This window comes from Crinia signifera, chromosome 5, assembly GCF_055691185.1.
Source record: "Crinia signifera chromosome 5, ASM5569118v1, whole genome shotgun sequence".
Lineage (NCBI taxonomy): Eukaryota > Metazoa > Chordata > Amphibia > Anura > Myobatrachidae > Crinia > Crinia signifera.
The window spans coordinates 80531775-80603863 of NC_139221.1; the positions used below are offsets into that span (position 1 = coordinate 80531775).

General features: G+C 42.3%; 1 protein-coding gene and 1 long non-coding RNA gene across 5 annotated transcripts in view; both read right to left on the reverse strand.

Moving 5' to 3' along the window:
* Positions 1-23548: 23548 nt before the first annotated feature.
* GATA6 (GATA binding protein 6) lies at positions 23549-51113 on the reverse strand. 4 transcript variants are annotated; one of them, XM_083187528.1, is made up of 7 exons: positions 50952-51113; positions 49063-49969; positions 43177-43343; positions 36717-36842; positions 34491-34578; positions 30579-30688; positions 23549-25676 (listed from the first exon to the last, which is right to left on the reverse strand). In XM_083187528.1, exons 2-7 carry the CDS (start codon positions 49922-49924, stop codon positions 25515-25517), a joined length of 1515 nt encoding a protein of 504 aa, XP_083043654.1. In that variant the 5' UTR covers positions 49925-49969; positions 50952-51113; the 3' UTR covers positions 23549-25514. The 4 variants fall into 4 exon arrangements, with proteins under 4 accessions (XP_083043654.1, XP_083043656.1, XP_083043655.1 ...); XM_083187530.1 differs by lacking the exon at positions 50952-51113 and adding an exon at positions 50691-50932; XM_083187529.1 differs by lacking the exon at positions 50952-51113 and adding an exon at positions 50569-50702.
* A 19619-nt stretch (positions 51114-70732) lies between these two features.
* LOC146079493 (uncharacterized) overlaps positions 70733-72089 on the reverse strand; it is a 14021-nt gene continuing 12664 nt past the window's right edge. The window contains exon 3 of the long non-coding RNA XR_014474565.1: positions 70733-72089. This exon is cut by the window's right edge and continues 1432 nt beyond it. This is a non-coding gene — a long non-coding RNA (uncharacterized LOC146079493).

The window sequence follows — 72089 nt, forward strand, 5'->3', positions numbered from 1 at the left end:
CCTTACCTTATATGGGAAATATCTTTTTTTACCCAAAAATTTTTATTTGAACTTATATAACCAATGTGAGCGGCGCTGGCATCTTTAGCGGACATTTTGTGCATTTCTCACAGAGATGTTGGCACATGCATTGGGTCGACCACTGAATATGGACAGGGCTTAGGTCGACACATGAAAAAGGTCGACATGGCTAAGGTCGACGGGGTCAAAAGGTCCACACGTGCATTAAGTCAACAATGGGAAGGTTGACAGTCAAAAGGTTGACATGAGTTTTTCACTTTATTTTTAGTCGATATGTACAGTAATTAATGTTTAGCCGACAGGCGGTATTTCATGCCCTACCGTCCACTAGGGCATGGAGGGAGAATAGTGTGCCAAGTTCAGTGAGGCACTGTGCCCGAAGCATGGTGAGCGCAGGGAGCCACGCAAGCAGGCGCAGTGCACCAATACGGTGTTGATGTCGGCATTTGGGACAAAAAAGGCTAAAAACGCATGTCAACTTTTTGTTTTGACTTTCGACCTTCACAATGTCAACCTAATTCTTGTGTCAACCTATTGACCCAGACTACTTTAGCCATGTCGACCTTTTTCATGTATCAACCTAAGCCCTGTAGGTCAATGCATGTCGATCTTCTGTGGTCGACCCAATGACCCCAACCCCCAGCTCAGTATTTGCTTAATATAACATACTGTAGCACTGCCTACCTTTTCTATCCTCACCCTGTTGTCCAAAAATCGGTGTTTTTTATTGATTAATCATTAAAAAAATTGGTTTGTTTATTTTGCCATGCATTTTTAATGCTTTAGCACCGCCACATGTGCTGAGAGACTCTTCCCTGGCTGTGACATCACTATCGCACTTTCTGTAATAAGCATAAAATGCTTCCTCAGATTTTTGTCTTTTTCACTCAAATTTCAAAAACAAACAGACCGGTGTTAACTTTAGGTCATGTTCCTCCCACAGAGTAGACTCAGAAGTGTACTCAGCCGCCTGAGCCCTAGGACACTCCTGCAGGGGCGATGAAGAATGTGGTTAAGGAGGCTTCAACATTCTCTGATCATATCAAACTAAACAAAGTGCTTCCAACCACCAGGAGAGGGAAAGTGTTTGCTCATGTGCTTCAGATCTGGTACTAGCGGAGCACCGTGTACACAACAATCACCTATTTAACCACTTGGCATAGAAACGTTTATCTCCAGCCTTCATATAGGATACATTTATTTACAGATAAAAACAGCAATAACTGAAGTCTGCCACACATATGATTACTATTAATAATAATAACAGAGACATTTTGATGATGAGATGTATTACTTGTAAATGTAAGGTATTTTAGTTGGAAGGTCTTTCCCATAAAAAAAAAAGTTGAAAAGTTTAAATTACATTGTGTCCATAAATATAAGAAAAATAAATGTTCACGGGTACATTGTATAAAATGCTGCATCTCCAAAACACTTCCGAATAAATTCACTATGTGGCGCTTTTGAAAGCAGCCATGTCTTTTTCAGTTTGGGCCAAAAGGACAATAATAAATACTGGCGTGATTTGTATTTGATGCTATCAATGATGCAGTGGCTTAGAAAAGGGGATACAGTCACTAGGTCTACAAGCATTAGGTCGACACCACTAGGTCGACATGCAAGAAGGTCAACAGGACTGACGGTCGACATGCAGGAAGGTCCACAGTCAAAAGGTTGACATGGGGATTTTCACTTTTTTTTGAGCTGACGCGCTGACAGTAGGGCTTAAAGTGGTCCTGGAGAGGTGGTGGAACTCCTTTCCTCTAACACCGACCCCCCCCCCCCCCCCATTAGGCAGAGCCAAGACCAGTGCTAGGGAATTTGTGCCCTACCTCCCATAAAGGGATAATGGTCCCACAAGGAAGGTATATGGTCACACAATAGTAACTCCAATTAAAATTACAACACACACAGTAGCACAATTATACACATTACACTGCATGTATTGCCCTTGATTCATATGATATCACACAGTAGTGCCCCTTATACACATAATGCATACCCTCCAACTGTACCGATTTATAACCACTTTTATAACAGTCTGTACCGGCAAAATCATTTTGTACCGAATGTACCGTTTTTCCAGTGTGCCGTGAAAAAGTGCATTCCTCCTCCTCCTGACTGCCGCTCGGCCACGCTGCTTGCTGCCCTGTGCGGTGCGTCGGCTCTCCCCTCCCTCCATTCCCATGAATGCATTGCAGCGGCCATTGCATGACATCACGTGCCGCCAACGCCACACCCTGCGCACTCAGGGGAAGGATGAGAGACTCTACACCTCACTGTCTGCAGACAGAGAACTGAGGGTGCAAATCATGTGAGGCCAGAGATGGTGCGGTGGCCAGCCGGGGCGCGCATAAGGGGGGATCTCTCCAGGAGGACGCAGCGGCTGGGTCACCTTCCCGGTCCGGAGCCGCTGCCTGCCAAAGCTGATCGATCATCATCCAGAGTCTGCAGCAAGTAGGTGTAGGCTGCACTGTAATTATCACTCCAGCTGAGTGAGTCAGTCTTCTAAGTATCCAGTATCGTGTTGCACCTGTTTCTGCAGAGCTCATGTCACATGGTGGCTTAGTAGTGGGCTGCTGGCATATGAAATCAGTATACTTAATATACTTATTTAAAAAAATAAGTATATTAAATATGCTGATTTAATATGCCAGCAGCCCACCAAGCCACCATGTGACAGTCACATTCCCCCCAGGGCCACTGTGTTACCTAACACTGTTTTGGGCCACAAGAAAGAATAATATGAAAAAAACTGCCCAGTACACATTCGGAAAGGGGGCGTGCCCACGTCCACTTTACCCGTGGCCACTTCTAATTTACCTGTGGCCACGCCCCCTTCCTAAATGTATACCGATTTCTGCCCCTCAAATGTTGGAGGGTATGATAATGTCTAAAGTTGTGCTGCTTATATACATTGGACTCTGTCCCTCAAGCAGCTCAGTGTACATGCCCCTCAGCAGCTGCATGCCCAGTGTCCCTCCAGCAGCTTTCCCACCTTGAAGTCCCTCCAGCCCCCTTTCACCCTGTCTTCAGCAAGCACAGAGCCTGCTCCTCTTAGTGGCTCTTCTTCACTTCAGTGGCGGTGATGGCATGACATCACATACACCGTGCCAGAAGAATAAGCCTCTGTGACAGACTTTTCTGTTGGAATTTCTGTTCAGGGCTGTGGTAGAGGTGGAACTCCGTTGCCCCTACCATTAGAAGTGGTGGAACTCAGTTCACTTCCACCCTGTTCCCCCTCACTTTAACCCCTGGCTGACAGGCAGTATTTCATGCCCTACAATCCACTAGGGCGTGGTGGGAGAATGAAAAAAATAGTGTGCCGAGCATAGCAAGGCACCGTGCCCGAAGCATGGCAAGTGCAGTGGACCATGCGAGGAGACACGGTGCTACGTTTCAGTGCCCGGCTGTGTCGACAATCGGGACAAAAAAAAAAAAAAAAACCATGTTGACCTAATGACCTTGTTGACTTAACCCATGTCAACCTTCAGTCATGTTGACCTTCCTGTATGTTGACCTTCAGTCATGTTGACCTTCATGCATGTCGATTTAGTGGTGTCAACCTAATGCTTGTCGACCTAGTTCATGTCTATCCAATGATCCATACCCTGGAAAAGTGCTGCTTACTAAATGTACTTTTTATTCTTGATATATATTGGATGGGTGATTTTTTATGTTTTTTACATTTTGCAAAGCATCATTAGAAACGTAGATGAAGAAGGCAGGCTAAGCACAGTATTTGAGGTTGGGTGCTGATTTTAATTTCTCAAAAATCAATGTATCTATCATTGGGGTAGATGTATGAAGCGGTGATAAGGGAGAAGTGAGCCAGAGGAGAAGTGGCCCATAGCAACCAATCAGCTACTCTGTATAATTTTATAGTATGCAAATTATAGATGTTAATTCAGTGCTGATTGGTTGCCATGGGCCACTTCTCTTCTGGCTCACTTCTCCCTTATCACTGCTTCATACATCTGCCCCTATATCTCTATATTCATACAAGGGGCAGATTTAGGGATGAGGCACAACTGTAATGGATGTACCCCTTTGCCTAATTTGAATATGATCATTGATTGTTCATAAGGCCTCAGTTGATGAAAGCCAATTTAGAAAAGCCACTACGATATTATTTTTTAAATATATATATTTAGTAGGATAGCTTACAGGGGTTGTCCTACAGATTTACACTCCATTCAATATGGCATATGGTTGAGTACAGTGGGATTATATTAAGGTGCCCATACACTAGTGCAATTTGGACACTTCTCACTCTAATATGGCCGAGAAATCATGTGAAAAGTGTCCAATCATAAGTGTTTTACATCCTATGCCTGGCTCCACGCACATTGAAGCCAGAGATCACCATGACTTCCACAAAGATTTATCGGATCCCGCAGCCATGACTGGGTTTGCCTTTGACATATCATATGCAAAAGGACCGCATTTGGTGCATTGTATGCAATTCTGCTGCCAGGCAGGGCCAGCAACAGAAATGTTGGGGCCCCATTCATTGATATCTCTGAGGGCCCCCTCAAAGGGGAGTATTCAGTGATATATTTCTCCATGTGCAGCAAATCCTGTTTAGGATTCGCTGCACATTCACAGGGTTCAGAAGGGCTGCGGCATTCGCTGCCAGCCCTCCCTGTCACCCTATTCAATGCAGCAGAGAGCCGGGGGACGGAGGCAGGCAGGGAGATGTAAGTCTCATTGCCTGCCCCAGAATTTGTGGGGGAGGGCTCCCGGGGCACAGGCAGCAGAGGCTGCCCCCCCCGGGAGGGGCAGGGGTAGGGAGCCGGGGCAGGGGTAGTGAGCCGCTCCTCTGGTCCCGCACGTAACAAGCCGGGACCAGAGTGAAGTGAATAAATGAATATGAATGAGTGGCTTCTCGCTTCTTGCCCCCTGCTGGCGAATGTGTAAAAAAAAAAACTGCGTGGCGAGCGCAGCGAGCCCGCAAGGGGGAACGATCGACGTCCCCCCCTTGTTGGGATTTCGGCAGTCGGGATTCCGGCGGTCGGGATTTTGAACGCCGGGATCCCGACCGCCGGGATTTAATAATGAATCCGCTGCAAGCACATGAATAAAAATAGCATGCACCTTCACAGAAAAAAAAAATCTAATTTTTTTGACACCAAAAAACAAACAAAAAACACGCCTTTTTTTAAAAGATCACTTTCCAGTTCACCTAAAAAAGATGACCAATGTAAAATGGCGAATCATGGCGAAAATCAATGGAGAAAGCAGTTCTCCATTTGAGCATTGAATACACTCTCGGCGAATCCCAGTGAAAACCCCATTGAAATACACCAGCGAATTGCAGCGAGCATGAAACGGAGAACTGGCCGGCAATTACTGTTCGCTTTCGGCGAACAGTGAACATTGAATAGGGTGAATCATATTTTCAGTGAAAAAAATTCACCGCAAGGAGTGAAAACAGCCCGATTCGCCGAAAAAATGGTGAATCGGGAGCATTGAATACTGGCCAAACACGATCACCCCCTTTGCTGGGACATAAACTGGAAGCGCATGCCCATTACTGGAGTGGTGTACTCCATCACATTGATGTACTCCCTCACCCCACAGTCTGTGCTTTAGCACACTAACACACTCCCTCACCCTGCGCTCTATCAATTGATATGCTCCCTCACAACGCGGTCTGCATTTTAGCATACTGACGCACTCCCTCGCCCATGGCCTGTGTTCTATCACACTGACGCACTCTCTCACCCCATGCTCTGCGCTTTAGCAAACTGGCGCACTCCCTCATCCTGCGCTCTATCACTCTGACACACCCCCTTACCCTGTAGCCTGCGCTCTATCACACTGACGCACTCTCTCACCCCGTGCTCTGCGCTTTAGCAAACTGGCGCACTCCCTCATCCTGCGCTCTATCACTCTGACACACCCCCTTACCCTGTAGCCTGCGCTCTATCACACTGACGCACTCCCTCACCCTGCGTCCTGCATTCTATCACTTTGACATGCTCCCTCACCCTGCAGCCTGAGCTCTATCACACTGACGCACTCTCTCACCCTGTGCTCTACGCTTTAGCAAACTGGTGCACTCCCTCACCCTCAGCCTGCGTTCTATCACTCTGACACGCGCCCTTACCCTGCAGCCTGCGCTCTATCACACTGATGCACTCCCTCAACCCGCAGCCTGCGCTCTATCACACTGATGCACTCCCTCACCCCACAGCCTGCGCTCTATCACACTGATGCGCTCCCTCCACGCGGCTCCTGCTCTCATACTTACGCAGTCCCTCATGCCCCGGGCTGTGCTCTATTACAGGACATGCTCCATAACCCCCCCTCCCCTGCAGCCTAATCCTGACTCTCCTCACTAGTGCCAACCCTGGTATGATGTAACCTACCTAACCCTTACCTCCCCCCACCCCCTAACCATAACCCACCCCACATGTATGCACACACACCACTTACTCTTACCTCAGAAACACCAGCAGGGTGCAGTCTTACTGCTGGGCATCCCTGCCTGGAACTTCCTGGAACTGCAGCAGCCTCTATTCCTGCTCAAGCAGCAGCAGCACCAGCATCTGTGTGAGTGCCCTGTAGCCCCGCCCCCATTGAGCCCCATGTAGCTCCATCCCCATTGAGCCACGTGTAGCTCCACCCATATCCCTCCGAGTTGTATACAGTCAATATCTCAAGTAAATATAGTGAAGATTGTATGGTTCTGGGTAGAGATGGGTCATTTGAGAACGAAGCGGAACATTTGGACGGATCCCATGTAAGAGTGAGTGAGCCGCTGATCCCAAAAAAACATTGTTTTTCATTACAATGCATTTGCCTGAGCTCAGCACTGCCACCTGTGGCAGCTGACATGTACTAACTCCGGAGACTGAGTATAGTGCTGCGACTGCAAGTGAAAGAAAGATTAACAAGGCTGCTGCTGCTAGGGATGGCCATCGGTGCAGACGCCATCGATGGTTGCCATCGATGGTGATTCTGCACCCAGCCATCGATCAGTGTTTTTCATCGGTCATGTATGTTATTTGTTCAGCTGGTTTAAAAAAATAATAATAATAAAGTAAAACAAATGGCAATAAATTATTGTAAAACAAACTATGCTTAGTTATTATCAAATTACCCCTTTTATCAAAGTGAGCAGATGACCCGTCTAAAAGATCCGGCTCTTTCACGGATTGTTCACTTGCTCCCTGCTCTTCTTAGTGACCCGTTTTGCCCATCTCTAGTTCTGGGTTCCGGGCTCTGGGGAGTTCAAGGGAAATCACATAATAAAATACACAGCCAAAATCTCACAATGCGTATGCACCTTTAGGCAGTACTTAGATAAATCTCATACAGCTACATTTATATTGCCCAGTGGTTCCAGATCCAGATCCAGTGTCCACAACCAAATCCCAAATCTGACGGATTGTGATCTCATTTTTACAAGCATGTATACTGTATATATATATTATTACAGTGAACCGAAATCCAAAGACATTAATCATAGATATCAACAAATATTAGTTAGCATGGTTTAATACATTTTATATATTTTAAATGAGCAATAAAATGTGATTATCACATTGTTTGTAGGAATGCTCTAGTGAGCAACAAAACAATAAATCCACATGTATGAGAAACTCACCTCGCATTACCACCTAATCTTGGATTTGTGTTACCAAAAAAATGATGTGGTTTCCTATATTCCAGTAAACACCTCAATCTGTAAACATCTGGAACACATATTACAATCTGACCTTCCAAGTGTCATGCACAGGAATTATAAATTGTTGCAACTATTCACTTTAAGTTTCAATATCAGAAATTTGTAAGTAGTTTTATGTGGTTGCACTCTGTGATGATTTGTGTTAAGGTGCCCATACACTTATCCAATTAGGGCCAGATACCATACAAGAACACAACCCCTCACAAGCCTCCGCTATCAGGAGAAACCATTCAATGCTCGAAAATGGGATGGGTGGCTGACATTCTGTGACGTCAGCCGCCCACCCCATTAGGCATCGGCCCGCTCGTGTACCCATGGGAATGCCCAGCGTCCCCCCAGGCCCTCCCTCCTGCAGCTGACAGCCTGGCGAGTGTGCTATTCGCTGCAGCCATTTGCTGCCTGGGTTTACACATGCCCATGCGCAAACCGTGACCCCCTGGGGCTGGGGCCGAATTCAGATCGCTAAGAGCGATCAGGAATCAGCTTCAAGGTTTCAAAACATGAAACAACGTTTGTGTACTATCACTGAGTGTGAATGCTTAACAATCATTTTCTTGCACATACTTAATGCCAGTTACAGATGTACCCAGTATTACCAGCTACAGATCATGTCCCCAGTAGTGCCAGTTACAGATGTTTCCTGTAGTGCCAATTACATATCATGTCCTCAGTAGTGCCAGTCACAGATGTCCCCAGTAATGCCAGTTACATATCATATCCCCAGTAGTGTCAGTTACAGATGTTTCCAGTAGTGCCAACTAAATATCATTTCCCCAGTAGTGCCAGTCACAGATGTCCCCAGTAGTGCCAGTTACATATCATGTCCCCAGTAGTGCCAGTCACATATATTCCCAGCAGTGCCAGTTACATATCATGTCCCCAGTAGTGCCAGTTACAGATCATGTCCCCAGTAGTGCCAATTACATATTATGTCCCCAGTAGTGCCAGTTACATATCATGTCCCCGGTAGTGCCAGTCACATATATTCCCAGTAGTGCCATTTACATATCATGTCCCCAGTAGTGCCAGTTACAGATCATGTACCCAGTAGTGCCAATTACATATTATGTCCCCAGTAGTGCCAGTCACAGATGTTCCCAGTAGCGTCGGTTACAGATGTTCCCAGTGGCGTAACTACTGTAAGGCAGTCCCAGCAGCCGTTTGGGGGGGCAAGCAGCAGTGGGGTCTGTGTGGGCGCCAGCACCCGCTCGACGCACTGACTGAGCACTGGAGGCGAGTCAGCCACAGCACGGGTGCGGCCATGGCACCCATATCCCCCCACTGATTCAATTGACTGAACACAGAGCCAGCTATTGGCTACTGTGTACAGGATGGGCAGGCGGATGGGTGTGCTAGGGTGGCCTGGGATGTGTCGGAGCCAAGGGAAGCAGCAGTGTATGCTGGTCTTTCTTCCTCTATCCTGCTTCAGCTTCTATGTTATGCGTGTGACGTCATCACATCACACGCTGGGGAAACACGCTGGAGAGGAGCCGGGGGGGGGGGGGGGGGGGGGGGGTTGGGCACCACAAACTTTTTGGCAGGGGGGAGAAAAATTTATAGTTACGCCACTGGATGTTCCCAGTAGTGCCAGTTACATATCATGTCCCCAGTAGTGCAAGTTACATATCATGTCTCCAGTAGTGCTTTTAGCAACAACAATAAAGTACATTCCAGAAGCTATAATTTGGATAACAGTTACCTGTATGTATGGATAATATATCTTGCTCTGTATGCTTGGTATTATTAATATGACTGCTTCCGATTGGGGGAATCTGGACACCCCTGGACACCCCCAATCTGGTCCCGAGATCTACGCTCTGAGCCTGGATGAGAAATCTCGAACAGGCTCGGAGCATGGGTCTCAGGAACTCACATGGTCCCACCGTGGGATCTCGACATCCCCTCCAGTTATACTGCTGCCGTTAATGTCCAGTACAGTCCAGTGATACTGCTGCATACATCCAGGGCCGGCCCTAGGCATAGGCATACTAGGCAATTGCCTAGGGCAGCAGCCTATGCCTAGGGGCAGCAGCTTTGCTGGGCATCACAATGTGGGTGCGGGTGGTACGGCAATTAGCCGCACTCATACCGCACCCCACCTCCGGCTGCTGCGTGGACACGCTACCGCCGCCCCCGCTGACCGGGCTCCAGCAATCACCGCCACCAGCAATGAAAGCCCGACTTGCTGCCCCGCACGCACCTGTCACTCACTATAAGTGTGCCCTGCAGAGGGCACAGGAAACACGCAGCGCCTGCGTGTGGATGTCATCACGTCTCTGGGGGCCAGAACTCGGGAGCAGCACTGAGGGGGGGGGAGACTGGACAATACCCAGCCGGCACCGTGAGGGAGTGAGGCACACGCAGTGAGGAAGGAGAAGACTGTTACCTGCTTGAGTGATTTGTAGGTACAGTATATTACATATCTATAATTGTAATGTGCGCTGCGTGCTAGAGGGATAATGATTATTATGTATAAAAGAAAGAATAGGAAACAGAAAATGCAACTGTGGCTTTAGGGGAAAAAATGGTTCTAAAAATGTTTACACTCTTTTCTGAGAGCATTGTGAGTCCGTGGCTGTTGGAACCTATACTCTCCTTAGCTCTATCTATTGCGGGCTTGCCCTGTGGATGGTTCTGGAGAACAGCGAGAAGCTCTGACCGCTAATTTCCTCCACGCCACCCGATGGTGTTTGGCGCTAGAAATAAGGAGAGTATACTGCAGGTTCCAACACCCACGGACTCACAATACTCTCAGAGAAGAGTGTAAACATTTTTAGAACCATTTTTTTCTTCTACATGCCCATTTTCTTTCTTACGGTTTCCTATTCTTTCCTTTATTAATCATTATCCCTCTAGCACTCACTTTATATTTGAAATGTATATGTAAAACCAGATGGCCACATACTGTATATAAATCCAAAGGACGATCATGTAGCAAACCAGCACATCCATAGGGATCAACACCCTGACGGCCTGTTTCGGTTCCTCAAATCCCAGAGAGCTACATGGGTACCGAAACGGGCTGTCAGGGTGTTGATTGGCTCACGGATGTCATGGCTGTCTTCAGCTGCTGCCCGTTGATAAGCACCTAATGCCCTTATGACCAATTTTTATGTTTTTTCTAGGCTTTATTATTGAATAAATAGATGAATTATTTGAATGGATGTGCAGGTCCTTGCTACATTATCCGCTGCGCACCCTCATGTGACGCAGGCGGCTCAGTGCTCACACTGACACACTGTCTGTCCCGTGCTAGGAGAACTGGAGGAGGGACAGCACGTAGTAGTATAGAGACAGTCATTAGTGTAGTGATGATTATAGAGGGGTCAGTAATGTAGTTGTGGGTATAATGGGGTCAGTAATGTAGAGTAGTTCTAACGCTGCTGCTGGGGGGCACCAACCTAAATCTTGCCTAGGGCATCAAATTGGCTAGGGCCGGCTCTGCATACATCCAATCAAAGATCCTGCTGTATAAATCCACTCCAGCCTTTAGTGGTGATACTGCTGCAGTGATACTGCTGCAGTTCCAGTCCAGTCTAGTGATAGTGCTATATATAAGTCAAGTCCAGTGTCATTAAAGTCCAGTGGTACTACCGTTAAAGTCCAGTGATACTGCAGTTGAAGTTGAGTGATACTACTGCTGTTATTGTCCAGTCCAGTGACCCTGCTTTGTATAAATTCACTCCAGAGGTACTGCCTTTGCAGTCTAGTTATACTGTCGTTAAAGTCCAGTGATACTGCTGTACAATTCCAGTCCAGTGATACTGCTGCATAAATCCAGTCCAGTGGAACTGCCATTAAAGTACATTGGTTTTGCCATTAAAGTCTGGTGATACTGCCGTCAAAGTCCAGTCCATTGATACTACTGTATAATCCCAGTCCAGTGATACTGCTGCATAAATCCAGTCTAGTGGTACTGCCATTAAACTGCTGCATAAATCCAGTCTAGTGGTACTGCCATTAAAGTCCATTGGTACTGCCATTAAAGCCAGAGGCGTAACTAATATTGTGGCGGCGGCCTCCTCTAGCATCCTTAAAAACTGTCTGCTATTCGGGGGCAGCCCTATTGTCGTGTCATTTTTCATTACTGCAGGAGACGGAGCCCGGAGGCTATCTGCGGTGCCGGACTGAATGCGGTGGCGGCGGCATGCGGAGGGGTAAGGGGGGGTCTGACCAGAGTGCCCGGGCACCGGGGGCGCCCTGCTGGCGCTTGCTCCCCCAAGCAGCCGCGGTGGCTGCCTTACGGTAGCTACGCCTCTGATTAAAGCGCAGTCCAGTGATACTGCTGTCTAATTCCAGTCTAGTGTTACTGCTGCATAAATCTAGTGTAGTGGTACTGCTGTTAAAGTCCATTGGTTGTGCCATTAAAGTCCAGTTCAGTGATTTTTGCTGTATAATTCCAGTGGTGCTGCCATGTTTTGTATATCATTCCAGGGGTGTTGCCCTATATTGTGTATAATTCCATGTGTGCCGTATAATTCCATGGGTGCTGTCATGTGTCGCATATAATACCAGGGGTGCCCCATGTGTGCCGTATAACTCCAGTAGTGCTGCCATGTGTTGTATATAATTCCAGTGGTGCTGACATATGCCGTGTATAATTCTAGGGGTGCCCCATGTATGACGTATAACTCCAGTGGTGCAATGTGTTGTATATAATTCCAGTTTATATGGCAGCAGCCCTGGAATTATATGGCACACATGGGGCACCCCTGGAATTATACACGATATATGGCAGCACCCCTGGAATTATATAAAACACATGGCAGCACTTGAGTTATACGGCACACATGGGGCACCCCCGGAATAATACACAACATATGGCAGCACCCCTGGGGTGCCCCATGTGTGCCATATAATTTCAGGGGTGCTGATGTGTGTCATGTATAATTCCAGGGGTGAACCAAGTGTATAATTCATGGGGTGCTGCTAAGCGGGGTGCTGCTAAGCCTGCCATATCAGTCCAGGGGAGCTGGCCTTTTTAAAATTTATTTTACTGCAGGAGTATTGCCATGTGTGCAGTATCAATCCAGGGGTGCTGCCATTTTTGCATATAAAACCTCCCCCCCCCCTCCCCGGTTCACCAGCGCTACTACCACCCCCCGGGCTGCTTCAACTACCACTACTACCACTCACACGTTCCCCCCCCCCCCAGTCACTAGCTCTCTAGCGCCACTACCACCCCCCTGGGTCACTAGCGCTACTAATATCGCCCCCTCCCCCACCGGGTCACTAGCGCAGAGACTTGGGAATTACTAATCTGGATGGATGGATGGCAACACAGTACAAAGTTCCTCATTCTATAAAATGGGTAACTGGTCAGGTAGTAACTATCAATGTCTATTTGGATGACTGCACAATATACATTTCTAATTCATATATGCTGGGTTTTATTCTATTCATGTGTTTTAAACTGTAGGCAGTTCAGGAGATAGGAATCTCCCTCATGTCACCTAGCCCACATTACACTGTTACATTTTTGGGGAAAAAGGAATGAGAGATACATTTACATTGAATCATCCGCACCATTTCCCAGCACTTTACAAAGTATAGTAGCTCTTACTAACTGCTTTGGGGCTCATCTACATTTGTATATAAGTCATTTTATAAGTATCCTCATAGATGTAGCAGTGCACACCCACGCTTCTAGGTGTCTCGTTCACAATCTCTTTTTACAATATCTCCATATATGGAACTCGAGTTCGAGGAATTCCCTTTGGGTGGAGCATGACGTCCCCTCAATGGGGCGCTGTGCAAAATTATACTACCAACTATAATCTCCCGAAACTGTTTTTCAAAAGTAGGCAAGTATGCCTAGGATATGTCATAAGAAGCAGTACCATAGGCTACTTTTGTTGTTTATAGAAAGCTGTTCAACTGCTAATGCTCTGAATGTAGGGTGTAATTCTCTGTGTGTGCTGGGGGGGGGGGGGGTGAATTCTCTCTGGTCTTCTTAATTTGAATACATGAACAACTACACAGTGTAAATTGACATTGCCATTCTGCTTGAAAGCGCAACCTCTGCAGGCCACGCTTTATTGCTCAGATTTCATTATGTAGCCATAGAATCCCTGTAGATGTACAATGTTTTGCTGGGATGCCGGAGGAAGGACCAGGAACGCCCAGGTGGTTGGCAACAAGCCAAGATTTTTAGTTTCCAGTGGCTAATAAATTTAGCAGGTCCCCCATGGGTTTAATTCCATTCGTATAATGTGTTGAAGAACTGTTTAGAAGCTCTACATTCGCCAGAGGCCAATTATGGCACCTTGATTAGCTAAATAAGCTGCCTGCATGTGTGTTTGGAAAACCAAAGCCTTATGCTGCCACCTACTTAATTTGTCCTTAAAAGGGTATTGTGGTTTTCACCTTCATATGAGTTCTCCAAAAGTACTTGATCATGTCATGATTGATTTATCAGGAATTGTGTGTGTTTTTAATTATTTCATATGGAGCTTTTCATGGCTGGTTTGCTGACTTAATCATGTTGTGTTGTGTATAGCTTGTGGGAACTCCTATATTTCTTGGGCCAATAGGCAACAGTCAGCTGGTAGAGTTTTGCTGTTGTGGGGTTAGATGGTTACAGGGCCGGACTGGCCATCTGGCACTTCTGGCAACTGCCAGAAGGGCCGTTGGCCTTGTGGGCCGATTTAGAGCAGAAAGTTCTCAGAACTTTCTGCAGGAGCGCTGAGCCCGCTGCTACGCCGCACACACAAACACCCACTCCACGCAGGGGCAAAACTACATGATCCTGGGGCCCGCAGCCGCTGCCGTCTGCACCGCTTACCGCCACCGCCATTTCCGTGTGTTTTTTAAATCTTTAAGCAGCGGCCGCCGGGTGTGGTAAGGACACAGACAGGCATGGATGCAGCCCAGACATCTGCATCCATGCTGGGGGCCGGTTCTCCTGACTCCTGTCAGGGTCACTCCGCAGTTGCAGCATAGCAACAGGCAGCCAATCGGGAGGCTGCCTGTTGCTGAATGGGAGCCCAGAATACACTGCACTCAGAGACAGACAGGATGTGATTGTAAGCTTATATGAAAACTGTAATTCTTTCTATTTGTGTTCAACGACTTCTAATTAATAACATTTATACAATTAAAGACAGGAAGTGATTCCTTGCTGATCTGAGCAGCACTGCAGTGTGGATTGCGGAGCCGTCATCAACATGTGGCGAAAACTATCTAAGGTATAATTTAAGTTAATATAAGGAGGGTGGGCAGACATTTTAATATGAAATATGCAATAATATGGGAATTATGTAAGGGCACTAATGTGGGCAATGTGTAAGGGCCACTACTGGGGGAATTATGTGTAAGGGAAATTACTGGAGACTTAATATGTAATGGGTATTATGTGTCTGGAATAATGTGTAATGGGCATTACGGTGTGTTCCATAATGTATAATGGGCATTACGGTGTGTTCCATAATGTGTAATACCTCCTTTTTGTGATGCCGTGCCTACTTTCCATTAGGTCACGCCCCCTTTTTCGCTGCGCGGCGTGTGAGCCTGTGTGCCAGGGCCGATTTCTGGTCCCAGTACGGCCCTGGATGGTTAGATTTACGAGGGATGTATAGCTTGTGGGAACTCCTACATTTCTTGGGGCAAAATCAACACTCAGCTGGAAGAGTTATGCACTTGTGGGTATTACGAAGGATGAGATTTATGAGGGATGTATGGGATGCGGTCATTTGGTCTACTGCATTATGGTAGAAAGTCATTAGGTCGAATCCATTAGGTCGACATGCTAAAAGGTCGACATGACTCTAGGTCGACATGGGAAAAGGTCGACATGATTCTAGTTCGAAAGGTCGACAGGTCATTAGTTCGACAAGGTCATTAGTTCGACATTGTCTATGTCGACATTCACAAGGTCGACATGGAGTTTTTCACTGTTTTTTGAGCCAACATGTGCCGACAGGCGGTATTTCATGCCCTACCATCCACTAGGGCGTGGTGGGAGAATAAAAAAGTGTGCCGAGCGTAGCGAGGCACCGTGCCCGACGCATAGCGAGCGCAGCGAGCGATGCGAGGGGATGCAGTGCACTTTAAACTGTGTCCATGTCGACTGTGTTGACATTCAGGTAAAAAAACAGCGAAAAACCCCATGTCGACCTTGTGAATGTCGACATAGACAATGTCGAACTAATGACCTTTTCGAACTAATGACCTGTCGAACTAATGACCTTTCGACCTAGAATCATGTCGACCTTTTCCCATGTCGACCTAGAATCATGTCGACCTTTTAGCATGTCGACCTAATGGATTCGACCTAATGACTTTCTACCATAATGCAATAGACCAAATGATCCCAACCCGGATGTATAGCTTGCGGGAACTCCTATTTTTCATGGACCAATAGTCAACACTCAGCTGGTAGAGTTTTGCAGTTATTGTGTTATATGGTTAGATTTATGAGGGATGAGATCAGGGCTGGATTAAGGATGGGGGGGCAGGGGGGTCTATCTATTTTTTTAGCTAAAGGTTTAGTGCATGGGAGTGGGGTAGTGCTTCATCTTCACCTGTCTGCCAATGTGATAATGATTAATGGGGCTGAGCATCAGGAGCCAAGGCACACTGACTGCACAAATGTGCAGTGCATTACTGGAAGTTGACTGAGTCCCATGAGACTGTACAAGAGGTCAGAGGCTAAAATGCTTGTGCTGAGCTCTGATTGGTGGAGCTCATCACATGCTTCTCAGGCCCATGGAGGACAGCAGCCCCGTCATGGGAGGGTTTTTAATCAGAGGCAGCACTGAACATGTGAGGTCTCCTACAGAGTAAGGTACATAGGGACAAACGCAGGCTATATATATATATATATATATATATATATATATATATATATATATATATATATATATAGTAGTCGTGCGGCCCGGCACTCTCCTCTTTGAGTCAGCAGGCCCGATGCCCTTCCAATGTGGATGGATACTGTAGAAATAAGACTGTCACTCAGAGGACTTAGAAATAACGTGCTGTATTATACAATGAAAAAACAACGTTTCAGGGTTTAACCCCTTTGTCAAGGTGTAGGTGAGAACACAGGTTCAGGGGAAGTTTGAGGAAAAACTGCTTGACAGAAACAATAGTGAATAAGTGGAGTTGTCTCTTCTCAGTGGTGGTAGAGGCTGAGCTCCATGTACTAACATTGTTTTTAATAAAATAATGTGAAAAAGATTGTTTATACACCCTTTTTGAATAATTTTAGTATCACCTGAATGCATCAGTCGGTAAGTTCTGGAAAGTCAGTGGGGGCAGCAAACTGAAGTTTAGGGTGCCAAATATCCTTTCACAGGTCCTGAATACTTTGTTTCCAGTGAAGATTTTATAAGATATTTTAGTCTTCACTGGTAAGTTTTTTGGTGTGAAAAATGCACCCTTTTTGTGAGTACATGGGGCACACAAACACCACAGCTGGGAGGGCAAATTTTAATGAAGTCAGATTGGAAAAATTGACAACATCGTGGCTGATTGGTAAGTGTTTAAAATTACCAAAGCAGCCGCTAGGTCGGTAGATTCACTTGACACCGGATCCATGGGCATGGTCTGGTCCCAGCCTTAGAACACCAGACACAACCTTTGGCAAAGTAGTGATCACAGTAAGTAGAAAATAATACTCATTTTTCAGTATTAATAGTTCACTGCCACCCGATAGCTGGCAGTGTGGTGGATCTTCACGTATTTCAATTGCCAGTGTTTATTTTGCACTGCCACCTGTTGGCTGCAACATATCCTCACACTTTGGTTCAATTGTGTATGTGTAGTGTACAGCAATTTTCATTCTTCCACTGTAAAAAACACTTTGTATTGACAAAATACACTTTTTAAAAAAATGCCCAGTCACAATTTGCAAATATATTTTCTTTTACCTTTTCAAACCATAGTATCATTACAATATAATTTATGTATTTTATTGGTGTTTTGTGTAACATGACAAATCTTTTTTTATCTACAATTATAAATGAAGGTTTATTGGTAATGCTCCAATATTTGAAATTGGAAATCACTGTTTTAATTAATTACTAGCTGAAGTTGCCACATTGCCCTAGCATGTCTGTGACTAAACGCCATTAGTATGAAATCAAAAGGGGATTTTGTATGCAGATCAAGTCATATTCTGAAGAGCAAAAACAATAGTATTGAAGTTTAACTTTTTATTGTTAAGATATGGATGAAGTTCAAAGGGCTATGCCATTACTGGCATACACCAACACTGCATGCATGCACACACGTGACTGGCCATGCAGGTGGCAGCTATGCAAATCTTATTCTACTGTGGTGTGCGTGGAGGGTCCAAGCCACACATTGGATTTGATATGCCATTATCTCTTACAGATGGATTAGAAGATAGTCTGCACATTTAGTGGCAGCCTACCAATATCTATTAGACAGAACACCAGTCTAGTTGACATTAAAAAAACAAGGATATTTATATGGCAGGCACAACATAGAATGTTAATAATTACCTAATAAAACAGAATAAAATGTATTATAAAACACACATAAAACAAATAAATCAAATCCAAGTCTCCTCCACAAATAAGTCTGTGCACCCCAGGCCATGCACCCTTTCTGGGTCCTGCAGCTGTAAGTGCAAGAGAGTCCCATTTTGAAGAAGCCAGAAGATGGATGGAACAGGTTAAGTATCCCTTATCCAAATATCTGTTATCCAAATTATTCAGAAAACCGGTCTCCAAAATTTACTGTTTTTTTGCTAAAAACCTATTGGGTAAGTCTGTAACTGGCACTATTGGGGACATGATCTGTAACTGCCACTACTGGGGACATGATCTGTAACTGGCACTACTGGGGGCATGATATGTAACTGGCACTAAATATGTGCAAGAAAATGATTGCTTGGCATTCACATTCAGTGTCTGAGATTGTACACAAACTTTGTTTCAGGTTTTAAAACTTGTTTCATGCACAAATAAAATATATCTGTGTGTTCTTCATGTGGTTGATGTGCTTATACAACATAAATGCAAGACACCTCAAGATACCTCATTCAAATATGAAAATATTCCAAAATACGGAATAATCCATTATCCAAAATGCTTCCGGTCCCGAGCATTTTGGATAAGGGATACTCAACCTGTATGATATTACTGTTGTTCTTGTTTATGTTGTGTACGCTAATTACACACAGTTCAAACTTTCTATCTTCTCTGACTTCACCCTTATGGGCCTATGTATCAATAATTATATAATCTTAGCATATTATCCAGTGCTTTACAGTTATGAACCCAAAAAACCCAAACCATGATGTGTCCCACACCATATTTCAATGTAGGTACCTGGTATTTAGCTTTGATTTTGAGGAAATACTTTATTCCATAGGTGGACACCGGTTTAACTTTGCTCTTGTCACTCCATAACACTTTCGACCAATCAGTAGCTGTCCAGGTAATGTGCCCTTGGCAAAAACAACCTTTACTCTTCTACTCTTGGCATGGATGAATGGCTTCTTGCTCAGACCCAGTAAGCTGTAATCACTCAGTCAACACTTTGCAGTTGGAACGTGGATTTTTTCTTTATAGTTTTCTCATAAATCTTGGGATGTTTGCAATGCAGACCTGCAGTGATCAACCACCAACTATTCCTTGAGTTGTGGTTTTCCCGGTGCAGCCTTGCCATGGTTTGTAGATGACAGCAAGGTGACGATATGCTAGCGCTCTAGATACCCAAATGTTTGAGGGGGCTGCCGAGCTGGAGTGGTCCAGATTCCTAAAGTTGCAGTCACTAGAGAGATTGTAGCCTTGCGCTCTCCCTCTAATGTAAGGAATTTGTGCAGGGGTAAACCTTATGTTCAGAAGGTGATGAAAAATGATGACACAGTGGATGTGTAAAAGACTATTTATTTTAACTACACCACAATACTGCTGTGCTCACAAACCAGAATTAAAACTGGGTTACACAGAGAGGAGGGGTTTGTAGATGACATGGCTCCGGACTTTCTAGAGTTTGTTCCAAGCATTCACTACTTGATGGCTTGACTACTGTTTGTCCATGCCTTAGAGCCCGTATGACAGCCTCCGTCATGTTTGAGGACTATTATTTTCGGCTTGTCCTCTCTGTACCTATGAGGGAATGAAATAATACTCTTATTGATGTAAATAATGTTTAGCAGAGACATAACTTACAAAACAGAGACGTCAAAGACTTATGGCCCATCACCCAAGTAGTTTTCTGATAAAAAATAAAAGGTTCTTACCAATATCTTATGAAGTCCGTGTGTGATTGAGGTGAAATGTGTGTACTTCTGATATGCTTTTGTGAGTCAAGTCAAATGATCGCGCCACTGCTGCCAACACAAAGGGCCAAAACCAATCTGTCAAAAAGAATTTGAGCTGTGCTGTAAGTGAAGATTTCAATCATATATTGACTTCATACTATCAGCTAAGTCAATCCCACTACTCTGTGTCACCCACAGTCACCTAACAATGATTCCAAATGATTGACAGCTTTACTTATATGATTCGACTTACATGGCACCTGCGTGTTTCAAACTCCGTGACTAAACACTACACTCCTCATTCATTCCAGCTTCTGACACACAATATATAGATATGTTTTGTGTGGACTCAGCTGTAATACAAAATGTAACTATGGCAAGGATCACTCTTTTATCTTGGTCTGATTACCCAGAAAATTACAGGGTATTTGTAATAGGTGTGATTTATGCACCCTGTTACATATTCCCCTATGGGTCATCTTGTCGGAAAGGGGTTCCAACCTATTCAATAAGGGCTGTTTTTTTCTGACAGGTTGAAATGTTCCGACCTGTTGGAAACCACATGGATTGGCGGAATAACCACGGATTCACGTGCCCCATTTCTGGCTATCTCAATTCGTCAGATTGAGGAGGCAGCAGCCCCAGCACCAGCACCATCCTCTTGCCCTCATCCCGCCACCTCCTCCCGTCGTTCACCTGGTCCCACCACCAGGTGAGCAGAAGCAGAAGCAGAAGCTCAGCCCTGTTCGCTGACCGCCTCCCTCCTCCTCCCATCACTCTCCCGGTCCTGGTGCCATCCGAGTTAGCTGCCAAAGTAGCAGCCAAATCTGACGGTCAAATTTAGCTGCATTGAGTATCGGATCCATTCCTACAAATGCATGTCGGAATGGATCCAACTTTCTTTGAATATACTTTAATTGAATATACCCCTACATCAGTATTGCACACTGGTAAAAACGTTTGCAGGAACACAGAATTGCACACTGGTAGAAAAGTTGCAGGAACACAGTGTTGCACACTGGTAGAAATGTTGCAAGATCACTGTATTGCATACTGGTAGAAAGGTTCTTCTAGGAACACAGTATTGCACACTGGTAGAAAGGTTGTAGGAACACAGTATTGCACACTCCTACAAAGGTTACAGGAACACTGGATTGCACACTGGTAGAAAGGTTGCAGGAACACTGGATTGCACACTGTTAGAAAGGTTGCAGGAACACAGTGTTGTATACTGGGAGAAGGATTGTAGGAACACAGTATTGCACACTGGTAGAAATGCAAAACCTTTCTACCAGTCTTGCACACTGGTAGAAAGGTTGCAGGAACACTGGATTGCACACTGGTAGAAAGGTTGCAGAATCACTGGATTGCACACTGGTAGAAAGGTTTTAGGAACACAGATTGCACACTGGTTGAATGGTTGTAGTTACACGGCATTTCACATTGGTAGAAAGGTTGCAGGAACACTGGATTGTACATTGGCAGCAAGATTGCAGAAACATGGGATAAAACTGTAGTAGCAAGGTTATTGGTAAACAGTGGTCACAAGTTGTAGGATCACAAGGTCTTACACAAATTTACACTTAGATCTTTCTACTCGGTGCAGTTATGGGGATGTGTCTGTGCTGAGCAACTGTGTGGCATGTGACCCAGCATACTGGATCAAAGCGAAAGCTGCTATGGAAGTTCTTGGCTAATCAGGAGACTCCTCAGTATTACAGGAGGTATCTTGCTCCCTGGCAGTATGTGGGCCCCATTGTACGAATGCTTATGGACACATTATTTTTCAGCAACCACCTTTCAGTTGGCAAATGAAGCAAATTTCCTTCCCCTCCTATATTTCAGTTTGTCTTAAGTCCCATACACATGAGCCGATCCCCACGGACACTGATATTGGCAGCGGTGGGGACCTGGCAGGGTGCTGGCATCAGCAAGTGCATACACACTTGCCAATGCCAGTGGGGAAGGGAGCGATGGTTGGGGGCGATGGGGGATTAACAGCTATGCTACAGCTTCAGCATGGGCGTTGGTAATGAGGACCTCCCTCGACTGTACATGTTCGGATGAGAGAGGGGGTCGTTAATGATGCACGTAAGTCATTGTTATCATACACATTTTATACAAAGTTGTCTAATGTGTACTCATATTTACAAAGGATATGACAAGTATAGCACACCATTGAATTTAGGGACAAATTGCTATCATTCTGTGAGTCTAACTTTAACAATAAATGTATTATATACTGTATATATTTTTTTATATTCTGTAATTGCCCCTCTCTCTCTCTCTCTCTCTCTCTCTCTCTTTCTCTCTCTCATAAGCCGTATTGCTAATCACTATGAGACACACTTCCTTCTCTGAGTACTTTATTATTAAAACCTTTAATCCATTTTTGCTGGTCTTTTTCTTCTCTTCCCTTTTCTTCACGAAGATATATGCTGAATCTACAGTGATATAGATTCATAGGAAACTTGGGGAAAAATTGCATTACAGAAAGATCGGTGGATAAGTGGAATAGCCTCCCATCAGAGGTGGTAGAAGCAAAGACAGTCAAGCAACATGATTGGGATAGACATAAGAATACACTTGCAAAGAACGAAGGATCAATTAGGGTTGAAGTTATCAAGATAAAAAAGGGGGAAGATTAGATGGGCCAAGTTGTTCTTATATGCTATCAAATTTTGTTTCTAATGGGGCCGACAAATGTGTCGATTTCAGTGTATTTTCTAAGTGATCTGACTTAATTTGACTAGATTACTTAGAAAATGCCCCTACATCGCTCCATTTGCGATGTAGGGGCATAGCGACAGCAATGCGCGGATTGCAGTTCGCCACCAAGCCCGTAGCGTGTCGAGCACAGCGAGCCTGCAAGGAGCTTCAATGCACTTGCCCCGTCATGCTCTTGACAGTTGGGATTCCGAAGTTCTAGAAACGACTGTTTTAATCCCAACTGTTGGGGAGTTATATCATACCTGTTGCTATCACTCGGCGATTAATATCCAACATGCTTGATAAATCTAGTTAGATCGCCTGTAGGGGGGCGGTGACAGCACTGGCCCTGACAGATCGCTCAGCACACATCGCTGTGTACTGAGCGATCTTGCCGAGCAATGTAGCATGGCTCAGATTATAAATTTCAGATCTTTCCTAACCCTTTCAGGTCCACCGTCTAGTACGGCACAACAGCCCTAGCGCTAGTAGCAGATCCAATGGTGACCCACTTTAAAATAAGAACATTAACATCGTTCAACATTCAATGTAGACCATTTTGAATTAAAGAAAAAATACAATGAATTGAAACAATTAAACCAGACTGTTTGAATTGCAAAAAAAAAAAAAGTTGGACTGCAAAGAAAGGGTTACGAAAGATATGGGTTAATGTTGGCTTAGTTCCACCTCTGGCTTTTTTTGCTCCGATACATAATGTTATGCAATTATACACTGAAAAGTTTATTTTTGTAACCAGTGTTTGATTGACTTGAATTAGTTTTTCTAATAGCGTTCAATAAACCTTTTCAAAAACAGTTTATAAGAAGGGAGAAAATGTAAAGAGAAACGGGTTATTATTTTCAAGGCAAAAATCACATGTAATGATAGAAACAATAAGCTTTTTTTATTATTTTTAAAGCTCTATTATGGCAATGCTCCAAACAACATCCCATTTAAAAAAACAAACAAACAAATATAACACATAAATCCAACTTAGCAATGTGCCAGTCACACAGTTGTGGTTCTTTTTACTTTAACAAGTATGTACATATTTAACACATAAACATTTTAAAATGTGTTGCATTTTTGCACACCTTTAAATTCAACAGCAAATAGGTAGTGGGGTTATTTGCATTTACTAGAAAATCCATAATAAAGACCATTTTCCTGAGAATATTTGTTCTTGAAAGAAAAAATATAATTAGAAAAAAATAAAATAAACCACAAAATGCTAATTTAAATCTTGTATGGGGGTGTCCGTTACAACCTTAGAAAGTTATAAAAATGCCAACTTAACATTATTATTAAATTAATAAAAGTACCATTAAGTTAAAAATGTCTACATTCGATACAAATAGTTGTTAAATCTTATGTAAATGATTTAACACTGATTGCTGCAATGGAAATTGCACTTTTTCTGCTAACAAAAATATTGTATCTTGGAAGAAAAAGTGTAGTTTGCTACCCTGTACGCAAAAAGAAACTGAACAATCAGTCCCATTTTTAAACCTCAAAAAAAAAAAAGAAAAACCCTCCACCTGAATGTTGGTTTCAAAATCACTGGATAAGTTAATCAATACATTTCATGAACTTGAACCCAGCAAACTCAGGTTTTCATAGAGTGTACCAAAGAGAGAGAGAGATTTCTGTATCCTAACACTGGCAGAACTGACTTGAAAACTTTATGCCCCATAGGTTATTTACTAATGAGCAAATATCCCTATGGGTTGTTAAATGTTAAAATGCCACGCCATCATTACACGTGTTTTTAGCCGCAAACTTTATTTCAGAACAGTAACTTTCCACCATACTGGCGAGACCGTATACAAGCTTTGATGAGAAAAATGATGCAATATAGGAAAATGAATTCAAATATTTTAATATAAGAAAACTTTGATGCATTATGCTAATGGGCCAATCATCTGGTCTGCTTTGACAAGCACTTGAAAGAATGAAAACTTAATGTGCTAGTCATTAACTCAGTATGTAGCTTGTTATACTTTTAAAACAGTATCTTTTCGGAATAGATGGAACAGTAGTATTAACAAATATAAATAAGGAACAGTTAATTAATACCGTCCTTCTTTACTTTGTAACTCCTGTTCATCTATTTTTCATTTGTTACTCATGTTTCTAATTAATCTGTGTGTAAGTAATGGTTAATCTATATGCCTGGCCATTCAGCAAGCTAATAGCCAGACCATGTTATCAGTCACTGCATCTATAGCAAGATAGAATAATGATTCATTATACATTCCATTTCCATAGTCTGCCTAAGTCTAAGGGTACCTAGGTCCAATAGTGATCTATCTTGGCTTCCTGTAGTTGACTCTATCTATCTGGATCAGAAATTGTATTGGAAAGAATGTCATCTGTTTAGCATGTGATGAGCAAACTATGGACAGGAGTGACAATAAACATTTGTTGAGATGATTGCAGAAAATGAAACAGCCAAATATAGTGAACATGGAAGAAATCCACCATCTTGAACCTTGAAATGGAAACTGGGCCGTGTGTTTCTGGAAAGTCAGCATTTCTCATTGCATGATGTAGTATAATGGCCAACCTCTAACAAAGTAATTGCATCCATGAGGCTAAGAAAGTTCATTGGAGGCTTTTTTTATATGGTATTCATGGACATTGTACTTCTCTTGGCCACATTTGTCTTGCATAGATGAAGAGCTTGGCATTAGGTTCTCCACAATACTCCATCTGAACTAAGGCACCAAAAATGAAAGTCAAGGAAATGTTCATTGTAGTCACTCAAAGATCAGAAGTCCATCAACTTGCTTACTAACAATGGTGAGGAGGAAGTTATCTGATGGCAAAACCATCTTATGGCGAATGTTATCAAGCCAAGGCCAAGGCACACCATGAATCCTGCCTGACAGAACCACCAACTTCAGATGCCGATCCCAAACTTGAATAAAGCCCCTCTTGTCCTGTGTACTTCAGAGTATTGTTATCTGGGCTGGTGCTCCCGCTCTGTGAAGACATCATGGATGGCCCCACCTTTAATAGAATGAAGAAAAAAATCAATATTAATTCGTAATAAAGACCAAATTGTTCATCTACAAACAATTATGGGTGTATTATACTAAAACCAAAGCTTGTACCATGGCAAATTTCAGCTTATTTCCCATCTGCCTGAAAAGTTTTAGAAACTAAAAAATATGGTGCGCCATTACCCTGCACATGTACTGTCATTCAACAGAATGGGGCCAGGAGCTTAGATCTGCAGGGCAGGTTTTATTGAAGGGATGATTCAGATCCATTCGACCATCCAATGATTTCTCCTCTTAGCGTCTGCATGCGAGTGGATGTGTATGCTTTACATATCCACTAGCATGCTACTGCGGAGATTGGGGCTTGAGGGAGGGGGATTGGATGTTGGGCGGGCCTGAACCAGGCCTTTAAGCCCCTAAAAGTTTTACTTGCATATGGCATTCCATGCAGTAACACAAGCTGATCGTAAAGAAGTGTGTCAAACCATGCAAATATTTTCATCATGTAGAACATCCACAAATTACAAGTTTTTCCTCTTTGTACGATCTTAGAGCTGATATACATACAAAACAAATCCAATGTTAGAACGAGGATTATGTAATCATTTTTTGTCTATTCTAACTGGCATGTTGCTAGGTAACTTGGAAACATGTTTTGATCCAATTTTGTAACTGTCCAAACCGAGAATTTCATAAACATCTAAAATAATAAAAGTAACGTAGCAATAAAACGTTTTACATTTGTTTCTGAAGGTCACACAAAAGTTCAATAAAAGTGAATTCTAGCTGTAACTGGAAGTAAGCTATTATTTTCAACTAGTAAAATAAAACCATCAAAACTATTGTACGTTTCTGGGTAAATCATATCTGTTTGGAAGCACTGCACTGTATATGATGTATAGAGATTGAGCTACCACAATCGGTATGCACCTTTATCTGTTTAGAGTCCTCCAATTGTAAAAGGAATAAGCATGCTGGTGTAGGTTAGTAATAATTGATTTATGAAGGGAGACTGACAAGAAAGAAGAACTTATAGCAACTGGGAAACTACCTTTTATCTGCTGTTTTTATTTATGCTGCACTAGAAATGTAGCTGCCTAGTTTCTCAACAATATGTATGAGTCTCTGCAAGGCTTCCAAATTTTTACTTGTAGATATGTGTTTCTCTTCCCTGAGGAATCATACAGCCAGACATATTAGGCGCACTCCACTAGGAATTCCATACAACTATACTTAAGTTGTCACTGTAAATTATAGTGTCAGGGTCTGCGAGAAAGACCTAACGACTTTGGAATTGCAGAAAATGGACAAAGTTACAAAATACCAAAATTCCCTTTACGTGTCATTAATTATATTTACTCCACCCACTCTCAATCCCTAAAAAAACAATGATTGCAAGGTCTAGTAGCCTCAATATAGGTCAAAGTTTGCTAATACATTGAAAATTTTTTGTGTGTGTGTTTAACTATAAAAGAAAGCATAATACATTTTATAAAATACATGACATCAAGTAGTAAAGGCAGCTCAATTTTGCATATGTGTGCTGGGTGACTCAATAGGAAGTGCATTGTTAGTAATAACCTCTAATTACATAAAATCATACATCTATCAATACAACATACAATTAGAGATCATTGAAACATCGCCCCTTTCAAACACTGGGACAGAAGAGGAGATAAGTGAAAGGTGATAACGCACCAGCCAATCAACTCCCAACTGTAGCTTTTCAAACACAGCTGATTGGCTGGTGATTTATCACCTTCCACTTATCTCCACTTTATCTCTTTACCAGGCTTAATACATCTGACCCGGAGCCTGTAAAGTGACAGGAGTTGGTTGGTTGACACATTTTCTCTCTCTACGATCTCTCTCCAAGCTATGATACATCTCGGCTCTGGTATTATATGAATATAGAAGGTGTGGTTGATAATATAGTCATGAGAAAATAATGTTTGGGCTGTTGGCGGTGATGGAAATGATAGTTTCAGGAGTATTGCTTAGCTTTTCGATCAGGAATATTGTACACATATGTTTGGACGGCACTTGTATGATATTACACTTCTAATGACGCACATAATAACCGTATTGGCCATACTATGCAGTGAAGCATCACTGTGAGTGGGGTTTGGGTGTGTAGATGAAACATCTGTGGTATGAAGATGAAAACGCTGACAACACTTTCTAGCGAATAGATTTATGCCAGAATCTCCCAGTGCTGGGAACTGTTTTGCAATAAATCCATTTAGTGCCCTAAACACTGAATTCTTTCGGCATTCCTGTACTTGTACTGAGCACTGTGGTGTAGAGGTCTGTACTCCAGCGGTGTTCAGCATGTATGCTGGGATACCAGTCATTAGAGCAATGGCCTGAAAGTAATGTGGAGGAGTTCTGTTCTTTTTTATTTCTCTTATGCCCCTTTTCCACCAAAATCATGGGTCTGACGAGGGAATATGTTTCCAAGCCAGGACAGACCTGGGATAAACCCTGTTCCCACTGTGGCTCTTTCCTGAGTTATTCTGCACACAATTACAGTCACTGTTCTGACAGCGATTACATCATTCAGGTACTTTGTGGTATTAATTACATTTTATTTGGTAATGGCTACATTTGCGTCTGTTTTCTTTACATAGGACAATTCATTGTGGTACTATATTGTATGGAATTAGGGTAATGTGACTTGAGAAGCTGGACACCAGTGGCGGAACTTGTGGTTGGTGAGCCCAGGTGCAAAAATATAATTTGGGCCCCCCTCCACCCAAGGGGTGTGGTATGGGGCTCCGACAGTGGGGATCCCGACAGTCAGTATCCCGATGTCGGGATCCCGACTGCCGGTGCTCCGACAGGGGGGCGAGTGCAAAGTGCTCGCTGCACTTTCCACGCTGCGGGCACGGTGGCTCGCTACACTTGCCACAGTTTCTATTCTCCCTCTATGGGGGTCATGGACCCCCACAAGGGAGAATAGCCCCTGTGAGTCAGGATCCCGCTGATTGTCGGGATCCCCACTGTCGGAGCATCATCCGGCACCCCACCCAAACACAGCAGTGGGTTACAGGGAGAGGCAGAGGATGACAAGGAGAGGCAGGGAGAGGCAGAGTTGACAGAGAAAAACAGTGGGTGACAGGAAGAGGGTGTCAGGGGCAGCAGTGGGCCCCTTAGTCCTCAGTGCCCGCGGTGCGCTGTACCTGCTGCACCAATGGTAGTTCCATCTCTGCTGGACACATCTATAGAGGTGTTCAACAAATGCCAGTTTTGTGTGTTAGTAAATGTCTGCTAACATGTATGGGCATATTTTATTAGATTAGGTAAACACTGAAGCAAATCACAGGTGGCATAGCGATCCAATTAGTGTGGATTCACCCCAGTGTGAATCCCTGAGGGTATAATTCCCCTTGTTTCAGGAACATCGAGGAAAAGTCCACAAGAAAACAGCACTGAACACAGTTTATGTGATTTTCTGCTCTGTAATTCACAATTTTAGGAGCAGGAAAATTGTTATTTAATAGAACAGCTTTCCCAAACACCATGTGTGTGTGTGTGTATGTGCGTGTGTGCAAGTTGGAACTTCTGCTCACCACTTATTTTACACCAACCGCCATAACTTCCCTTCCCCACATGCATGTGGCTTTTGATACACTCTCTTGACACTCCCACAAGTCAAGATGTTTACGTGCCCTCACATTGTTGCGCAAAGTTGAAGGCAGATGCAGAAGCTTATCTATAATGGGTCCATGGAGGCCCACACCTCTCCATGTCAGCAGCAGCAAAACGGCACAAATCACCAGCAAAATCGTGAGGTGGAAATTTTCTGGAGGATGGGAGTGGGTTCGGCAGCGGGGCTCTGGGGGAATGCGGGAGACTCCCGGCCATTCCGGGAGGTAGGCAAGTATGCATGTAACGAAGGGTATACAACCTTCATGTAAGATCTAATGCTTATGGTGTGTAAAGGAGACTTTGAGCAGGATGTTCTAACATCTGCACCCCAGCTCCGCCCCCCTTTGCCGCCCATCGCATACATAATTATCGCATATGCTCTAACATATGCGATAATTATGGCAAAGGACAGCTCTAGCGTTAAGAGCTGTCCTTTGTGGTGAGTCAGCAGGTCCCAGCAGGTCACTCCCTTACCCGCCCGGTGCTGCTGCTGTGGTAGAGACTAGATCCCTTTCTCTTTTGATTACAGGATGTGATGTTCAGTGCCGCACCATGCTCACCACCTCCCTGCACCCTGAAGAGGATCTTAGTGCAGGGAGGAGGAGGTCACAGGTTCGGGCAGCACAGCTCTGTGCTGCCAGAACACAGGTGAGGGGGGGTCCAGCAGTCACCTTAAAAACATTACCACCCCCCAAGCACCCCCCCCCCCCCCAGTCCATCAGGACACATGATAGCTAACAAGCATGCAATAAATTAGGTCTTTATTTCCTTCCTTCCCCCACACACACACACACACACACACAAACACACACACACACACACGCCTCCAGTCCTGGCACCCTATGCTGCAGCCTAATCAGCCTATTGCTTAATTCGGCACTGCTCTCTGGTGATCAAAATAATGATTTAGTGTTGCATGAAAGAATATAATCCTACTGGGATTGATATTTTTTTTTTATAAAGAAATCCCTAAAATATGTTTTCAATTCCTGCTTGTCCAAAGAGCAAGAATGTACTGTACTTTTTTATCTTAAAAAAATGTTTAAAAACCTAGATAATGGAAGAAAATGCAGCACAACTCCCCAAGTCCTTCTGAACTCTCTCATTTTCACCATTGTTTTGTTATGACGTATGATTTTCTTGCATACATGCTATCAAGCACTGAAAGCTAAATGTTTGCTGAGATAACTTCCCCTAGATAAGATAGTGAGAGATAAGACACTGTATTGTATTGTTATGTTATCATTATGGCACTTACCCCAGAAGCCGTGCTCTGATTGTTTGGAGAACCGCTTTTTACACAATCATCAGAATTCGTGGATGATGTGGAAGTTGGAGTCATTGGAATTTGGTGGCCGCCAGAAGAACCTGGAAAAAATGCATGTGACAAGATATTATTTTTTAAATTCTTGTTATCGTAGAATGTGAAAGCCGATAGTAGTATTGATAGAAAAGGGGTATAACAACTGGATGACAACAGTGTAATATAGTTATATGGGGCGGGATTCTCTAATAACGCCCGCAGCACAGCGCCGGCACTCGCAGTGTTAATAATCGCATATGCAGTAACATATGCGATTATTAACGCAAAAGCGATGGCCGACGATGTGCTGCGGGTCCCCCCTCCCTCCCTGAACCCTTACCCGGCTGTGTGAGGGCTCCTTTTCCTCCTCCCTGCACCGAGATCACTGGTCCGGGCAGCACAGCAGGAGGCTGCCCGGACACAGGTGAGGGAGGGCAGCGCGGATCGGCGGGTGGCGCGCAGGGTTTTTACCGCATTTTTAGTTTGGTGAATCTCGCCCATAATAACAATTCTAGGTTGGCGTTAAGGTCTATTAATTGGACCTATGCAGCCTTAGTTTTTTTAATCCAAGTTTATGAAACAAGTATGCACATCTAGAAGTCCATAAAAACAAATGGGCAGAATGTAATGGTGCTCGAGTTCAGCGGCAGTGTGAGATGTCCGCCGAACTCGGACGTTTTTTTAGAGGGGAATTAACTTACAAGGCAAATCAATGCCTTGTAAGTTAATTCCCCTTTAAAAAAATGTCAGAGTTCGGCGGACATCTCGCACTGCTGCTGAACTCAGGTGGCATTAACTTCCGCCCAATATTTATTAAAAGTCTCTGTTTCATTTGAAGTTGTTGATAGTGTACAATTTTGTCTTTCACTTTAGCCCTTGTACATAAGGGAGATTAAAGATCTTCTGCACATCAACTCTAAACTCCCTAAACGCTAGAATCTGAATGGTTGCCCATAGCAACATCCAATCTTCAATAGAACATATTCCATATAAATATAACTGTTTAGAGCACATTAGAATTATTGTCTATGAACAAACAAAAAGTTACTGCAGTCTCCAAGAGCATTAGGAGTGTATTCACAGTGACAGGGCCGGCAACAGAAATCTTGGGGCCCCATAAATTGATATTTCTGGGCCCCCCCACCCCCTGCAGGCAGCCACCCGGCACTCGATTGCTGTGGGCGGCTGACACATATCAAGAATACTTGCGCTGCAGACTTGGGAGGGGAAGCTTCCTGGGGATGCCTGTTTAAACACGCAGCTTCCGACACACAGCTCCCGGCCGCCGCGCGCTTACACACACTGACATGAGCCCGTGCTGCTGCAGCGCTCATGTCAGTGTGTGTGTAAGCGGCGGCCGGAAGCTGCGTGTTACATAGTAGGTTACATAGTAGGTAAGGCTGAAAAAAGATTTGCGTCCATCTAGTTCAACCTGGTATAGATATCCATTGCTGATTTGGTAGGTTCTGATATTTTATAGACAGATTATATTTCTTATTTGTACCCATGGATGTTTTTCTCCAGTAAATGTTTGTCCAACTTTGCCTTGAACGCATTTAATGAGCCAGCCGTTACCACCTCTCTGGGAAGAGAGTTCCAGAGTTTGACTGTTCTGACCGTAAAGAAATTATTTCTACTAGCTGAATGAAATATTTTTTCATCTAATCTATACTCATGCCCTCGTGTCCTAGATTCCTTTCTAGTAGAAAAGAGGGTGCGTGACAGTTCCTTATATTGGCCCTTGATATACTTGTACATGTTGAGCATGTCCCCCCTTAAACGTCTCTTTTCCAATGTAAATAGTCCCAAATTGCTTAATCTCTCCCCGTAGCTTAAATTCTCCATTCCCCTAATAAGCTTTGTTGCTCGCCTTTGGACTTTTTCTAATTCTATGATGTCATTTTTATAGTGTGGGGCCCAGAACTGCACTCCGTACTCGAGGTGAGGTCTCACCAATGCTTTATACCGTGGCATAATTACCCTTGAGTCCCTAGTTTCCATTCCCCTCTTAATACATGCCAGAATTTTGTTGGCCTTTTTTGTAGCTACATTACAATGGGCACTACATCGCAGTTTGCTGTCTATTTGGACTCCTAGGTCCTTTTAAAGTATGGAATTACCCAGTTCCTCTCCGCTAAGGTTGTAACTTGCACACTGGTTGTGTCTCCCAAGGTGCATAACCTTACATTTATCTACATTGAACCGCATCTTCCATTTTTTTGCCCACTCATCTAGAATTGCAAGATCATTTTGAAGCATGGTGATGTCTTCTGATGATTTGATGACTTTGCTAAGTTTTGTATCATCCGCAAAGATGGATACATTGCTGAGTAACCCTATACCAATATCGTTAATACAAATTTTATACAAAATGGGCCCCAAAACCGAACCCTGGGGCACTCCACTTAGTACCGGTATCGTATCTGATACGGCACCATTCACAACCACACTTTGTTCTCTATTACATAGCCAATTCCCTACCCATCTGCAGATATTTTCACCCAATCCTAGGTTCTCCATTGTATTAATCAATCTCTTGTGTGGGACAGTATCAAATGATTTAGCGAAATCTAGGAAAATCACATCTACAGCATTTCCATTATCAAGGTTTTTGCTAACCTCTTCATAGAACCCTAGTAGATAAGTTTGGCATGAACAATTTTTCACGAACCCATGTTGGTTAGTACTGAGTAGACGGTGATGGTCTAAATATTCCTGGATACCATCTCTTAAAAATCCTTCAAATAGTTTACCCACAATTGATGTTAAACTAACGGGTCTGTAATTAGCGGGATTTTCCTTTTTTCCTTTTTTGAATAGGCATACCCAGGAATCTTCCACGACAGCAATCGGGTACCGGGCGGCTGACTGCACGGATGTGTGGCTGATTTTAGGGCCCCTCCTATGGTCGGGGCCCGGGTCAGCTGTCCCCTTTGACCCTCCCTGTCGCCGGGCCTGCAGTGATCTACCAGTCACAATAAAGGCCCATACACTGAGCGACTTTTAACCTGAAAGCTGCTCAAAACAGCTCAAAGCCTCCCAGTGTGTATGCCTGGCAATGAGCAGTGAGCGCTGTTGCGCGCTCCCGCATCATCGCTGGGAAAGCCGCTCATCTGTTCGCATTACCAGCAGATGAGCAGCTTTGAGGACGGCTTTGCATAGCGCTGCGCTTTGGGAAGCCATCCGCCCCCCGCTGACAAGGCTGAGCAGGGGGAAAGCCACCCAGTGTGTATGCCCCGGCAATGAGCAGTGAGCGCTGCTGCATGCTCTCAGATCATCGCTGGGAAAGACACTCATCTGCTGGTATTACCAGCAGATGAGCGGCTTTGAGGAAGGCTTTGCATAGCTCTGCGCTATGGGAAGCCCCCTGCTGACAGTGCTGAGCAGGGGGAAAGCCGCTCAGTGTATATGCACTGAGCGGCTTTCTCCCCAGCGATGAACGTGATCATCACTGTCCATACACAGTGGCAACAGAGTACAACCCTTACCTTAGTCCTATCCAGAATGCTAGCTATAACTCCTAACCCTACCGCTAACAAACTGGTATGTATTAACTATGTTGACAAGTCATATGCCATCATGTTGTTCATGTTGATATATTCCAGATGTCGACATCTTAAATGTTAATATTTTACCATGTCAACAACAACAAAATTCTGCTGTCAACATTTTCTGCATATGCAGTGGTGTACAAAACCCCTGTGTGAGGAACCAATGATTTCATCAGTCCTTCGACCTTCTTCCAAAACTGGAAATGCAGGTGATATAAAACTGTTCACATGTGTATAGATATATATTTATTAAGGATATTTTAAACCCTTTTATCTCATTGACAGGTTCATTTCCTATATGTAATGTGTGACTTACCATTACTGGATTTTGACTTGTTTAGGTTTTTTGGCTTTCTTTTTCTTGTTTGGATCCCTTCCTTCTTCATAGCTAATGGTCGAGGAACCTGGGAGAACAGAAATACATTTGTTTTTAAATATAAAGACTGCTAATAAACATGTTCCACTTGCTCAATATGTGGACATTGTGTTACTACAAGGGGGGGGGATTTACTAAGATGTGTATTCTACTTCACATGTGATGTTGCTGTGGGCAACCAATCAGATCCTGTCTACTATCTTCTCGAGGGTGCTAAATAAATAAGTAGATTTTGATTGGTTGCCCATAGCAACATCACATGTGAAGTAGAATACACATCTTCGTAAATTTCCCCCAAAGTGTTTTTTATTTAGCCGTATTTGTACCATGTTTCCATTCTACAAAACAAATATTTATCATTAAGAACATGTACTTAAGTTTTTATTTTAACTTTGTAAAGTTAAATCCAAAGCCACAACAAGTAGTATGACGCTGATTCTCGCACAAGTCCAAGGGAAACACACAGTCGCTGCCTTGGTGGCTCATGGGTGTGATTTGCAGGGCACCTTGAACAACACTCTGGCTCTGTATATGGTATAGTGTACACAAATACTGTAAATGAGCTCAATGGCTGTATAAAAGCACAAGGCCACAGGCTAAGTGCTGTTCTATATGTCATTCAGTACACTAGGTAAACAATCAAATAAATAAATAAATAAAAGCATACACACATTTAAATGCCAAATCTGAAAACTGAGGCCAAATATTGCACATTGAAACAAACACACACACTGTATGCGTCTCCATGGAGACGCATAGCTCAGCCAATCACGCTCTCAGCCTCTGTAGCACTGGGACAGAGCTACAGAAGCTACGGAGAAAGCCGGTGACAGGCAACGGAGAAAGACGATTCTCCCCGCTGCCTGTCAGTGCGGGGGGAGCCGGCTGTAAAGCAGCCAGACCAGCGCTGGATCCAGGAATGGTAAGTAACGCTGGTGTAAAAGTGAGGTGTGTGTGTGTGTGTAATAAACTTGTACTTCTCTGTGTGTGTGTTTTTTATAAACATTCTTTTTACAGGTGGACTACAAGTCCCAGCGGGCCCATTAATGCCCTGCATGCTGGGACTTGTGGTTCTCCAAGTCCCAGCATGCGGGGGAGGTCTGCTGGCACTTGTAGTTCGCCGGTAAAAAGCAATGTAATGATATGTATGATGGATTTAACCCTATCAGGCCGGCGTCCACTGGCCACAGACGCCGGTGACAGCCCCGGGCTTCAGCCCTGGACGGGTGAAGCCTGGGGGGGGGGGACCCCTTTATTGGGGGGGTCCCCACTCCTCCAGGTACCCCGTCCAAGGCTGACCAGCCACGGTGCTCATGTTTTGGCCGGGGGACCTTGTATAAAAAGTGTCCCCCGGCTGTGGCATGACACCGCGGGCTGTTGGAGCCCGGTGCTGGTTTCAAAATACGGGGGACCCCCAGATTTTTTGTCCCCCGTATTTTTGGAACCAGGACCGGTCCAAGAGTCCGGGGCTGGTTTCAGAAATACGGGGGACCCCTATGCTTTTTGTTCCCCCGTATTTTTGGAACCAGGTCCGGCTCAATGAGCCCGGGGCTGGTTATGCTTAGGAGGGGGGACCCCACGCCGTTTTTTTTTTTACTTTTTTTTTTTTTGCACAAAAGCGCATTTATAAAAATGCGCACATTTTCATGACTGAAAATGCGCACATTTTCATGACTAAAAATCGCGGCAAATCGCGGAAAATCGCATTTTTTTGCCGCTAATTCGCATCTCATTACATATGCGAATTCGCGGCAAAAAACGCGATTTTTAAAGGTGCGATTTGGTGCGATTTTTTTTTAGTCTAAAAAATCGCACCCTATTACATTTCGCCCCTGAACTGTAGTGTTTGCTACTAATAATGTAACCCTCCCTTCCACCATTTCTCTGACATTCACAATGTCTCAGGCAGAGTGCATGCTGTGTACACATGGTGATATTTGACATATATAGTCATAATATTCAAAATCGCATGCATATCACATGCAGATTGCAGAATTTGAAACCCAGATAGACAGGGCAGCAATGACTATAGAGTACAAATCAAATGTAGATTGCATGAATTGTATGTAAATAGTACAGAGTTAGCAAAGATTGCACCATGTGTACACACAGTAGTTTCCCATATCTCAAAGCCATAAATCTACAGTAAGAAGACATAGAACATACCCCATGTAGTTTCATGTAGAGACCACAGGCGTTACATACTGGCTCTCCCTCTGTATTCCTACGCCATAGTGTGGTCGTCGTTGTGTGGCAGTTGGCACATGCCAAGCCAATTCTTCTGGAAGACGGCTAGATGAAAAGAAAGAAATGGAATTATGTAACCTTCTGGCATGACAGATTAAAGAGGTAATAAATCAAATGTTACATTTTATCTCACTTTAAGTATTCAAAAGGGCATACAATGAATTAACATTATAACCATTCTATTAACAAAGTAACCAGTCCTTCTGCATTAATTAAGCAATCAATTACAGGAGATAAAGCCCTTAAACTGGATACACACTATAAAATTATCTTTCCAATCTGTCTGATTGGAAAGGAAATCTTGGAATCCAGATTTAGTAGTATAATATGCTTAAAATTCACTGTTTCCTATATAACTAAATTGTTGGATAAATAATAAGCAAAGCAAAAAAGGGCATATTTATTAAAGATATCCCCTAAAAAACAGGCATTTAGGATTGTAAACACAATTATTAAGGATACCTGGAATTTACTAATTTCTGGCTACAGGGCAGCTAGCTCAGGTTTCTATGGCGGCAAATATTATTTGTATTATCTTTTCTTTTCTTTTTTGCAACAATAGATTTTTATTGAAAACATTTTGTTCCGTTTATTTGTATTATCTTATATGGTGCCACAAGGGTTCCGCAGTGGCTGATAATACACATCATAGATCACTTTATACATCACACAAATGGGCTCCTATCTGATTCATTATCCCAGGATGTGTATTATGGTAAATCTCTGCAATCAATAATTATTTCTTGTTGCGATAAGACATTATAATTATCGGGTGTAAAACTCAATTACTGATAAATATGTCCATTAATCATTGGCTGAAACAGGATCTAAACCCAAAATTCAAAAAGGAAGCAGCCCTTTGATATGGAAGAGGGTAGGGGCCACCTTGCTGAGACTTGTAGTGCCAACCATAAAAAAGAAAATGCAGGGGCAACCTCTAAGCACCTGTATGTAATGTTTTTTTAGGTACATTTTACAAGTGTCTGAGCATATTATTGCATTGAATTTGTATGTAAAATTCATCTGTGTTTATGCCATTTTATAGCCAATTATAGGACAGGAATGTCCTAATTAACAATATAATGCAAATAAAATAATTATAATAATATAATACCACTTTTACATGTTTGAAAAGATGTATTTTACATTAAGTTTTTAAATAAATATATTTATATTAATGTTCCTCAACTACTGTTTCATCATCCTGAATAACCCCCATCATCAGTTCAGCTCAATCTGGCAATATCTTCCGAGCCTGCACATAATGAGCAATATCAGTCAGTGTGTATGCAATATATCGTGCTCCCATGGTACCACCGATATAGTTAACAATATAAGTCAAGACAAGTGCTAGCAAGACCTTGTTTACAGAAAATTAAAAAAAAAAACAATAAATTGTCTATAAACACAATAAGTTAAATTGTCACAGACAGTCCGAATATGGATAACAATATTATATATAAATCAATAGCAATAGATCAACTAGGAATATGCTCTACTCTAGTAGAACTAATGCACAGTACATCTCAATATTGTGCTATCATAGGCCGCAGTACTGTACATCTCAGCTTTGTGCCAACGGAGGCTGGAGCACTGTATATCTTAGCATTGTGCCATCGGAGGCTGCAGTACTGTATATCTCAATAGATCAACTAGGAATATGCTCTACTCTAGTAGAACTAATGCACAGTACATCTCAATATTGTGCTATCATAGGCCGCAGTACTGTACATCTCGGCATTGTGCCAACGGAGGATTGAGTACTGTATATCTCAGCATTGTGCCATCGGAGGCTGCAGTACTGTATATCTCAATTTTGTGCCATATGAGGCTCTAGTGCATTTCAATATTGTTCCATCAGAGGCAGCACTGTACATCTGAACATAGAGCCATCAGAGGCTGTAGTCCTGTACAGCTCAACATAATGCCATCAAAAAGCTGCAGTACTGTAAATCTCAAGATTATGCCATCAGAGGCCGCAGTACTGTATATCTCCATATTGTGCCATCAGAGGCTGCAGTACTGTACACATCAACATTGTGCCATCAGATGCCGCAGTACTGTACATTTCAACATTGTGCCAACAGAGTCTGCAGTACTGTACATCTCAACATCGTGCCAGAGGGTGCAGTACTGTATATCTCAGTATTGTGGCATCATAGTACTGTACAGTACTGTATATATATATATTAGTATTATACCATTAAAGGTTGTAGTACTGTACATCTAATGGTGCCCATACACTTGTAAGATATTGTATACAACCCTTCAATTTTGACCGCATTGGTGTGATAAATCGCATTATTGTATGCACATCGAATGTTTCCCCTGAAGCGATACGCGGCCACGCTGGGCGAATTTCACATCTGAAGATATTATGTGCTGCACTTAAAATGTATTGCATCGGCACATGCTGTGCAATCTGTCAGTTTATATACCCCCAGATAGCCCAGCCCTCATTACATCACTCGATTTCAGGTCACATGGGGCATGCGATAAATCCTATGATCGAATACACGAAAAAACACTTTTGATATGATTTCTCGTACGGGGAGCTTCAAGGGAAATCGAAGCGTGATGTTGCATCGCACTCAATTACCCTAATGCAGTGGTTCCCAACCTTGGTCCTCAAGTACCCCCAACAGTGCATGTTTTGCAGGTCTCCACACAGAATTACAAGTGCTATAATTAGCTCCACCTGTGGATCTTTTCAAATGTGCCTGAATAATTAGTGCACCTGCCGGGTGACCTGGAAAACGTGCACTGTTGGAGGTACTTGAGGACCAGGGTTGGAAACCACTGACCTAGTGTATGAGCACCATAAGTATTGCATATATAGAAGTACTGGAATGAAACATGCATTCTAACAAACAAAAGTTTTGACACAGGACTACTAACACTTCTTATCTGCATATGTTTTGTGGCTTCATTGCCTTCCTAGCTGTCTGAAATGTCATTATCTTTGCATTATCCTTCAGACGTGGCATACAATATGCATTACACAATAATAACACCCATGTTTCCCATCGCAAAAACTGGGCTGCTAGTCATGGAGCACAAAATAATAAACGCCATATGGACAATACGTGTTCCCTACTTAATCTGTTCTCAAACTACAGATGAACTTTTGGCAGCAGGACCACATAACAAATAGGCTATTTATGATTGCTGAATATAAAGCCAGGTAAAGCAGTTCTTATGTGAACAGCAGTCATATATTTATTTATTAGCAGTTTCCTATATAGCGCACACATATTCTGCAGAGTTTTACAGAGAGACTATTTGAACACTCACATCAGTCCCTGCCCCAGTGGAGCTTACAATCTATATTCCCTACCACATGTACACACACACACAGACATTCTATGGTTAATTTTGTTGGAAGCCAATTAACCTTACAGTATATTTATGGGATTGTGGGACAAAACCGGAGCACCCGGAGGTAACCCATGCAAGCACGAGGAGAATACACAAACTCCACACAGTTAGGGCCATGTTGATACCATGCCCAAACACAGCTACTAATAATGAACATTGCATATCATGTAGACATTTTCTAAATGCAAATGGGTATAAAAATTCAGTTTAAAAAAAAAGTTTAAAAAGTATATACTAACCAAATTGGAAAGAGACAATGCTGCAGACAGCATAGCATGTGTTGTGCATATCATTTGGTTTGGTGTACTTTATACACCATGACCCCTCTTGTTTATGTGATATTAAAAGAATTATTATATTACTAGTCACCAGTCCATAACAATGACAGAGCTGATGGGACCAGGTGCTCTGTTATGCTATAATGTGTAGGTGTAGGGCTGTGTATAGGTGTTTGTGTATAGGACTACTATAGGTGTGTGTGTGTGTGTGTGTGTGTGTGTGTGTGTGTGTGTGTGTGTGTGTGTGTGTCTGAGCTCCATTGTGTGGCATCTAGTGACTGCAGGTACTTTATGGGGGATTGAAGTGTTTTGTACGGGGGGGGGGGGGCACTATATATATATATATATATATATATATATATATATATATACACAAGCGGACAGTTACTATTTGTTTAGCACATAGGAACATGCAGATAAACTGCGTGAGCACAATAGGTGTTTCTTGTCTTTGGCCAAAAAAATTAAAAACCACGATGACTTAAGATTCACCCTTAACGTTGACAAGACGCTAAACAAATCTGATAGTATTCTCTATCTATTTAGCCATGTCCACCTGCCCACAAGGCTTTTTGTGTCTGTCCTCAGGTGTGCAATCAGGCCAAATTCTAAAATAACAATTATTGTTGCTCCATCTATAAACACATACATATTATTTATATAAAAAACCACAATTATACAATATTCCAATATGTACTGCAATGTAATAATAAACTGCAATTGTACAGCCCAATGGAATATGTTATTGCTGTAACCGGTTAATAAATATATAAATCAATGCATAAATAAATAACTAGATATAGAGGTTATGGTAGTCCAAACTTTTCACTGGAGCTAGAGGTTAACATGACATCTTACTAATGAAAGAATTTTTTTTTAAACTATTCAATTGAGTACTTTGGGCAGGAACTGTATAGACCAGGGGTGGCCAAACTGGTCCTCAGGATTTTAACAATATAACTAATAAAGGTTACATTTTAAATGAATCATTCTTCAGGTGCATCACCCAGCGACACACCTTTCTCTTTTTTGTAAATTTGTGTCTTTTTGGTGTCCAGTGATAGCCCACCCTCTCTCATCTAAGAAATATTTCAGAAAATAATATATGAGGGTCCACTAACAAAATTTAAACTTTATATATCCCTGTGCGACCTTTTCACCACCTTTTTCCAATAAAGTCCTCAGGATCTACTAATAGTTCAGGTTTTCCATGCCACCTGTGTATCTGTAGAATGTGTCGGTTAGGAATGAATGCAGCATGTTTGAAAATGTGAGTTAGTAATGGCTACACCTGTGCACCAGCTGGGTGGTCTGGAAAACATGACCTGTTAGTAGATCTCCAGAATAAAAAATAAAAAAGGACACAATTTAAATCACATAACTCACTTCACGATTGTGTCCTAAAGGGGGTTGTGAATGTTGTTATTAAACCTCTATATCAGGGGTAGCCAACTCCAGTCCTCGAGAGCTACCAACAGTTAATGTTTTCCAGGTCTCCTCACAGAATCACAAGTGAAGTAATTAGCTCCAACTGTGGATCTTTTAAAATGTGTCAGCGAGTAATGGGGCAGATGTATGATGTGTCGATATGGGGGAGAAGGGTATCAGCGCACGTTATGTGCACTGATACCGCTTCTCCCCCATGTATGAAGCGGCGGGATGCGGTAATGGACAGGGGCGCTATGCGCCCCTGTCCATATCGGCGCTGCTATCAAAATGATAGCAGGCCGAATGTATGAACGGTCAGCATCGCTGACCGTTCCGCACGAAGCCGGGTTTGGCTTCGCCAGCATCAGGCTGGCGAAGCCCTATCTAAACAGCAGGGACAGCGCTGTCCCTGCTGTTAGGTCTGGGCTGCGCTGGGGATCTCGCGTGAACAGCGAGATCCCGCGCATGCCCAGTGCGGCCGGCCGGGGGACAGGAGATAGCGCATCAGTATTAACTGATGCGCTATCTCCAGAAAGGGACATCGCCGGAGGGGGGAGTTAACGCTCCCCCGCTTCGGCAGACAAGATGTTAATACATCTTGTCGATGTCCCTTCCTGCTTCGCCTCGCTATTGAGGCGAAGCAGGAAGTATCATAGCGGCGCGATAAGCGCTGCTATGATACATCTGCCCCAGAGAGTGCAGCTGTGCAGCAGCTAGGTGGTCTGGAGAATCTGAACTGTTGGTAGCTCTCGAGGACTGGAGTTGGCTACCACTGCTCTATATCTACACATATGTAATCACCAACTAAAACATTCATTTACAAGCAATTTGCAGGAGTGTTCTGATTCCCTAACAGAATAAATGTACAACGGGGAGAGTGACAAACCTCTGCCAGATACAATCCATAAGGAGGAATTCTAGTTTAGGAGACTGCTCATGTACAGTGGAGCACAATGACCTGGTTTTATTACACTGCACAGGATACAATATTCCCATCACACATGACAGTGAATCATGGTCAACTGACATTGTGAACAATAGCTGGAGGATACACTGTAAGCCGGTATAATTGATGATTGCGATTATAAATATATAGGTAGTAGTGTCACTGCCACACATACATGACACCTGACACAGCAGAGCACCGGCTATATAACTATGTGTGTGAGCTGTTTGAGGGATATGAGGCATTTCACAATCTCTGTTTATGGTGCCTGTGTAGTTCTATTCCCTACAGAACAGGACATGCAACAATCCCCCCCCCTCACCTCTTCCCCTTGCCACCGGTCACTCACCACTCTCTTCTGCGGTTTGATGAGAGGCCGGCTCAGGCCATTCATCTTGCTGTATAAGCCACAAGCATTGCACAGGTAGTGCCCGGTGCCATCGCGTCTCCATAGGGGGGTCTGCACCGAGCCACAGTTCACACACTCCCGGCTCTCAGGCAGCTCGTCCAGGACATCTGGGGAGGGGAGAGACAGACGTCATTTCACGGTAGTGATGTCACTTCTACCTTATACATAAATGTATTCCAATTCTCCTGCATCACCTGGTACAACAATATGGTAACCAGCAGCCGCATTTATTATCCCCATTAGCCATGCAAACAATAAACAAGGCAGGGGGTCGCCAATTGTAGCAGGACTGCAAGTACCAGCATGCCCTGAGAACGGCAAAGTGCATGTGCAGGGCATTAAGTCCTGCTACTGTTAAATACAGTTTGTATTTGTACCCTGTTTGTAGGTCTATAACAGTGGTTCACAACCTCGGTCCTCAGGACCCCCCCAACAGTGCACGTTTTCCAGGTCTCCACACAGAATCACAAGTGAAATAATTAGCTCCACCTGTGATCTGTTAACATGTGTCAGTGAGTAATGCGTGCACCTGTGCACCTGCGGGTGACCTGGGAAGCGTGTACTGTTGGGGTTCGTGACCGAGGTTCAGAACCACTGCTCTATAATCACTGCACAGGAGGAGAATACAGCATTACACTAACGCAAATACACTCTTTGCTAGTCCATCGGTTACTAAAATGAAATTAATGTAACATTGTATTTTTACAATCCGTTGCTTTCTGGATATATAGAGAAAGTCATTTTTCCTTTGACTACATTTTTAAATAAGTATCTTAAGGGTCAAATATAATAAAAACAGACGTGCAATTACTATAGCAGTGAGTAATATATACAAGGGAATATTAATGGACCGGTGGTATAGACAGTACAGTGGTAATAATCACTAATAGGCATTTACACAAGAAAGCTGCTTATTAATACTACCAATTATTTCCACCTGAAAATCATGAACCTGTTAAAATAAATATTAATAGGTAAAGCATGTGGGTAATCCAGATACGCAAACGTTTCCCTCGACCGTTTTATGAATATTCTCAAACTAAAATAGAAATTTCTGTCCAACCAAGCCTTAAATATCCAAGATACGCTGAAATTCTACACTATTACCTTTATTTATTTATTTAACATCGAAATATGTCATGCAAATTTAAGCTTTTTAAACTAGCGAATTCATTGAGGTTTTACCGACTTATTTTTTTTTTTTTTAATTTCTAATAATATTTTCTGTGTTTCCTAAATAATCATGTGTTTTTGTTTTATTATTTCTGCTCTTATTTATGTTATTGCGGTGCTGGGAAGTAAAATACAATTGCTATTATGAATGAAGGTATCCGTTAAATGCAGCAATTATGGGAAATTCATTTTAAAGGAAACCTCTATATTTTTTTTATCATATTTCACAATTGTGTTAAAAAATATATAACCTGCGTGTTTCATAATACACAGATGGTTGAAAGTTCAATACCTGCTAAAGGATTTTTTTTTAATTATTATTATTTAACCCGAGCTGTTGCAATCTATAAAATCCCTGACACTTCAAGGACTTTACAGTTAAACAGCAATCAGTCAGGCTGTGGATGAGTCCTAGTATATTGCACAATTTAGTGCAATGACTAATAGGTATAAATAACATCAGTTAAGGTTTAAACTCTACAGATATAGAGGAATATGACCTTTCGGGTAATAAAAAAAAGGTATATTCACCGGTCATTGAAACATTAACCAATATCTGTAGCTGCACTATGTTCATCCGATTATAGACAGGTACATATACATACATTACATACATACATACATACATACATACATACATACATACATACATACAAATAAAATTATAGTAACATGAGCAAGGCTTAAGGAACTGAGCCCGCAGCATATATATATATATATATATATATATATATATATATATATATATATATATATATATATATATATAGGCATACCATACTTATGCAGTATGACATTAACACATTTTGCTGTTATAAAGCCCACTGAACTATACAACAATACTTTAATAGTACAGAATATGTCTGAACAACTTAAGCATCTGTTTAAATGAATGGGAGCATAAGAATCCTATAAACCTATTTAATAGTGTATCATTTGTCACTAGTTGATTGTACAGGCTGTATTGTAAGCTTTATCCGAATATAAATATCTGAAGGAGCGCATCATTTGCAACTAAACTCAAATATTTTGTTTTAATTTGTCTGCTCCCTTGATCTTGAATGATAGGAGGGGTAGGGGGGCGGGGGGAATCCCGGAGGAATTTTATGATAAACAGACTGTCACAATGTTACAAATGAATAAATCTTTTTAAGTGGCATTAAACTTTGCAATGTGCTTAGCGAAACTGTTTACAAGTTCTAAGGAAAGCATGACAGGGCAATAATTCCTGATACATCCCTTTATTGTGCACCTTCCCTGTGTCACATCTGCTCTTACACATCTTACACATGGGGTATTTAAAAGTAGACAACAGGAGGAACACTATCTCTTAAAAGGGCAACTACCAAAATTGGTGGATTTTTTGGCAAATGACAAAAGCCCATAGATCATTTTTATATTTTAATGACAGCGCCTCTATTAAACGCTATTAAAGATAATATATATATATATATATATATATATATATACACACACATATATATGTATATATATATATATATATATATATATATATTGCCACAGTACTTCATTCCAATCATCTAAATTCCCCTGTTTTAATCTGTATCTCTCATGTACTATTTATTTATCTATCAAATGAGTGTAGGTTATATTTGTAACAATGGATCGGTATTAATGTATTGGCATCTAATTATGCATCAGTATAACTATATTTTGAGTTTAGGACATCTGTAAATATTGGTCAATGTATTTGTACATATGCTTTATTTTATTTCAAGTAATGAAACAATGTACTTCATATTATAGCTCATTTTATTTGTAATGTAGAACAAATGAATTGTACCTATGTTTTAGTTATGTATTTGTAACAGTGGATCAATGTAACTAGCTATGTTTTACTGGATCTAAAATTACAGATCACTATTTGGAAGGGATTCAATTCGATGTAAGATAAATTGTCCAAAATATACAAAATAGTAAGAAATTGCCGTTTTGCATAATGAATTACTCAGTAATATGACAGTTGGCACCTGATATATATATATATATATACATATATATATATATATATATATACACACATATATATATATATATATATATATATATATATATATATATATATATATATATATATATATATATATATATATATATATATATATAAATATACCAGCTCTTTTCCCTGGCTGTATAACGTATATGGGAAAACGGAGGACAGCTCATAGACCTGCCAGAGCAGAGCTGATAATATACAGGTTTCATCAAATAAATTCATTTAATTATAGTATACACTATGTACCCATTTGCATTTCCTCCCTATTTATGTTGTCAATATTACTTTGTATAATGTATTATTATTTCTGTTTAACTGTAAAAAAGTGATAAAAATTTATTATAAAAAAAAAAAAAAAAAAAAGATGACTATCTGCTGAAGACTTGTTGCTTGAAATAAGTAGGAGATAACTGTCCATGTAAAATCTAGCTTTCATTGTATTCTTGGAAGTGCTCGCACACACTCATACATACTACACCAATGCTGATATGTTGGATTATTACATTAGAATATGTGCAAACACATAAAATAACAACAGTGGAAGTGTTTGTTGTATCAGCCTATACCATTATAGAATAATGCTTTCAGTTATATTTGTTTGAATCAAATTGAGTTTTACAGTAGTTTTTCATGGACGCACGGGCTATCTGATTAAACATTTATACATGGACTGTTTCAAACTATTACAATGAATGAGCCGAGTTATTAGACGAGATCGGATTTTGTTGAGGAGCATTAAAGTAAATTATTCTGCAGTTTATGGTACCCCATACCCCTCCATACTCCCACCATTCCCCTCCATACTCTCACCATACCCCTCCATACTTCCACCATACCCCTCCATACTCCCACCATACCCCTCCATACTCCCACCATACCCCTCCATACTTCCACCATACCCCTCCATACTCCCACCATACCCCTCCATACTTCCACCATACCCCTCCATACTCCCACCATACCCCTCCATACCCCTCCATACTCCCACCATGCCCCACAAACCTCTGCTTTGTCAAGATATGTACAAGATAATATTTATAACACATGTATTGTTTTATAACTACATACAACCAATCTACTGTGTTGGAGTAAGATAGTTTTTTAGATGAAATCTTGGAAAATAATTAAAGATTTAAAGGCCTTTGTTTAGGCTCTGTCTTGTGTTAAATCAACATTGAAGGAAGAGGCCCGTGGTCGTTAGGAAAAGCACTGGCTAATCAATATCATTAAAGTGTACAAACGATTTGACGAATATCACCAGGAGGTGATAAACTCGGCGTCAGGTACAGACTGTCTGATTCACTTATTCACTAAAGCCACTTGTCAGCTGAAATGAGTGCTGGCCTTACCTTTTCCTATTGATTTGGCTATATATATATATATATATATATATATATATATATACACACACACACACACACACACACACACACACACACACACACACACACACACACATACAGCGGGCGCTATCGCATTGTTCTACTTTTAGTCTGTGCTGCAGAGATACCGTTGCTTAGAACAACTAGGCCAGTCACTCTGACAGCAGCAGGAACTGGGGGTGCACTCAGCCATGTAACACATGTTGGAGGTGGGTGGTATCACTAGACGGTGATAAGACTCTGCAATCCTTCTGTAATGCTATAGTACAGCGGTCTCCCCAATCTGATAAGGCGCTGACATGATAACAGATGGAGACGGCCCTGTCACTGAGGTTTGCAAATGCTCCTTGTGTTTATTACACAAGAGCAACATTTCCAAATTAATTCCATTGTCTTATCCATCAAACAATATAACGAAAAGTCTGACCGAGGATATGCCACACTGGTATTTGTAGTTCTGCAACCTCCTGCCCAACCTTGGACTAGGCTGATATATAATTTACCAAGTTACCTACAGCTAGAATAGAAGTCAATGGTTTGTAGTTCTATAATATCAGATTGTATTGCTCACACGTAGCAAAGGCCCAATACAAGTACAATAATAATAATAATAATAATAATAATAATAATAATAATAATAATAATAATAGCTATTATGATGATGATGACGACGACGATGATGATGATTTAACAGTTCCCTACACATAATCTATTACACAGCCATCAAAACCAGCTGCTACTATTATAAGTGCTATGTGATATTGGTCCAGCAATTATCTGTGGCCTACCAGATATCTCATATGAATACAAATACATGCTAGAAATATCCTATAGAGTCAGTAATCATCAGCATGATCTCTCGTAATAAATTAAATATATAGCGTCATCGATATAACCACAGGTCTCTCTCTCTCCCCCCTACATTGCATTCAGTGTAACATAACTTGTGTTAGGACGTCATGCAGTGACAATTTGCTTAGCAGGTAGGTACACGTTATGTAAGGTAGCTGTGGTTAATGATTACTATAGAAAACACAGTAACAGCCTTTGACTCCTAGCATAGGAACCATGTCCAGCATCCTGAGAGTGACACCAAGCACTCGCTGTGTACAATGAATGCTATGTGGAACACACGTCACTATAGAAGTGAGAAGAGGGTCTTATAAAGCATTAAAGTAATACAAATATATAAAATCCAATGTTAGTCATCAGAATAGACTGATGTGACCTGCACATAACAGCTGGTGTCCTTACCTCCAGGATGTCCTCTTACTGGGATGGGTGAAGGTCTGCTCTGAAGGCTGTGGAGCATGGAGTTGTCAAAGGGCCCTGCAGACCAGGCCGAGGCCAGAGGCGGTGCCATATAGGATGTGTAGGGACTGGCATAGGATCCGTTAAGAGACCTGGCCAGGGGTGTATATTGATCTCTGCCATTTACGTTGATGCCGTTGTTGTAGCCACCATCCCTGCTGCCTCCATTGGCCATGGGCGGGCTGGGGGAGTAGTGGTACCGGTTGGATGTGTGCGGACTGTTGCTGCTGTATGAAGAGTTCTCTGAAGCTGTCTGGGGCCATCCTGGATGATTGCTCACAGAGTGGGAGCCCTGGGCAGGCCCACCGCCTTGCAGGTAGGAGATGCTTGTGAGCATGGAGCCCACCCTGGTGGTGGGCACATAGACAGGTGAGCTGGCAGCGGAGTGCATGTAGCTCCCTGCGGAGCCATCGTAGCTGACCGGCCCCTGCGCAGCAGTGATGGTCAGTGTTTGGTACATATCCCCCTGAGGCTCGGACAAGGCGCTGAACCTGGAGTCTCTGCTGGGTAAAATGAGTTTGTTGATGTGATCTAAATCCCTAAAAAGTATGAGATCCTCCGGGTTGGGCAGGGCGGGGAGATGAGTAACACCAAAGTGGTGGGCAGAGGTCCTGCTCTCCTGCTGCTGTGCCGGACCCCTCTCTGTGTCAGGGTGTTGGGCTTTGCTGGAGCCCAGCTCTCCCTGTGAGCTGGAGGATGGAGACGAGGACGAGCTGTCAGTAGTTCCTCTGAGCCTGGTGTGGTAAGAAGTGCTCCCTATAGTCAGTCTCCTGACATCGGACCAGGGATCCTCAGGTAGGTCCATCCAGCTGGGCAGCTGCAGGGGAACTGGCACCGGACACCGCGCGTCCTTTAACAGTCCCCAGGGATTATAGAGAGAAGACAACAGAAAAGCACAAGGTTAGGGTGCAACCAACACAAGAGACAATGGAATCATTCCTAGAAGAGCTTAATTCAATTAATAAGGCCACAAAACAAAGGGCACTTGATCAGAGACATGCATTATGTAAAAGGTGAGTAAATAATAGGATTAGACAGCAAATCTCCCCAACAATCCTCTGCCCTCCTCTCAGTATAAAATGATTTAGTTAATAAACTTGAAAACTGGAATAATCTCCCCAGAGGTAAAGCCCAAGGACTGGGCCGCTCAGTACAATCCAATCACTGGTGGCATTATCTGTAATGTGCCCCTATCCCACAGCAGGCAGCAGCCTATGTATACCATATATCCAGCAGTTCTGGGAAGCTGTGCTCTGCTCCCCCTGTGCAGGAGACAGGATCACATCACACTCACACACACACATACACACTCATACACACACACTGACTCAGCCGTATGGGAGGGGAGAGCCTATGTACCTACAGGAGCAGCTCTGTGCCAGTCAGCACCATTTACTTAGGGCCTCCCAAGGTTTACATACGGCTACATGTTCCAACCAAGCAACACACCTTACAGATGGCAAATCTCCACTATCATCAGTGCCAGGCTCACAGGTGCCCAGCGGTCCCTCCAGTGTCCCCCAGTGCAGCTCTGACACTGCTGATGGCTCCGGAGCGAGGTGAGGTCTCACCTGAGAGTCACAGGCAGGAAGGAAGTGGCCAGTGTGCAATAGCCAAGCAGATCTACCAGACTTTAAACCTCAGCCATTTAGCATCTAGATCCCCGAGGTGAGGCCAGGCACAGGTTACTGGACGGTGTGTAGAGTCACATCCAATGAATTACTGCAGTCTGTACGGTATGCCCCAACCTTCTCCTACTCCTGAGTGTACATCCTGGCTGTAGCAAGCACTACTGGTATGCAAAGCATGAGTGAGATGGGTGCACTACTAACCTATTGCAGCGCTCTGTCCATTAGTCCTGGTGCAGCCCAGAGATCCCAGCGAGGCAGACACAGAGCACAAGTCTGGGTGGATTATGCTGTAGTTTCCTGCAACTGTAATACTACAATATGAGGGAGGAGGCGCCTCTTACAGCTCTGCCTGAACACTGCAGTAACTGCTGATTGGATTCATGCAGCTCTAAATAAACAGCGATCTCCACAGGGGTGCCAGTCCCAGCACTCTACATGGAGCACAGCGTAAACACTGCACTGGCCGCATACAGGCAGCAGAGACAGGCTGACTGATGTCCACTCCACGGGGTGGGAAGCCCACAATAGGGTGTGTGTGTCTATCCAACAAGGGGCCACAAAAACACGAGCCTCTTCTCAAACACATTAATGGTTAATGATCAAAGCTTTTATAATAGGCTCACAACCCATTCAAAACAGCCCCAAATATTGACACTTACAAATACACAAAATTGTTCCATTGTTGAGCATATAAATAATTGTAAGTATATATATATATATATATATATATATATATATATATATATATATATATATATAAACACACACACAATGAACTTTAATGTTGCTTTAAGTTTTGGGTATAAGGACGTGTTATAGATCCACTTGATGTATGGTCAAAGCTTTGAATGCAATTTTATTGGAAGAACATTGACTAATGAAACAGAATTGAGCACCAGGGTCTCTGGGCTGCAGGCTAAGCAGTTGTCTGTGGACAGGCTCCACCCCTTGATTGTGTACAGGTAAGTCAAAGGCAGGTCACAGTTGTAGTCTGCTAGTCCCCTGACACCTCTAGAGAACCACATTCAGCCGCTGGTTATCTCAGATTTGGACAAACTGATATGGTACTTACCAGTAAAGTGACTGGAAATAAAATAACTGTGTCCCTTGGCTGAGGTTATCAGTAGTAGATCTGTCACCACCATTGGCTAGCACAGAACACTTCTCTCTTGGTGTATGTCTGACAGGCTGTCATAACCAGCTGAACACACTTCTTTCTACATAGTCAAAAGACTATTATTGCTATTTTGTGTATAGGTGAGAGGTGAGTATAATTGTCCTATCTTGTAAAAAGTTGCTGAGGTAGTAAAATATTTAGAATTATTTACAATTAAAATGCAAACAGACACTCCAAAGACTTCCATCCAGCCAATCGCTATAGCAATTACTCCCCGAATATTTGTCGATTAACCCGTATATTTATTTAGTTTCTTGTTTAATATAACGTCTACAATTTCAATTAAACTCAGGATCGAGCTGTTTGTCATCATCATTTACATTTTCATTAAACACAATGCACATTTATTACCATTGGGTTAACGTAATTAAAGTGTGCATGCTAATTAGAAATGGGAATAAACATTGGACATTTGTAAATCTGTACCATTATAAATGACATGTATAGCTTTTTATAAATTATAGACATGCGCCACAACTCACGATCTCGATGTCAATTGTACAATATGTTGTTCTTTATATAACTTTTTTATAAAATGTTCACAATTGAACAAAAACAATAATACAATTTAATACAATATGTTTTTTTAAAGTGCTTTTCAAGATTACAAGATTTAATAATTTCACTCGCACATGAATGAAGAAAGCAAATATTTAATAAAATGATAAGATTTTATATATATATATATATATATATATATATATATATATATATATATATATATATGTATATATATTCATTAATTCAGTATTATTCGTACAAACTATTATTGCATACTGTTGAACGCACACTATTTATACATAGGCCAGGATGTGGTAGTCTATTTTTATTTACGAAATATTATGTATCAACTTGACTGATAATACAAGTCAGATGTAGGGATAAAGTTATGCAAATATGAAATAGCTTTTAACCAGATCATTTCTGCATTAATTATTATGATTGTATTGTATTGTATTTTTTTTTAAGTATGCTTTATTAAAGAACCGCACACGAGAAGCATTACAGAGTAAGGATTGTATTATTATTATTGTTGTTTGAGCTTATTTGTTCTGGTACAGATTTTAAAGATTCACTTTTATCTCTTATTAAAAGAAACTTGTATTTATTTCCCTATATTAAAGGGTACCTTAATACAAAATGTGTCATTTCATTATCTCTACATGAATATAAGCGTATGCCTGATTATATAAAGATCCATTCCAAAGCGTATCAATTATTGTCTAAATAGAGGTAATTAGTCGGTGAATAATAATAATAATAATAATAATAATAATAATATTGATAATAATAATAATAATAATAATAAGAAGAAGAATAATAAAAATCCGCATATGAACATTGATATAAGGGATAATAAGTATTGTTCATTGTCGCACTAAATATTATGAAATGAACAAAATACCCCAAAGTGGATCTTGTAATATTTTGAAATAGTTTTAAGTTTGCATTGCAAAGAGATATTGTTGTGTAGAAAAGCTCCTGATGTATATATTAGGCTCACGTGTCACAGTGATGGGTCCGGCGTGACGTCACACATCTCTGTATCTATTGTGAAGAGATGAGCAAAGAATCTGTTTTAACCCTTAATTTATATTAGGCTGTAGAAGATTTATTACAGCGACTGGGAACTGCAGACACACGAATAGGTTGCTTTGATGTTACTTTATGTGGCCCCAGTATAGGTGATTTATCTAGAGTTTAAAAGAAAGATAATGGATGGATAATGCGATCATATAGATTGGGCTCGAATCGTTTATTTGTAGATATTTGTAGATAATACCCCGCAAATGTATATACAAATAGTGAATGTTAAATATCAAAATATATATATATATATATATATATATATACATATATACACACACACACAAATGATCAATGACTACATATATAATATATATACACAAATGATCAATTACTTCATATAATATATATATATATATAAACACATAAATGATTAATGACTACATATATAAAATCAATGACTACATATATAATATTATGATTATTATTTAAGAATTATTGGTGAAGTATTATATACAAATTCAAATAAAATAGAAAATGCCTCGGTTATTTATATTTTTATGATTTGAACCGTAGTAGGTAAACCCGTAAAATATACAACCCTACACTTCATAATATGTATGTTTTAATTTACACCAAATGACATGTACTCTATGGCACGACTCTTATTTTTAATGAAATAAATACATAAATAAAAATCTGCGCTAATTTTACATCGAATAACAGGTTTTATTTCTGTCGCATTCCAGGAATAGAAGACACGAGATTAATTACGATCGCCTCATCCTTGTACGTAGCTGTTTCTGTGATGAATTTCCTGCAGGAACTGATTTGGTGTCTGCGCCTCTCCGTTGACCACAGTTTTGGATGAGGAAGTTCTATGGAGCAGTTCTGCCGTCTCCCTGTCTACTGTCCTCCAATAATCCATCCACTGATAATGTCATTTGGTATAAAGTGTCCCCTGACTCAGAGGTGACCTGGGTTTAATCTCCAGACATTCACATATAGTTACTGCTGATTAGCTTGTCTGTTTACCTAATTATCATACTAGGTAGAGAAGACAAATGTCAGGTTAGTGAGTTATTCTTTTCCATACCAAAGCAGTTTTGAATAAAAGCTGCAGAGAGCCCAGCGGGGGCCCGATCACTAATGTAATTGGCACTTTGGCGCTTCTGCCTTTGGTGCTGTCTCCCCGCAGTGGTGACATTATCACATTATGGCCTGGCCGAGGCTTAGCACATCTATAGTATGGCTGCCACGTCTCTATCCATTCTCCACTCAGGAATCTGACACATGTGTCTGTGCAGCAGTGTGGAATAAACATTCTGCAAACAAAATGGAATTAACACTTATATAAAGACATTTCTCCTCCCTGTATTCCATGTCTGATTGACTAATTGACTCTCAGAAATGGAAAGTATCTGGTCTAATGTTGGATGTATTTAGTGTTGCCTATACAAATGGAAACTGTGTTGTGTATTCTGCTTTTATATATTATGTAATGAGCACTTTTTCATATTTATTTATTTATGTATTTATTTATTAAGTTTCTTATATATCGCAGCGCTTTACAGAGAATATTTGAGCATTCACTTCAGTCCCTGCCCCAGTGGAGCTTACAATCTATATTCCCTACCACATCTACACGCACACAGACATTATAGGGTTAATTTTGTTGAAAGAAAATTAACCTACCAGTATATTTTTGGATTGTGGGAGGAAAGTTGGGTACCCGGAGGAAACCGACGCAAACACGCGGAGACTATACACACGTTAGGGCCATGGTGGGAGTTGAACCCATGACCTCAGTGCTATGAGGCAGTTATGCTAACCATTACACCGACTGTGATGACATATATATATATATATATATATATATATATATATATATATATATATATATATATACATATATATATATATATACACACACACAAATGATCAATTACTACATATATAATATTATGATTATTTAAGAATTATTGGTGAAGTAGTATATACAAATTTTAATATTATTATTTAAAAGGTATATATATATATATATATATATATATATATATATATATATATATATATATATATATATATATATATATATATATATATATATATATATAATTTCACACCTCATTTATTAATGTATGTGTGACATGCCGTGCATGCAGTTTGCCTATACTGTAGGATCCTCCTCTCCTGGCGCCTATTGCATTAGCTGTTTTCTGCTTACAGGTAGAATAATAAACAAACAGAACAGGGAGACTGCGGGCTCCATAGCTACAGATGTTACATGTAAAGCGCCCAGCAGACGAGATGTATAGCTTGTCTCCTGTATAGGGTAGCATCCAGGGAGCTGCTGAGTCTAGCACCGTGTTTGCAAGTCTAATGATGGTTACAGTAAGAGAGGTCACCCTGTCAGCTATCAGTATGACAGGGGGTGCAGAGCATTCTTCTCCACCCTGTGTTTATATAACTTAAATGTTCTTTATACACTGCTGCCAGTCTGATAAGAGGGCTGACTCCACGCTGGGGCTTCCCCTCCTCCTTCTTGCCTTGTAGTTCACTTCAAATCACTCATGTTATATACAGTAGGTCAAATACCGAATTATCAATCTAATGAATATCCCCTCCCCTTCTAGGGAAAACTCAGTGCTTTCACACAGTATCATTAAACACATGATTAATATATATATCATAGATATATAGATAAATAGATAGATCTGTAATCCAGTGACTCTATTTGACAATGTATATGATATAATAGTACAATTGCATTGGAGTCATTAGAACCATGAAACAGTTTTGCATATAATAGTGTTTGTTACCTTCTAGACAGGGGGACTCTAGAAAACAATGTCATTCTTCAGTTGCCATCCCAACGGTAAATCATTTCTTAATTATTGACTGACCATCTGATAAGTGAATTTGTATAAGTTGTGGCATGGTGCTGTGTGCTGATAGGTAAGTTTAAGCAACACATGTACCAGAGACAATTTCAAGACTGGGATTTAAAAACAAAACCCCATTTGTTTTCTATAAAAGTCATTTCTTAAAATATATTATATCACCAACTCTATGTGTGAAGAATACGTACATACACATATACATTAAGTACAGTTATTCCTATACATTGTTAAGGGGTTCTATTGCTATGGAAAATAGTATGTACAGCAATTTCCAAATGTAATGAAGAAGATTATCTAAACACTATAATGTGGAAAAGAACATGAGACTATTTTATTGTATCATTCCTGGGATGGAATCTATTAAATCATTTCAAATATTAGCAGAGCAAACCAATCAAATCTATTCTTCCATCATGAATAAAAAAAAGTTTAAGTAGAAATACTAACCTTACCTTTTTGTACATAAAAGTCTTTATTTCATACTATTCTGTAATAAACTAATGAATCAATTACACATAAATACTCTATTTCATTATTTAACCCTTAACTGCTAGTAAACAGAAGCTGATTTTTTTCTGACTTTAACATTTTGAGTGCCAAGTGAATTTGTCGCAATAGGTGTGAAAATTGCCAAGCAAACAATTTTATTCTTCATAATGACCTGTATTGTTTTCCTTATATGGGAAATATAATCTCTTTTTTACAGTACATTTTTTATTTGAATTTATATAACAAATGTGAGCGACGCTGGCATCTTTTTGCGGATATTTTAAGCATCTCTCACAGAGATGTTGGCACTTAAACGGTTAAATATCTGTGGGTTTTTTTTAGTTCATGTTCACAATTGTTTATTAATTTGATAAGATATGTATAAAACTATGCCTCTATGCTATATACTGTTTTTTGTTTTTTTTAATAACATTACATATGGCATAACCATGTAATCCATAGCAAACTATCTAAGGCTAACTTTCATTTTCAAAAGTGTGTTCCAAATATTGTCTATGATACTGAAATATGAATATATGTACAATATACACAGAAGAGGTTGTATGTTACAGAACAGTAAATACTTTCTTTACCAGACACAATTTCTGGACTGAAAGCATATTATAATAAATTGCTAGGTCATAACACATAAGTCATCAAAGATTTCACAAAGCTGAACAAATTGTGAATGAAGATTTTTAAACAGATCTCCTTACCATTAAAAAAAAAAAACCATTTCATTTTTAACAGTATTCCGTAACCAACAATTTAGTTAAAAAGATAATACAGATTTTTTTTTTTCTTAGTTGAACTTTGATCTAGTAGAATATAAGATCTACAATGGTAGAAAGTATAAGCACAACAGACAGCAAAACAATGAATATATATAAAAAAGTAATTACGTTTGGGGAAAATATGTTGAAAAAAAGGTTAATAAATAAAAAACAGCTTCTTGATCTTGCTTCATAAACTCATTTGTTTTTCGATGATTAACCTGAACAAACTGAAATATTATAGAAAAATGCAATTAAAAGTGAGATATTATTTGGAAGTGAGATATTATTTGAAATGTACTTGTTATACAATAATAAAGTTTTCAAGTGATATTAGCATTACAGAAACCTAAAGGAAGAACAAATAATAGTATAAAAGAACACACAAAAAAAGTAAAAGAAAACCTAGATATCTAGAATGTAATAAAATAGCATAATTGCTGAGATAAGATATATAAGCTATCTATTCTTTTTGAGTGATGAACAATATGTTGCCATTTACCATTCATGTATTGAAGCACCAAACTGAAACATGATATCAGTTTTATCATTTATAGCAGCAACGTTTTTAAAGTATGTAAATAAAAGAAGTAATGCTGTGTACACGCGGTCCGATTTCCTTTCCGATGTTGACAATATAGTCAACATCGGATCGGCATCGGATCGGAATCACATGCAGATCGCAAGGGTTTTAACCCTTGCGATCCCGATCCGATCCCGATGCGCGTTCACGTATCGGAAGCCAGAAAGTCTTGGCTGCCTTGTCTATATAGTGCAGATCTGCACTATATAGTCAAGATAGGATGCAAATCGGATGTGCCTTAAGATCCTATCCACGATCCTATCTTATCGGATCGTGGATAGGATCTTAAGGCACATCTTATGGTGTGTACACACCAAGTGTTGTCTTCAACAAAATGTCAATAGAGCAGCAACTACTAAAGACAATATAGAATCTCACAATAACTATTCCTGTCTTAAGGGGCCTACACACGGGGAGATTTGCTGAACGATCTGAGCGATGCTAGATTGCTCAGATCACTCAGCACACAGCTCTGCACAGCACTGTGTGCTGGGCGATCTGTCAGGGCCAGTGTTCTCTAGTGAGAACACTGGCCCTGACCGGTGATGTAACTAGATTTATCCAGCATGCTGGATATGCATCGCCGGACAATAGCAGCACGCGGGGCCGCGCATCTCTCTTGCTATGACAGCTACACTCGGAGCGATGTAGAGGTATATTCAGAGCAATCTAGTGAGATCGCTTAGAAAATGCCCTGAAATAGCTCCGTGTGTAGGATTTATTAAAAATGTAATGAAACCTGGGGCCAAATGTAATAGGGGTTGAGTATCCGAAAGTAAGAGATTTTGGGAGAGTTTTCAATTTTTTAAAGGGATAAGCAGGAAGGTCCACATGACTGAAGGTCGACATGGGTTAGGTCGACAGGGTCATCAGGTTGACACAAGCATTAGGTCAACATGATGAAGGTCAACAGTCAAAAGGTCAACATGGGGTTTTTCACATTTATTTTAAATGGACATGTGCCGACAGGTGGTATTTCATGCCCTACCATCCACTAGGGCGTGGTGGGAGAATAAAATAGTGTGCCCGAAGCATGGCAAGCACAGTGAGCCATGCGAGGGGACACGGTGCTACGTTTCAGTGTCCATGTGGACAGTGTCGAAATTCGGGACAAAAAACGTGAAATACCCTATGTCGACTTTTTGACTGTCGACCTTCCCCATGTTGACCTAATGCTTGTGTTGGCCTCATGACCCTGTCAACCTAAACTGTGTCGACCTTTAGTAATTTTGACCTTCCTGCATGTTAACCTTCATGCATGTCGACCTAGTGGTGTCGACCTTTTGCTTGTAGACCTAGTTGCTGTCTATCCAATGATCCCATTCCTTTTTAAAACGGCAATCATTTACACTGAGGAAACAGGTTGATTTTTGCCATGTAAATGAGTGCTGCTTCTAAAAAATGGGAAAACTCTTCTCAATTCTCTCACTTTCTGATACCCACACCTTATTACATTGTTATATATAACCGGGCCGGCTCAAGGGACACTGCATAGGAGCGGCCGCATTGGGCGCCGACTCCTAAGGGCAGAGCTGGCAGTCCGCAGTGTCCAGGAAGCGCTGAGTGAGTGGAATTTGAAAATTCAAAAGATAGCCTGGCCGCTGGCTGAGAGTGCTTTCTCTCTCAGCCAATCAGTGGCAACGGTACTTATGTATTATCTGGGCTCCCATGTTAAATGCACCCCATTTTTTCATACCCCTACTATCCAACTACGCATGGAGTTGATTTTATATAGTGTGGCGAGCGCAGCGAGTCCCGCAAGGGGACGCGGTCTCATAAGAAAAACGGGAGCCCAGATATTACATAAGTACCGTGGCAACCAATAGTACATAATTTCAATGATCTCCTTCAATGCTCAGCTTTGTTTTAGACGGTCCCAGCCTGCTAATTTACAGTTAATTGGATACTGTTCACAATACAGTGACAACCCTTGGAGTGTCGTTAGCTCATTTCGATAGCTGTCTGCTCCATAGAAACACAGAACTTGGCAGCAGGTAACAACCTCTTGGGCCATGTAGTTTGTGCACGCCACCAGTTACGCATGCACATTACGCGCCCTGATTCTGAATCCGGAATCAAAGTAACAGCGCAATGTTAATTTTGCATGAAAATTTTAATGATGAAAATAATTATGAAATATTAACCCTTTGAGTGCGAAGTGAATTTATTATTATTTATTTACAGTTTCTTATATAGCGCAGCAGATTCCGTTGCGCTTTACAATGGTAGACAGTGATAAAACAAACTGGGTAACAACAGACAGACTTGGAGGTTAGAGGGCCCTGCTGCAAGCTTACAATCTATAGGGACATAGGAGGGAAACACAAGGACAGTCACCAGTAATAGCATAGCAGTCCCACCAAGTTACAAGTCCAGAAGAGAAGCTATACAATACATAGGTGCCTTAGAGGGTTATGCGTGTGGAACTTAAATATGATAGGCTTGCCTGAAGTGGTGAGTTTTCAGGGAACACTTGAAAGTTTGGAGGCTAGCGGAGAGTCTTATTGTGCATGGAAGGGCATTCCATAGGATGGGAGCAGCCAGACGAAAGTCCTGTAATAGTGAATGGGAGCTAGTGATCCGTGCAGAAGAGAGACGCAGATCTTGTGCAGAGTGGAGTGGTCGAGATGGGAGATATTTTGTGATAAGTAGAGAGATATATGCTGGTGCAGTATGGTTAATAGCTTTATATGCTAGTAGAAGTGTTTTATATTGAATATGGTAAGATACAGGCAACCAATGGAGGGACTGGCAGAGCGGATCAGCAGACGATGAGCGTCTTACAAGGAAGATCAGCCTAGCAGCAGCATTTATAATGGATTGCAGTGGTGAGAGTCTGTTCTTGGGAAGACCAGTTAGGAGACTATTGCAATAATCAATGCGGGATATAATGAGTGCATGGATAAGAGATTTAGTAGTGTCTTGTGTGAGATAGAGTCGTAGATTGGATATGTTTTTTAGAATCATGTAACATGATTTGGAGACAGATTGAATGCGGGGAAGAAAGGACAGTTCAGAGTCGAGGACATTTGTCAATATAGGTGTGTAAATTGCCAAGCAATCATTTGTATTCATCATAACGACCTGTAATATATAGGAAATATAATATATTTTTTATACAGGTACAATGTCATTAGTAGAAAACGATTTTATTTAGCAGACGCAGTGCTGCTTAATATTATAGATCAATATGGCATGCACAAAAATATATGTGGCTGATATGATCAAAACTTTAACCTTGTACATAAATAAGCAGAAAATACACAACTTTGCGGAATAAATGCAAAACATACAAAAAAATGCCGTACAAATCAATGATTGAGCATTGTGATTATCATGTGTGTACTGGGTAATTGTTGTCAGACTGCACCGGCACATGAACAACTTATATGGTATATGAATACCGGACTAAATAATTATTGTTATCTTCTAATTAATGATGAGTTACTGAGCTGAGGCCACACGCATCATTAACAATATTGAATGTACACACTGGACAATATGCACACAATATCGTTAACGATATCGATAGCAGTAAGTGTTTATACTCAATATCGTTCTCCTGCATCACCGCCAATATACTGTAGTTACTATATCAGCGGCCGTGGGAATCGCTAACTGTGTACCCAGCTTACTCCACTCCACAGCTTACTCTTATTCCATTGTGTTGCTTAAATTCAAATGCCTTAAACTAGTGGTTCCCAAACTGTGTGCCTAGGCACCCTGGGGTGCCTCAGGACACTCACAGGGGTGCCTTGGGTTGGTGAACCAGGATCTATTCATATTAGTTATGTGCAATGTAACAGGCAAAAGCAGTGCTAGTGGCTGCCAATCATAACATATGTTGATAAACAGGAGCAAATACTGCCCCTCACCACATAACTGTGACATATAAGCACAATGTACTTACTTTTATATTTTTTTCCTGAATTTCTCAATAAGACACATTTGGCCTAGGGGTGCCTTGAAAACATTTTGATGCTCTAGGGCAGGGGTGGCCAACCGGTCAGAGGTAAAGAGCCGAAAAATATCAGTCGTCAAGCCAGGGGCATGGTCATATGACACAAGGAGAGTGGCCACATGACAAAACTTTATGCCCCCAGTGACAGATATGCCCACCACAGTGCCAAACATCATATGCCCCCCACAGTGCCAAACATCATATGCCCCCCACAGTGCCAAACATCACATGCCCCCCACAGTGCCAAACATCACATGCCCCTCAAAGTGCCAAACATATGCCCCCCACAGTGCCAAACATCATATGCCCCCACAGTGCCAAACATCATATGCCCCCCACAGTGCCAAACATCATATGCACCCCACAGTGCCAAACATCATATGCCCCCCACAGTGCCAAACATCATATGCCCCCAACAGTGCCAAACATCACATGCCCCTCAAAGTGCCAAACATATGCCCCCCACAGTGCCAAACATCATATGCCCCCAGAGTTAGGAAGCTGGGCCCTCCAGCACAGGTGTTGCCCACAGTGCAACACCTATGCTGGAGGGCCCAGCTTCCTAACTAAAGGGCCCACCTAGAGGGCCAGGAGGGCCCAACAAACAAATGAGCCACGGGCCAAGAGGGCCCGACTAATGCGCACACAGGCCAGAAGGGCCTGAATTTGCCCACGGGCCTAGTGCCCGACACCCGGTGGTCTAGGGTGGATGGAGGGTAGGAGGCCAAAGGCCCCTACCTGGTGTTGGGAGAGGCCGCTGGGGGGAGCTTCGTCAGCTCTTTTGCTTCCCACCCCCGCTGGCCTCTCCGGGAGCCATCTTCTTTTTTCTTGCAGAAGGCGCCGGAGATCTTCTGTCTTGATCCCGGCGTCTTCTGGCCTCTTCAGCGGCGCCGGAACTCTTCTCCCCGCCGCCGTCTTCTGCGCCATCCTCCGGCGGCTTCTCGTGTCTTCAGGAGCGCTCCTGCGCTCCGCCGGCGTGGAGAAGACTTTTTGCCCTCCCTCTGGCGTCTGATGTCAGACGCCGGGGGTAGGGCGGAAACGGCGCGGCGAGCGCTGATTTGCTCGCCGCGGCCGTTTCCTATTGGCCGCCGATGCGGCGTTTTGAATTTGGCAGCCGAATTGGCGCCAAATTCAAAACCCCGCTTTGCAGACGGGATGGGAGGCTGGAGCCGCACTTTACAGCGCGGCGAGCCGCATGCGGCTCGCGAGCCGCGGGTTGGCCACCGCTGCTCTAGGGCATGGGTCCTCAAACTGCGGCCCTCCAGATGTTGTGAAGGTATTTATGTAGTATCTGGACGCCTGATAAAAAAATCGGGTCCATCGCATCGCATCGATCGTATACGATGCGATGCGATGGACCTGATTTTTTCATCGGATTCAATGTTAAAATGGAGTCCATTTTAACATAGGATTCTATGGGAAAATGGGCCCATTTAATTTCCCCACTATCCAAGTGGGCATGGAGTTGGATATAAACCTGTGGCGAGCGTAGCGAGCCACCGAGCCCGAAGCGTGGCGAGCGAAGCGAGCCCCGCGCGGGGACGCAGATTTCTTAAACAGTATCCTGCGTCCCCTCGCGGGGCTCGCTTCGCTCGCCATGCTTCGGGCTCGGTGGCTCGCTACGCTCGCCACAGGTTTATATCCAACTCCATGCCCACTTGGATAGTGGGGAAATGAAATGGGCCCATTTTCCCATAGAATCCTATGTTAAAATGGACTCCATTTTAACATTGAATCCGATGAAAAAATCGGGTCCATCACATCGCATCGCATACGATCGATGCGATGCGATGGACCCGATTTTTTTATCGGGCGTCCAGATACTACATAAGTACAGTTGTGAAACTACAAATCCCAGCATGCCTTGCCACAGTTTTGCTAAAAGGGAGTGTTAAAACTGTGGCAAGGCATGCTGGGATTTGTAGTTTCACAACATCTGGAGGGTCGCAGTTTGAGGACCCATGCTCTAGGGTGCCGTGATTCAAAAAAGTTTGGGAACCCCTGCCTTAAACTAATATCTTATAGTTAACAACTAGGATCATTAAAATGTATGAGACATACATTGTACAATGATCACTTGGAATTTGTTGTCCTCTGTTTGGAGTGTCCAAAGCCCCATACACACTAGGTGATATTGTTAACAACATACCCTCCAACTGTACCGATTCTGCCGGTACAGTACCGCTTTTTAACGGTCTGTACCGGCAAAAATCAAAGTGTACCGATGTACCGATTTTTCATAGCCAGCTCCTCCGACTCTGGGAGTTGTAGGAAGTAACCGCTGGCTGCTCTTCTGGCAGCAAGAGCCGTGAGGGGGGAGTGGCTGGCCAAGACTACGTCTCCCAAGGTGCCCTGCGGGGGGGCCTCGGCAGTCACTCTCAGTGTGCCCGCCTCCCCCCTGGTCTCACATGACTGTAGTCCTGCCGCCTGCCCGGGGTTCTCCGCATAACACATATGCGGAGGTGCTGGGAATGACAAGCGCCGCCTCAACAGTAAGGGTATGCCAGCCCTCCCTCTTGCTGTGAGCCAACAAAATTAACCGGCTCCGTGGAGCCGAGAGATGAGCAGGCCTCCCGCTACCGCACATAGCCTGGGGGCGAGGTCTAACGCTGTGCTAGCCTGCTGGGGAAAGATAAGGTAGGCGGCAGCAGTACTACTTGTGTGGGGCTGGGATGTTATTGTTCACATATATCGGGCTGGCTGGCAACTGGTGGGGATCCTTTTAAAAAAAAAAAAGGCACAGTACACACTCAGAAAGGGGGTGTGGCCACGCCCACTTTAACTGCGACCACGCCCACTTTAACCCGTGGCCACACCCCCTTCCCGGATGCCTACCGATTTTTGCCCTCCAGATGTTGGAGGGTATGTTAACAATATTGCTCAGAAACCAATGAATGATATCTACTGATAGCCAATCGACCCGCATGTTCAGAGGATCTTGGTGACAACACTGAGTCGTATCAGTGGCTGATATCATTCAGTGTGTGCCGACAATATTTATTTATTATCAGTTTCCTATATAACGCACACATATTCCGCAGCGCTGTACAGAGAATATTTGAACATTTACATCAGTCCCTGCCCCAGTGGAGCTTACAATCTATATTCCCTACCACATGTACACACACATTCATTCTAGGGCATAGGCACAGATTCTGTAGGTGCTCAAGGGCCCGAGCACCCACGGAAATTGATGAGCACCCATGGGCCCGAGTCCCGCTACTGGGCAGCCGTATTAACTTGCTAATTTGTGGCTGCAGCACCTGCATCACCGGACCCGCCGTCTGGGAAACAGTATGCCAGGATGGTGGGAAGAGTGTATTCCGTCTGCGGAGTAATACGCGGACGTGGGTCGGGCCAGCCTGTGCATGCTCTGTGTGATCAACTGTGCTGCGTAATATAAATTAGTATTATTTAGTGGCCACACCCCTTCCCCATGAAGCCTCTCCCCTATATTTTTGGCTTGAGCACCCACCAGCAAAAACATAAATCGGCACCTATGTTCTAGGTTTAATTTTGTTGGAAGCCAATTAACCTACCAGTATATTTTTGGGTTGTGGCAGGAAACCCACGCAAGCAGAGGGAGAATAGTACAGTTATTGCCATGATGAGAATCGATCCCAGGACCACAGTGCTGTGAGGCAATAATGCTAACCATTACACCATCCGTACTACCACCTGCGGCTGATATGGTTAACTATATTGTCTGCGGCCGCTGTCGGTTATTGATATGGGACTTGCTTACTCTCCTCAAATTTTTTGTCCTTGTACCAAAACTATGGGGACATTATTTGGTCTAAATAGATGTATTGTTCAATAGAATAGAATAGAAGCAATGGTACAGTATCTCTTCATTATAAGATACAGACCTTGATTAAAGTTACTCAACTAGTAAGAAGTCATTTATACTGTGAAGAGATTAAACTAATCCCTTCACACATACAGTATGGCGAAATGTAATAGGGTGCAATTTTTTTAAGGCCCCCATACATTATGCAATTTGGGCCCGATTTCACCCGATTCGGATGAATCGGGCTGTGAGATCGTCCCAAATCGCATGTTTTGACACCCTATCCGACCCGATGTGCGGTCCCGTGCACATCGGATCGGAGTCGGGCAGTCGCACCGGCTGCACATAAGATTTCCTAAATCTTATGTGCAGTCTCCGGGCAGGGTCAGTGGGCGGGGGACGCCGGGGAAGGTGAGCTGACAAATAGTCAGCAGGCGGGGGATGCCGGGCATGGGGAGAGGCTGGCAGGGTCAGCTGACACTATAGACAGCGGGCGGGGGGACGCCGGTGAACCAGCGAGGGGAACCAGCTCACTGCTGGGCAGGAGGACCAGGCAGACCCAGCTTCAATACAAACGAATGGGGAGGCAGTGATTGGCTGAGAGAGCTCTCTCAGCCAATCAGCAATTGGCTGAGAGAGCTCTCAGCCAATCACTGGCTCCCCATTCTTTGTATTGACCTGTTCCTCTCGCCGGTTCACCAGCGTCCTCCCGCCTGCTGCCTATGTGTACACTGCCCCTGCCAGCCTCTCCCCATGCCCGGATCAACAGTGTCCCCGGCCAGCTGACTATTTGTCAGCTCACCCTGCCCAGCTGTTCCCTGCTGCTCCCCAGCGTCCCCCACCCGGCTTTCCCCCTGCAGCTCCCCGGGGACTGCATATGATAAATCCATGAGATTTATCATATGCAAAATTTGGCACATCAAGTGCCTAATCAAGTGTACCCCTAGCGGGGAGCAGCAGGGGAAATCAAGTCCGACTTGTCCCTAGGACAAGTCGGACTAATGTATAGGGGCCTTTAGACATGTACGATTTTTGGTAAAAAAACGTCCGAAATCGATTCGCAATAAAAAATTGCACTTTTTGCTGCGAAATCTCACATTTTGAAGTGGCAATTTTTAATCACACTTCAATTCGCATCAAGATGTTTTCCCTTTATAAAGTATACAAATCGCACATGTAAAAGGGCGCGATTTTTGGTTAACATTACCAAAAATCGCAAAAAAATTAGACCAGGTTCTGACAGGCGAATTTGACAGAACCATGCACAGATCATTAAGATCTGTGCATGGTTCTGTCTTTAAAAATTTGTAAAAGTTAAAAAATTTAAAAAAATGGCATGGGGTCCCCTCTCCTGAGCATAACCAGCCCCGGGCTCATTGAGCCAGACCTTTTTTCCAAAAATACGGGGGGACATTTCCATCAAGACTATTAAGTTAGTTCATAGTACAAAAAACATGATTAGTATTACAAAAGTTTTATATAATATGACAATCAAAAATTGTATGCATGGCTTTATACCTGTGTGTATATATACACACACACACACATATATATATATATATATATATATATATATATATATATATATTCTTCCATGTTCTGCATTGTAAAGTCATACTTGAAGTTGATAAGGTGCCTCGCCCACAAGGGAATGATCTCAGCCTGTATTTCCCATGTCACCACCCTTATGGTCATCTGTATAATACCCATGTAATACACACTCTGCTATCTGTAGGCATCACAGAGCTATTTATTATACTGGTGTCTGGGGTGTGTCAGACCACCCCAATTAGCCATGTCCATATCACTATAGAGTCACAGAGGTCAGCGCTATTGCTTTCTATTCAGTAATGGCAAGTCCATCTTCTATAATCCTATCAGACGGATTTCACAAGCACCATGATAACAAATAATGCATATTCTCTCTACATTTTTGACTCCATTGTGTTTTTACCCTCATATGAAAGAAACACAAAATACATTATTTTATTATCACTTTACCTGGTTTAGCAAAACATATAAGATGGTTTTCTGGTTTTGCTTAACCCTCTGAGTGCCAGCATCTGTGAGAGATGTGCAAAATATCTGCCAAAAAAAGCCAGCGTTGCTCACATTTGCTAAATAAATTCAAATAAAAAATGTTTCCTATGTGATAATAATCTTGACATTGCTGTGATTATTAACAGTCTATATCGCAACAGATAACTTTTAATAAAAATATAACCACTATGTGCTAAGCTTATCTCACAGGGACACTGGGAGGGGTAACCACAGTGCCTGAGTTGCTTCTCCAACATATTAGGGGGCTCTTTCTCATTTGGGAAAACTGATGTTTTATTGTACAGTGTTAGAATTGTGGGCAAGCCTCCAGCATTTAGCGGGGCCTCTGCATCCAGCATTAAGCGGGGCCCCCACATCAGCTCCCACATCCCCTCTGCCAGTTAAACACCAGCATTTGTAGCTCTTTGGGGAGTGGGCGGGGCTGAAATAATGCAAATTGCGTCACTTGGTACCACCCCCTCCCCAAAGAGCTGCAAATCATGGCAGTTACAGGAATGGGGGCGTGGCCTAATAACAGCAAGTCCCTTCTCCAAAAGCTGCGGAGAGTCTAATCTCCGGTAGGCAAGTATGATTATAAATAGTTCCATTATATTAATGATATTGAATGGGGTTGTCACAATCATGCCTAAGAAGTTAATTGTTCTAGAGGACAGGTTAAATATTGATGAGGGAATGCTACTGTGAGGTAAGCAAAAATACTCACTGTACTGTATGGTAGTCAAAACTACTCTGTATTGTATGATGGTCATTGATGCTCTCTGTATTACATGGCCCCCCCTTCCCAGGCCTAACCCCAACCCACCCCAGCATATTTACATTCAGGATGATGGCTGTCGGTATGTGCAGCTGTTGGGATTGCTGTGTCGGCATGCCTGCTGCAGGGATTATTAACGGCATTCTTTTGACACATTTACTCTTATTTAATGTGGACCATTATAAATCAATTATTGGTTTCTATGCAGTAGCGCACGCAGGGGGGTTTCTGAGTACCCAGAAACACCCTCCCCCCCAGGAGTCTAAGGACCCTAGGCTGAAAGCTGAGGGTCCCCTCTTTCCATGGGTACAAGAATTTTAAAAATCGGCCCTTGGGAACCAGAGATATCTGACTTCAGATTAGTGGTCCTCATCCAAGCCTGTTAATTGCTCTTCCCAGTAAGATATTTCAGGTTCTTTCTGACTTAGAGTTTTTCTGAGGGTATATTCTAAAATCTGGGACTCTCCCCCTATGATGGACACTAGTAGCTTGTCTCTACTTTTCCCAGAACCAGAGATATCAGCCTTCCAGCAGCTGGTTACTGCTCCAGCGCCACACACCTGGTATGTAGTTTTATATACTCGCTGTCAGATTGCTCTGCCTCCTGAACTCTGATCCCCTAGTCCCCAATACAATTTGGTAGGTGGAATTCTCTAGCTTTTTATTCCATTAAAATCTAAGAAATCTATTTCCGGGAACTGTAGATATCTGCAGTCAAGCAAGCTGTCCTCCCACCAGAAAATTATGAATAATAAGCCCACTCCACTGTACACCCCTCCTCTGCATATTAAACATCCTCTACCACCCTGGAAGTTATGTATCAGGGCCCCTTCATTCAGCCCAATGCCCTCTTCTCCCACCCCATCTCCCACCATCTGTGCAGTAAAGGGGTAATTAGTGGAAATTCCTGATCCAGGCCCTACATGCTGAGCGGTTGATATAATACCCCCTACCACCTGCGGGACATCAAAGCTTCCCCCACCCCTACCGCTGGTGGATCGGTAGGGGCCCCAATACATTGCTATGCCCAGGGGTCTACACTGCTGCTATATATATATATATATATATATGTGTGTGTGTGTGTGTGTGTGTGTGTGTGTGTGTGTATATATTTATATATATTTGGTCTATAATACTTCAACTGACCCGGCATATACTGGGTCACCTAAGTGTCCATCTCCGTGCTTTGCTCCGCCCCACTTTGGAAACCCCCTTCTGAAAATCCTGCGTTTGCCCCTGCTATGAGAACAAGACAGTCATGTTTGTTTTCTACATTAAGTCATTATAATTTCTACCCCTAAAATGTAGCTTGGATGGTGCTTTTAGCCATAGCCGGAGGAAGAATGCAGAACAGTGCGGTCTCTGAATGCTTAGATCAGCAGTTCCTGTGTGGTGCAAGCTGCCATTCTCCCAGTAACATTACCCCACTAGGTGACATCACACACTCTGCAGGCTTTGCTCCAAACAACAAACCTGTTGTTGCTGGTGGTATTATTTCTGGCTCCTACAAAACAGAATACAGCTTTTCTTTCCATAGTAAACTACACGTTTAACAAGCTGCCTAACAATGCTGGTTCTGTTACCGGCCACATAACACATATTAAGTATTTACTCTCCAAATGTTCTCTTTTTTACATTGCCTCCTTTCAATCACTATATATGTTCCTGTAACTGCCAGCAAACATGCTATTAAAATCTAAAAAACAGTTATAAATGATTTATTTAGTTATCTGTTTTCTTTTTTCTTTGATATTCTATTTAGTTTCTGTACCTAAGAAAAGAAAATATATATGGCACGTGCATTCTTATCATAACAAACCACACGATTTATTATCTGACTTTTTTTTGTTTTTAATTGAGTAATTTTTTATTGATTTTTCGAAAAAACAAAGCAAAACATAAACAAAAAGAAAAAAAATTAATAAAATAAAATAGAAATATAAGAATCTCACAAAGAAAGCGGTTATATCATTGCAAATCCGTTTTTCTTTTAAGCAACTGATAATCAGTGGGTTGACTGTTAAATTTAAAAGAGCAACAGAAATATATGGTAAACTTGCCTGGTTTAGCATTCTTTTCTGTTGTCAACATTGGTGAAAACCATTAATCATTGTGTTATTTGACAAACTGCAAGATAGTAAATATACCCCCAAGTATTAGATTAACTTGCACATTTTAGATTTACTTCCTAAAAGTCGTTTAAGAAAACCCTCCGAACAACGTTCTCGAAATACAAAATTGCTCAGTGTTTTCTAGCTAAGAAAAAATCCATCAGCTCCTAATATCAGCATTGTTTCACTTGGGGAAGTGTTACGCCTTCAAAACAGATGAAGTGGACGAGTTGCCCAAAGCAACCAATCAGCTCCTTTCATTTTTGTAGCACAGCTTGTAAAATGTCAGTTATAAGTACAGATGTGCGGTTCGGTTCTCCAGAAAGCCAATCCCCTGAATTTTGTGGCTCCAAACAGTACAAAAACACGGTCCAGATCCTCCAAGGAGATTTAAATTCAGGATTTCAATTCAAATTTCAGGGTTTTTATTTTTATTTTATCAGTGTCAAACCTAACCAAAATCTGCCAAAACTAAGATACAATGATGAATTAGAGCCAAAACCAAAACATTGGGGTCCACACATCTCTAGTTGGTTTCATGTTGGCTTTAAGGAGATCTTGAGTATCTATGTGTCGGGTGAGGTGCCCAGGTTTATGTCATTACGCACCTTCCCAAGTAGCACAGTGCTGCAGGGGCTTGGCCATGGTGATAACATCATCATACCTTCACTGTAAAATTGTACCTGTTCCTGTGGGCTATAATGTTTGTGAGAATACCAGAAATGCATCAGAAGAGTTGGCTAGTGCAGACCTAATACTGTGTGTGATAGAAAAAATTGAAATCTGATCAAACTGAGGTGGTTATTCAGAGCTGGTTGCAGTTTGCGCAGGGTAAGGCTGCCACGCTCGCCAGGTCTCACCCAGCATTGTTCCCGCAAAAAATTGCGACACATCGCTAAAGTGCAATCGCTGCGCTCCACATCGAAGTGATCGTACATGACTGGCAGCTTCATGGCTGCGCAGCCTAACTGCGAGGGAAGGTGCACGGCCACCAAGTTTTGGATGGCAGCAGCTACAAGTGCCGTAATGCAGCAGCCGTGGCCCTCCCCAAGAGCGGCCTGGACACGCCTGCAGTTTCGGAGCCTCTCCTAGAAAGCACTGCATCCTGCCCCCGCAATGCTGCGTCATTGCACCATTGCCCCCATTATTGCCCCCTGTTGGAGCTTAAACTACGATCGCTAGGCAATCACAGTTAATAGTGTTCCCTCAC

What these genes read in the sequence shown, in the direction of transcription:
- GATA6 (XM_083187527.1), bottom strand. An exon ending in AGTAAGAGGACATCCTGGAG is followed by an intron (nt 43,344 to 49,062) that starts GTAAGGACACCA and finishes TCCCCTCCCCAG; the next exon opens with ATGTCCTGGACGAGCTGCCT. An exon ending in ATCAGAGCACGGCTTCTGGG is followed by an intron (nt 25,677 to 30,578) that starts GTAAGTGCCATA and finishes ATTCTATTAAAG; the next exon opens with GTGGGGCCATCCATGATGTC.